The 61,329-nt window shown below is 36.6% G+C and overlaps 5 protein-coding genes across 5 annotated transcripts in view; 2 read left to right on the top strand and 3 right to left on the bottom strand.

Moving 5' to 3' along the window:
- Positions 1-1,220: 1,220 nt before the first annotated feature.
- LOC144442971 (dimethylglycine dehydrogenase, mitochondrial-like) lies at positions 1,221-11,848 on the bottom strand. Its single transcript, XM_078132345.1, has 15 exons — positions 11,760-11,848; positions 9,919-10,087; positions 9,064-9,162; positions 8,530-8,700; positions 7,602-7,806; positions 6,769-7,014; positions 6,238-6,436; positions 5,527-5,798; positions 4,922-5,148; positions 3,941-4,062; positions 3,478-3,695; positions 3,001-3,158; positions 2,589-2,648; positions 1,868-2,005; positions 1,221-1,400 (listed from the first exon to the last, which is right to left on the bottom strand). Exons 1-15 carry the CDS (start codon positions 11,846-11,848, stop codon positions 1,221-1,223), a joined length of 2,553 nt encoding a protein of 850 aa, XP_077988471.1.
- A 4,306-nt stretch (positions 11,849-16,154) lies between these two features.
- LOC144443340 (dimethylglycine dehydrogenase, mitochondrial-like) lies at positions 16,155-33,812 on the bottom strand. Its single transcript, XM_078132795.1, has 15 exons — positions 33,672-33,812; positions 32,055-32,226; positions 27,630-27,728; positions 25,861-26,025; positions 25,308-25,512; positions 24,660-24,908; positions 23,899-24,097; positions 23,139-23,413; positions 22,487-22,704; positions 21,814-21,944; positions 20,747-20,964; positions 19,865-20,022; positions 19,325-19,384; positions 17,398-17,532; positions 16,155-17,130 (listed from the first exon to the last, which is right to left on the bottom strand). Exons 1-15 carry the CDS (start codon positions 33,800-33,802, stop codon positions 16,909-16,911), a joined length of 2,637 nt encoding a protein of 878 aa, XP_077988921.1. The 5' UTR covers positions 33,803-33,812; the 3' UTR covers positions 16,155-16,908.
- Positions 33,813-34,091: 279 nt separating this feature from the next.
- LOC144443355 (betaine--homocysteine S-methyltransferase 1-like) lies at positions 34,092-41,861 on the top strand. The gene is made up of 8 exons (XM_078132815.1): positions 34,092-34,241; positions 35,419-35,557; positions 36,622-36,740; positions 37,226-37,417; positions 37,547-37,694; positions 38,071-38,253; positions 39,892-40,120; positions 40,919-41,861. Exons 1-8 carry the CDS (start codon positions 34,122-34,124, stop codon positions 41,091-41,093), a joined length of 1,305 nt encoding a protein of 434 aa, XP_077988941.1. The 5' UTR covers positions 34,092-34,121; the 3' UTR covers positions 41,094-41,861.
- Positions 41,862-46,650: 4,789 nt separating this feature from the next.
- LOC144442970 (betaine--homocysteine S-methyltransferase 1-like) lies at positions 46,651-52,584 on the top strand. The gene is made up of 8 exons (XM_078132343.1): positions 46,651-46,668; positions 46,758-46,896; positions 47,958-48,076; positions 48,705-48,896; positions 49,026-49,173; positions 49,524-49,706; positions 51,316-51,544; positions 52,336-52,584. The coding sequence occupies exons 1-8, from the start codon at positions 46,651-46,653 to the stop codon at positions 52,508-52,510; spliced, it is 1,203 nt and encodes a 400-aa protein (XP_077988469.1). The 3' UTR covers positions 52,511-52,584.
- A 4,195-nt stretch (positions 52,585-56,779) lies between these two features.
- The window catches only part of LOC144442969 (maltase-glucoamylase-like), a 32,828-nt gene continuing 28,278 nt past the window's right edge, over positions 56,780-61,329 (bottom strand). The window contains 10 exon segments of the mRNA XM_078132342.1: positions 56,780-57,177; positions 57,484-57,645; positions 57,990-58,039; positions 58,518-58,606; positions 59,043-59,173; positions 59,548-59,604; positions 59,901-59,938; positions 59,941-59,984; positions 60,542-60,690; positions 61,022-61,138. Coding sequence (XP_077988468.1) covers positions 57,115-57,177; positions 57,484-57,645; positions 57,990-58,039; positions 58,518-58,606; positions 59,043-59,173; positions 59,548-59,604; positions 59,901-59,938; positions 59,941-59,984; positions 60,542-60,690; positions 61,022-61,138 — 900 coding nt within the window. The 3' untranslated portion in view covers positions 56,780-57,114.

Here is a 61,329-nt window from a genome sequence, read left to right as displayed (position 1 = left end):
GCAGACTATCATAAGTTCGCTAAAGTTATGCGATGGATGAAAAAACCGATTTTCAGGAGGGAAAAACAAGTTACTCCGTCGTTATATAACAAATGCATGTTGGGACCTATATAATATATATAATATAGACCATTGTTTAACATAGTGTGCAGTACTTTTTTATTTTTATACAATAAATGATTGAACAAAACATGTACCCTACATCACAATAACAATTATACTATACCTTTACACAATGAGGAAAATACAATAAACAAAGAAATTCAAAATTAAGTAAAATTACCTGTCTGTATATATTAACTCTTTCAATTCATTTTTAAAATCAGCAAACGATGTAAAAAGGTCAATGCCATAAGGATACAGACTATTTAAAAGCCTCATAGAGCGCGATAAAAATGCATGTTTGGACTAAATCTAAAACATCTTGGAGGAACATAAAAATTAAACTATATATCTAGAATTCACACATTTATCGACAGAACACAGGTCAAGAAATTTACGACTAAGAAATAAGGGAGGCAAACTAAAACGCCGCATAATTCTGAGTATCGATCTGACTTATACACATAACCCTGCTTAACGCACACATAACCCTGCTTAACGCACATATATTTAACGAATTTCTTTTGGACCCTTTCAATTTTCTGACTGAGGTAGTTCTGATGAGGGGACCAGACTACTGAGCGGTATTCTAAATTGCTTCTGACATATGATATATACAAAGATCTCTCAAGGTTTGCACGTTGTCGAAATTCGAGCAAATACGCCTTATAAATCCAAGCTTTTGAAATGACCTTTTAATAATATGATTAATATGTTGCATACTTGCGTAAGTTATGATTGATGTACCTGCCAACCGCACCCAGACTTGTTTTAAAACTATCCACAAATGCTACACCAATTTTCGAATGAATTTTTATTGAAAAGAATTGAAATATCTTTTTATATTGTTTATTTGTTTTTAGGCCACAGGCCCGGCAAAATCACAACTACATAATATAACGAAAAACAGAATACGCCAGGTTGTAAATTGTTATAGAAACTTATAAATTTATCAAGCAATATCAGGCGTCCATATAAAATTCTTGTCTTAAATCCTTAGCTTTATAAACAGATTTTCTAAAATTCCTCAACACAGTTGTGAAATTAGACCAGCTTTTTGTACACAGACAGTGGGAGATGTCTCTCTGTCTTTTTTGTGTGATTGATAATTGTGTTGTTCAGCGACCCACTTCACCTTGTACCAGTGGTTCTTGCATAACTCTTCCTGCATACTGTTTACCCAACATTTCAACTTGAACTTGAGATCCAATGGAGGTTAAGTGTAGAGGTAGGTATGCATAAGCAATGCTCTGTTGAGTTGTGTAACTGTAACCACCAGATGTAGTGGTACCAACCACCTGAAATGAAGACAAGACCCGTTGTCACGGTGACATGTATTCAGTGGCAAGCAGGATAAACAATTGCAATATTATAAGGCAGAGTAAATCTTCCCCTTCTATTCTCTGCGTCTTTCGTTTCTTTCGACAGTGAACCTTAGAAGTAAATTAATCGATCTTTTTATGGACGTGACACTGATGATATTAAAACGGGGTTTGGTGGTTAATTATTTTATGAATACACGGCCAAATTAATGAATTGCTGATCATTAAGTTTAATAGACTAATTAAATAGAAAGAGTACAACACAATTACCCAGTATTTGAAATCAACCTTGCAAGCTGTATAATTATTGATGTATATATTAACAAATTAAAGTAATTTTAGATTGATTGCGTTTTGTATCTCAATACATCAAACACACTGATATGTATATGAATAATAGCAAGCAATTATTTGCATAACATGTTGGCGAATCTTATCATTACCTTTCCATCATGCCAAACACTTTCATACCGTACGGGATCAATATTGTCACTTGAACTGTCAACCGATAATAATACCAATTGTTGACTTTGACTTTCTTTCAGTTTCGGAAGGATAGCCTTTCCAATAAAGTCGGTCGCCTGGAGTGATAAGGAGAAATTAACTGATTATGATACTCCAGGTTTGCAGTACTTATTCATTGAGATACTGTAATAGACTTTCATGAATGGATTATTATTAAGTTTAGCTATCAAAAGTTAATTCTGATTCTTATTATAACGAATACCAACCATTGCTTCAATTTAATATTTAAACACAATAACTTTATTTTCTTTGTCTGTCTGTCTGTCTGTCTGTCTGTCTGTCTGTCTGTCTGTCTGTCTGTCTGTCTGTCTGCCTGCCTTTCTGTGTCTGTTCGAGGGTGTCTGACTGTCATTGTTTCTCCTCTCTCTCTCTCTCTCTCTCTCTCTCTCTCTCTCTCTCTCTCAAATACAAACAACTACATCACAGAACTCACAATACCAACAAATGATTCTGTGATAACAGAATCGAAAAAAAAGCAAAAGTATACAGATTTGTAAATTCAAAAAGAAAGTTTTTTAAGGTAACAACATTGATTTCAATAAATGAGTTCTATATCACATAAACCAGCATTGAGGGCGCTATGCATAGCATATAAAGCGTCCTCACGATCGAGTCCCGTAAATAATGTGAACAGCGTACCTTATCTACATTCAAGAATTGTTGGATGCCAGCCTCGTATGGGTCGTAATCAACAGTCAACTGTATATCAAAAGACAAAAACAATATAATTAGTCGAACATTCCAATGACTGTATATGTATAAATGTACATTATAAAGTAATTTTCACATCACCAGTACATTTCGATGAAATAATCACATCAGTGGTTCGGACCACAATAGAATTCGTTGCTCACACAGTAGTATTGCGACTATTACTCAAACGTTTGCGGTCTTATCTGTTAGTTGAATAGGCATCAACATATGTTTAAAAGGGTTGGTCAACTTTTATTCAAAAAGATGCTCATTTGTCTTGTGACAACAACAACATTCAATCAAGTCGTTACAGTCACGTGAGATATTTGCCAACTTAATTGTATCATAAATGACTTACTTCGAGACCAACCGCTCTGTAACCTTTCTCTAATCTGAGTATATTTGCAGCATAGGACCCAAAATCTCCAACACCGTATCGTTCACCAGCTGCTAATAAGGCATTGTAAAGTTGACCAGTGTGTTCCTTGTCATGGTATATTTCATAGCCAAGTTCACCTGTGTATTTAGATGTTAAAGGTCCCCAAGTGATTAAATGTTGATTTACCAGAAGCAAAGTGAGTTTCAATACATCGTCATCGTCATCGTCTCTAGAGGGCGCTGTTTATGTCGCGGGCGTTCGTAGGCTGTTGTTACTCTATGAATTGTGATGGGCATTTAGCTTGAAACCCGCCACCGAATGACCGCAGAGAAATGGGTGATACCTGAATTCATTGAGGTATACTCATTTTCCTATCTTTCTATCATACAAGTAAAAAGTACAGTGATATTCATATTATAGATTTCTGTAAGACCATCTTAATCGTATGTTGCCTACCTGTAGAGGATCCTCGGACCAGAAAGACATTAACACCAGCTATGTTCATCGATTTACAACTTGTAGGTGAGAAATCATCATTACTCAAACTAGTAATGGTTAGTTCTTGTAGAAGCTGACGTGATTTTGGTCCTGCAAGTCCTAGACAAGCTTTGTCTTCTGTGATGTTTGTTATTTTGACATCAAATCCATCATTGAATGCATGGTCTTCTACCCACCTAGAAATAAATGTTTTTTGATATCATTGTTGAATCGACTTGTTTAAAACAGATTGCCCAAGTGAAAATAACAGTTATCTGTTGATCCTTCATAAAAGGGTATGGGGGAAAAACAATAAAAATAACGTTTTTACATTACATCACTCTTTTAGAGTAATTTGAAATTATACTTTAACTGAAATGTTCAATCTTAAAACACAACAATACAATGGCTCTTTTTTTTAAATCAAAAGGTAAGACTTTACCGTATATCACGGAGTTCAGCATCGGCACCAGTAAGGCAAAGAAATTTGTCGTCAGCAACTCTACATAATACAAGTTCTGAGTAGATTGTACCTCTAGATGTCAGCATATGAAGAACCGCATACTGTCCATCCTTGGACAAAATTGTGGAGGAAAATACAGTACAATATAATTACTATGAGAAAAAGCTTTCGGTAGCTTCTTAAAATAACTTGCACTTCTTTTTGAGGAGATGTATAGACATTGGATTCAATGCTAATGCAGGAGGAAACCACTGTCGCTGTGTCATTCGAAAACCATCGTTGTTCAGTAGAGTCCAACTGAATGACGCTCTTCTTACTTCAAGTTAATAAAATTATAATAAAGAGTATTCATGATGCGCTGGCTTGAGCCCTACACCAATGGCAAATACTAGTAAATTGGCCACCGACAACCCGCGGCAATTTAATTCCACATGATGATTATACAATTTGATGAATGTGGGATGTATATTCTTTTGGCCAATATTACAAGTCCCGGTTGCCTAGCCTCACATGCAGCTAGCTGATGGCTCACTTGATGACCAAGCACTAAGGGTGGAAAGTCTATCTGGGTAATGGGATCTATAATATCACGTATTGATGGAGACAAAACACTTTTGAATCTGAAGGTAAACCATGTGTTTGTATTGCAGTACTGTTTTACACTTGAATCTTTTAGTATGGCGTTTTGGTAATATGTAAGTGTCCTTTACAGGAGTACTTGACAGGAGCATAAAGTGACGTGTAATTTGAAAGTAGTTCGATGCGTACGACGTCGATTTTCTTGCAAGCCACTTTCAGATAACCAAGCCCTTTCCTTTAAATTTAAGGTAATAATCACTATATTTGCTCAAATATTTTACAGAGTTGATATTAAGTGCATAATAAATTGTGCCAGTTCTTCAAGTTTGTAAAAAATATGAACTCATCTTTTCAGCTTCATTGAATTGACCCCATCATGACTCCACCTACCTGTGGAAGATCACCTGCTGTGAGATAATCCATCAACTTCACTGCATCTTTACCCTGCACTTCAAATTTACTGACTGAAGTCAGATCAATTATACCAGCTTTCTCCATCACCATTTTACATTCACGTCCAACCGGTTCAAACCAGTTGGTACGACGAAAACTTGGTTTGTAAGAATTGTCATCACCAGGTAATGCAAACCAATTAGGGGTTTCCCAACCTAGTCGGCGTTATTTGAAAAAAGAAATTAAAATTGAGAGGCAGTTTACTAATTTCAAAAAAAAGTTATGATTTTCTAGTGGGAGTAATTATTTGTCACAATTTTGGCTATTCTTAAAAATATCACATTTGTTAAATCAGGTAGATAGAGTGTACTGGACATCACACTGTTCATGATAATGTTTGAAAGCACTGAATGTTTCTCAGGTCATGCAATCTTATGTAGTAGTGACTAGTACTGGTGGGTGTGATATTGTGGTGGGGTCACAGTGTCGGGTGGTATACGGAAGATCGTCTGTGAGCATTCCAAATTCACGGTCAGTATATTTGATGGTGTTTTCGGGTGTTTTTTTTTACGTTTGTACGCTTACACTTTTACCTCCATGAAATCCAAATATTGCACCACGTTCTTTCATCTTATCGTACACTCCAGAGATTCTTTCCGTTGGACGTCCACCAGTCCTCTCTTCAAATGGGTAACCGACGAGATTGTTTAATCCGTAGCTTTCACTTGCTTTGGCAATGAGATATTCCCGTGTCGTCCATTTACCGTAGCGTGCTGGGTCAAATTCAAGGTCATGAGGTGGCTCTCCACTCATTATCCAGTCACTCAGGTATTTTGCAAACCCAGCAGACCAAACAATACCACCTCTGTCGATAAAAACGGATTGGTATTAGGTAGGGAATGCAACCACTATTCGATAAGTTGCAGACTAGCCAAGTTTACTAGCCAAGCCTGCAGACTAGCCAAGTTTACTAGCCAAGCCTGCAGACTAGCCAAGTTTACTAGCCAAGTCTGCAGGCTAGCCAAGTTTACTAGCCAAGCCTGCTGCAGACTGGCCAAGTTTACTAGAAGTCTGCAGACTAGCTAAGTTTTACAATGCTAAAATATCATGAAGCAACTATATTGCGTTCCCTAAATCTGTCAAAACATTGAAACCTTTCTGTCACGGACTATCACTTCACCAATTTGAAAGATATTTCCATTTCATGGTGAGCAAATGGCTATTTTGTCAAGTGACATATGAATGTCGAAGTTTGTCAACAACTATACAAACACGACAATCTTCCTTTCGTTGAAAGCACTCACATTGTACCGTTGATGAGCCAATAGTTTCGGAGACCAGGATACGGCCCAACCAAACCAGCAGAGTCAGGTGAGAATGCCATTGGACCATTGACTACAGACTGGATATCGGCAGTTTTCATTACAGGAACTAAGTCCATCGCAGCTTCCAGATTATCACTTATGCGATCTAAGTCACTCTCAAAAAGTTCACGACCGAAACCTACACGATAATATAGATTTCAAGCAAACACTATATGAATGTTTTCAAATCTAATTTCAATAAGAAAATAATATACCCATATATATATATATATATATATATATATATATATATATATATATATATATATATATATATATATATATATATATATATATATATATATATATATTGTCATCGCATTTCTACTTAATAACGAACATCTTAACAAAGTGGTCTGACGAAGTATTCCAGAAACAGAAAGATACTTGTGTGAATGTTGTCTATATTTTGTGGTATATTCATTTAGAAGTACGACGTGTTAACAAAACATAACAAAACAAAATAAATACCTGGTGGAACTTGTTCAAGCCAATCGTGTTTTACTTTCATGTTCTCTATCTTCTCATACGGACCAATCAACAAGCCCGTCCTCTCTTGACGAACATAGTACGATCCTTCCAAATCTCTAAGAACAGGTAGTTCACGATCGAGTTGTTCTACTTCCGGTATACTAGAAGTAACTACATACTGGTGTTCTACAGTCATTATTGGAAGGTCAATCCCCACCATTTTACCAATTTCACGTGACCAAAATCCTGTACAGTCGAAACGGAGGCAATCGAATTAACTTGACGTACATTTATAAACAAAAACAACAAAAACAAAAAGATTGTCTTATGACCAATCTAGTAAACTTCACCCCCCCAAAAAAAAAAAAAAAAAAAAAAAATTGCTCAGAAAATCTACCATACACCTTGATGAAGCTAGGACTAAGTATTGTGTCAAAAATAACGATTGTGTCGTACACTCCGTGATAGCGCAGGTGCTTGCAGTTTTCTTGATTCACAAATCGGTGATGAGAAAATTACAACCATTTTGATATAATCGTTACTATATTCCAATGAATAATAGAATTGGTGACCGAACAGTCAAAGGAGAGTCACAATGATTTATATGGCGCCCTCGTATTGTGTTTGTTATGTATCTTTGTTTTTATTTCTGAGTTTTGAATTATGAATATGTAACATTTGCATTATTTTGGACTGTCTATACATTGTTGCATAGCCACCTGTTTGAGGCGTGGGTCCCTCATGAATACCAGGTCCTGGTTTGGCTACGTGGCAATACCCAAAAGTTTCATCTTGCTTTAACACATAATATAATTTCTGTTCAATATTCTCACCTGCAGCATTGACAACTCTGTTGGCTTTAATAGTTCCATGTTGTGTCTCCACTTCCCATTTACCATCACTGGTTTGTTTTAATCCTAAAACTGGTGAATTCTGGTAAATTTCGGCTCCATATTTACGTGCACCGATAGCATAGGCTTGTGTTAGAGAGTAAGGGTCTATGTGTCCATCCCCCTCCATGTACAACCCAGCAAGAATCTGAAATTCAAGAACGAATTGCTGTCAGATAATGACTTCGAATTTTACTAAACATTGAATGCCCGAGGATTTAGTCCGTAAAGGCAAGTCGCAATCAAGGCAAAATAATCGAATAAGTAAAGTACCATTTTTCGTAGACTTTTCTTTAACGGGGATCACTTTGTCAACCATAGGAACATATACGTAATTATAGTATCGTTCATTACGAGACTCTACAAAGTGTGAGAAAGTGGACATGTTTCTGTCTCCCCTCCCATAAAAGGGGGAAATAACCACTAAAGAAAAACGAAAAGTTTGAGTTTTGAAACCATCTGAGTAGGTTGAGTTTTGTTGAGACGTCCATGCAATTTTCATTTCTGTTCAATCTGATTAAAATCTGGTGTAGGAATACGACTCGAAATGTAGGAAGAAAGCGATCGACCACTCTCGGAACATTAAAATCGAAACCAAAAGACAATATGCTAAGGAATAGAGGTAAATAAAGCAATCGAACAGTATTCATATTATCGAATTTTCAAATCAGATTTTTTTTTGTGTACTTATATTCTTACTTTTGGTACTTATACGAAAAGTGTTCCTAACGGAGTAGGCGTTAGTGATTATTCTTGTATCGATTAGAATTAGATAGAAAGTCAAAGTGGTTAATAGAAACATGGCAATTTGGTCGATGGTCTCCAAAATCATTTGCCAAAATTTCAAAATACTAAGTATTATAAATATTACCTTGTCAGTATTTATTAATGGATGCAACTTTTTGATTTCGTCAGGCCATATCAAACGTTGAGGTATTTTCCCAATAAACGAACCATGTCTATGCATTTGATACCGGAACTCGTCAACTCTCTCTGGAGTGGATGCAAGCCTTATACTACCAGGCCGATGGAATCCCACTTCCTGTGGAACAAAAAGAGTAAATATATTGAAGATTGAAAGAGTCGATTTTTAGACTTGAAAATTTCTTTTACAATGCATAGTAATATTTGATAAGCAAAGGAAGATAAATTATTCCAAATGAAAGATTGGAGTGTTTGCGCCCTCTGCGATTAGTGGCACCTTTTTCTGATCACAGCGTTCTTCCAAAGGGTATGTCTCACAGAATACCAGCATTTGTATATCAACTTCTTTGGCGGCGGTGTATACCTTGAACCACTACAGTGGTTTATAATAGTCTGAGATTGCCAGAAGAATATGCTATTAAGGTTTTCAACGTGGTAGTTTTTCATTTGGGGTGAAAGAAATAAATCTTCGTAACTGTACCTGTCCTGTTTCCTTTGTTATTTCTGCATACAGCTTTAGACCGTGATATGTAATCTTCTTCATGTTAACGTTGGCTTGATAGTAGGTGGTAAGTCCGGCCTTTCAGTAAAAAATGGTACATTTGAATGATTTATAAATATATATGTATAATTCAAGAGTTGTCATTATTGCAATCTAGTGTCCCCAGTATGGCAACGTTAATTCATAGTCATTCTAAGACTTTTGTTGTGTCAGCGGAAAAAAAAAATTCTCTGGTTTGCAAGATTGAAAAATGATTTATTTTAATACACTGTAGATCTATAGACATAAAGAATACTGACTTTCTGAATAATACCATTGTCTGATCTGAACAATTTCAAAATATCGAAATTCACATTTAATTTTTAATAAGGTAACATAACTACACTTGTATATGACGTATTATAGTTCAATTTTGCAATGCATTGGTCACTCGATTTCCTAAATTGGAGATGGGGATCTGATCTTCAGGGAGATAATAGTTGTATTGCCACATTCTACGGCGCATCGTCGCAAACCACAGCCTCTTTCACGGCACCGTCTAAAACGCGCCGTCAACAGTCTCGTTATTTCGAAGTTCGCGGGGAGAAATAACAGCACTGGTTTGCGACGAATGTCTCGTACGCCACATCACATATTTCTGGTATTAAAGCAGCGAAATATTTGGCGGTGCGTCTTGGACGGTGCCGTAAAAGAGGCTAAGATCGTTTACGACGATGTGATAGTTTCAATTTTGTAATGCATTGGTCATCTGAACTTTGACCTGGTCTTGAAGACTATGAATCAGCCTATACGCATACTACAGTTTTAAACGAGAAACTCTAATTTTCAACTCACAGCATGCCATGTGGATCCTGCCGTCAGTTCAGTTTTCTCCAGTAGCACCACATCTTTCATCCCCGCTTTGGCGAGATGAAATGCAGTACTCGTTCCTAGGCAACCACCTCCAATAATGACAGTTTCGGCGGTATCTTTGATCCGTTGTTGTAGTTTGTCAGTACTATATCTTTTTGATGAATAAAATACAGAATACATATTTTGTTTACAATTTAGGGCATGTAATTAAAACAATTACATCAATAAAAATGTTTGTTTCTGACAAAAATATTCTTTTTTTTTAGATAATTATAAATATTTTATTTTAACTATGACCCACACATAACTTTTGTATAAAAGTAGGTAAATACAATAGCCTGTAGCTGTAATGTACGCCGTGACGGGGCGCCCTCACACATCGGTCTACCCCTGTCGGATAGAGCAGGCCGGTGAGGGCGGAAGGACACGACGTATCTCAGAGCGTCTAGCTACATCTAAGACGATTATCAAGACGAAACTTAAACATGAAATAGAAACGACAATCCAGATAAAGTATGCGCCTCCGAAAATAACAATCTTAAACGTTCGCTTTTTGTTTGTTCAAGAAAACGCCAACCCATTCTCAGTCAACATCAAGAAAAAATCAGGGGTCACTATGTAACAAGGTCAGGCTGACTTTGAAATAGTAAACCATGTTAGTCACTGAATACTGTACATGAGAAAATAAAAGATTGATAATTTCCTTGAAAACGGCATGACGGTGAACCCCCAAATTTCTTTTATTATTTCAAAGGGAACCAAGAATAAGCTTCCACAGCAATGATTTGAGAGACTTGACTGACTTGAATTGATTTTCGTCCAAAATGCAAAGTAAATTCTGCATGTCGTATGCAAATTACCTCATATATTTATAACTGTGTAACTCCACATTGTGACCATTTCCTCCACTTTGCATGCAAATTAATTTTGTGACCCCACTTAGTATTTTTACATATAAATTACTATTTAATTTTAACTGTGGCACCACTCAGTATATTTGCATATCTAATTAACATGTGTGTTTACCATACAAATTAATCTGGATTACAACTGTGACCTCACTCGTCGAATTACCTTTGTTTTGACACCTGTCTATCTACAGTGACGTACAGGAGCCTATTTTATATCTATGCATTAATCTACCGTGTCCTTGAAATGTCATCGGCATATACTGATATGATTACTTGTATTTATTTACACTGATATAACACCAGGTAGTTTGTTGAACTGTGACCCCCCTCCCCGATAGCATATAACATCAGCTATGGTTTATAGTATGCAAACTTTTTAGCGATATGCAATGTTGCCTGTGGTTGACAAAGTCCTCGACTGTAAGATACGTCGATGTGTGAGGGCGCCCCGTCAAGGCGTACCTTGCAGACTAACAAAGTCCTTTAGGGCACCGAATTATCTCCAGTTTGATATATTTAACTAGAATCACTAAAATGGTGGTATGTATGTATGTATGTATGTATGTATGTATGTATGTATGTATGTATGTATGTATGTATGTATGTATGTATGTGTGTGTGTGTATGTATGTATGTATGTATGTGTATGTATGTGTGTGTGTGTGTGTGTGTGTGTGTATGTATGTATTTACTGAAATCAATGAATATAATCCAAATTTCGTAAATTAGCCAAATCATATGTTACCATGGCACTATAATTTTATGGTTTCGATGCAAAACTCACACTAATGGAAAAATTATACAATCATTATATTTTCATATACTTTATACCCTAGGGATTCCGTAATTATATTATTAGACCCCCAATTGAACACTATTTTGAAAACCATCTGTAGACCGAAATCATCGTACCTTACTCTGTTTACTCTACTTCTGCTAGCACACGAAGAGTTCAATCGATGCTGCACATTCAAAGTTGTTGAGAGTCTGCCCAACGACATCACGGTATCCAGCGGCAGACCAGGGCGTCTCCCGATCCCGAGGAGCTTGAGTCTGTTATAGAATGCCATGATTTGTGGTGGTACGGTAGTAATAAAAACGTCGTATGTTGTACGTTGTAATCACAGACAACTAACACTAGTTAGCATGGTTAGTTATCTGTGGTTGTAATGTAATATCAAAGAGGGTCAAAAGGTCGAACTATGACTATGTCTGGACTAGTGAACTTTAGCAGCCGATAGACGTTATGATGTATACGATATACTATATGATATATATATGTTACATAACGACGTCGACGCTTTGACAGGTCTTTTTGTTGTTCGATCACAGGGAGCTCAGGCTCAGTTAGTTTTGTTTACAAACAAACAAACAAACAAACAAACAAACAAACAAACAAACAAACAAACAAACAAACAAACAAACAAAAACATTAGCAAACAAACCGATAAATGAGTAGATAAATACATGAATAAACGACAAAGGTCTCTCAATTGGTGACTATTGGGGGGGGGGAGGGGTAGTGTTTGTTTGTTGTAGTTTATTCATTACGTGTGACGAAGGAAAATGTGCGTTTTCAGAAGATATTAGGCCAAAGGAAAAAAAATGTTTCTGGTCAGGACAGTTTGTCTAAAATGGTGTGATGATGCAATTTTTTTTAATTCTCAACAAAGTTGTCGCTCAATCTACTATTTATGGCAGTTACTGTTCTTCTTATATAGTACTTTAGGGAGCGATCAGTTTTTACGGCTAGGGGTGGGCCAGTGACTTCTTGTTCGTGTTGTACTTAAAAATAGTGACGCCCCTGTGATTCATCCACAAAACAATCCAACCCCCCTCTGACAAATTAAAAAAAACAACTGAACCCCCCCCCCCCCCAGACATCTGTTGACAAGAAATATTCTTCTTGCAAAAGACACTCTAGATTCTCAAAGCACAATACAGCACACTGCATAGTTAATTTTACTTCTTACATTTACAGTAATTTTAAGTGTATCTGGTAATTTGCTGTCCCAAATCCATTGCTTCACATGTATAAAGCTCTTTAGACAGCAACCCTATGAGAAGTATGATTGTCTGTTCATGGACATGCAAGATATTCATGGTTTAGTAACCAAAAGTTCTAGGATATCTCTTAGATTGGGTGAACTATTACCATTATAGATTAATTCAGCTAATTGTAAAGTACAATATTAGAAATGGAGTTAATATAATTGTAAACCTAGGGGTTTCAGTAAGTTTCAAATTAGGGAGAGAACTGGAAACAGTATGGGGAGGAGTGCATGCTACGCGCGCGCGCCTGCTATACAAGCGCGGGGGTTGGGAGGGGGTGTCCCCCTCCCACGGTAAGAGCTTTTTGAAAAATGAACACCATTTGGAGGCCATTTAGAGCAACATTCAGAAGTAAAACACAACTTAGTTATATCATAAAAGTATCACTAATTTGAGGGTTTCAAAAGTTTAAATCATTTCAAGTCATATTGACACAAATAATAATAATAAAAAGATCAAGTAGAAAGTGAGAAAATTTGGGGAAAACATGCACAGTGGAGGTCAGTTACCATTTAGAGATACAAATTCATTAAATTATTTGAAATTGTGTCTCTATTGGCTATGTTTGTGTGCAATTCAACATGTTCAAGAGGCACAGATTTTAGAGTTAGTCCATCCAGTAAATTTCAAGGTATTTCATTTCTTATGTGTTACGTGTACAGCTACGCATGCAAGTTTTTATATCACATGATGACACAATGCAACTCATGGCCTGCAATATCGAGAAGTCATTTCTAACAAAACTGTTGCTTAAAAGGTGCAATGTTATGACTCCATGTCATGTGCTTGGGATGTATCAAGAGACAAAGAGTTTATTAATTATCATTAATCGATTAATTAGGCTGACGATATTTTGATTATCAGTAAACCGCTTAACTTCCTGACCTCTAGAACTCTACGTACTGCCTCTATCTAATTCTCGCCATGTAGAACTCTTGTTGACTTGCTCCATTGTGATCGCAGTTACCATGAGCAATATCATTGTCACGTTGTACAATACACCCACCAAAAGCTTCTTGTGAGGCAGTGGAGTACACAACTTTATTAGCTTTAAAGCTACGCCACAATGCTATGATAAACCATTCAACTTAGTGATACATTTTGTATTTAATAACTTACAGGTAAGTGTATGAGTTAACAACGTTCATCGTACTTTTAAACTTATAATTGCACTTTAATAGTTTTAATGAAATAGAAATGACAATTAAAAGTGTGAACGAAACTCTGAACCATGTGTTTCCCGAATTTCAGCAATAAACGAGATTTTTTGCTCAGATACGCACTTGTAGGGTCGGGTTGCCGTCTGACAATCAGTGACGTTGTGATTGTTGTCTAATCCTGACGTAGAGGGCGCCAATCAATATATGGTCGGTCGGGTCATTACTACATTAGCAACCTAGAATCATAGACCATACACGAAAGGGAAGGGTCTATGATAGAATTGAGTACGGCCGCCATAATGTGTAGCAATAAATCCAAGGCTATAATTAATTCAATAATGAATATTATCAGAAATACCGAATGTGTGAAATCCGAGCACTGGTTTAGGAGAATATCACTTTTTTCAATATTTTATAAATGTCTCCAGTGGTGTATTCTTTTTTAAGAATTAGAAGTAAATTGAATCAAAAACCACTGACTTGAATTTCACACATTTTTCAGAAAGATGTCCCTGAAATATCTAAGTAGTAGAAAATACTGAAGTAACAATCACACTTGGATCGTTGAAATACAAATAATCGACACCCAAACTGCAAATCAATGTTACTGATTTTTATTACAAGGAGTGTGTAGAGTTGATAATCTTGGAGATTCATAAAGTATAATTATCAAAATATCAAGATTTGTTTTCAACTACTGAAAGTGATGGCATAGAATAGATCAAGATATCACTGGAGAAACCCTGCATCTATGCAAACAAACAAACAGACGCACATTTCATACAACTGCACAGCTCCATGTTTCATCGAAAAATACACTATCACACACTCTCACTTTCTACTAGAAAAAAATAACTCACCCTGCATTAATAATTTTTTCTAGAAAGGCACTTTTTTCATGAAGTTTAGATGCTTCATTACCATTTAATGTGGAATTGTTTATCAAATGGAGATAGACCTGCAAAGTTCATCTTGTTATGAAAAATAAATCGCTTTGAGGATTACTAAAAATATATGTTCATTATTACTATGGTTCACCACTTATACCAATTCCAAAATTGATTTGAATCAATGCAGATGCAATTACCATGGTAACTGACATTGACTTTGAGCACCATGTATGGTAGGAGTTTTAACAAGCATAGCTGACGTAATGACATTAGAATAGAAATTTGACACAAATCAGAGAATCTTCATAAACCAAATAAGATTCATATATTGGCAGTATTCAGTATGTACTGACAATTCTCACAGATTTCAAAATTAACATATCCCTGTGATCGTACATTTTGATGTTGCTCAACATAATAAGCAGGTAAAAAAAGGTCTACTCATGAAGTTACACCATATTTCTTTGTTGCTTGCGAAAAAAAGAGACAGTGGCTATTTACAAATTATATCTACATGAGAGAAAAGTGTTTGTTGAAGGCTAAGTACGTATGTACGTACGCGGCAACCAGTATTGGTACTTGTACGTCAACAATACAGACACAGGAGGTATACATCTATCAAGAGTCCATATACCAACCATTCAATTCTTAGTTTCAGTTAGTTTTATTATTCATTCATTGAACACCTGGTATCACTATAATCTCTAGATAAATCATGATTAAAGAGGCCATATGGCTGACAAATTTGTATTTATTTGTCATAAAACATTTCTACTATGTTTTCCTACTCAGAAAAAAAAGTGAAAACAGCATACATACACCAAGTAACTCAATAAAATGTGAAATGCAAATAGCTAGAAAGTGTCAAAAAAGTTTGTTATTGTACGTACAATGACAAACATTTTACACATTTTTTTACTTTTTTCAATTTATGGACTAATGAACAAGGAGTTGGTGTGTGTTGTTTCACGTTCTTTTTTCAAGTACAAGAACATAGTAGAATTGCGTTATGAATAAAGTATCCCAAAAAAATATCAATTTGTCATCCATACAGTCACTTTAAACTTTTGACTTCATATTTCTATTTTGTATCATTTGGGCAATATTAAGCATACACATATTTTACCCCCCCCCCCCCCCAATCCTCATGATAATGAATAATTTACATGCATAAATTACCATAATTTATTCTGAATACATCAAAGTTGATTGCAAACTGCTCCATTCTATTACTATCAAAAATGAGAACATCATATCTGAGAATAATTCAGTTTGAATCTAATTTATATATCCCTTGGAAAATACAGACTTGAGAAATCATATCACTCAACTTCAAACATAGTGCATAACAGTGAAATATCAACCCATCTTTAGACAGTATAAGTTTCCTTTATACTGAGCAGGAAGACTAAACGTTGAAAAAAAATACAGCCTTTATTCATTTGTTTTGAATATGAACAGCTCCACATACGCAACAGTTCTCCATGTAAAATTGGCATGTCTGAAAGACACTGAGTCCAACCTTCAATTTGATAACAATTTTTCGACTGGTTAAGTCTATAACCTTTTTTATCAACTCTATCTTGTACTGTAATATCCCTCACCTTCCTACATCACAGTCTACTTTGCCAGAGTTCTAGAAATAAGGTATGGGACAAAACACATACATTGGGATAAGTGTTCATCGGCCCCAAACAACTTGAATCCCTCTGAATGAAAAAAGTCAGGAATTTGTGTGAGGTAAAAATGGTAAAGTAAGCAATAATGCTGTGATCTTCAAATGGAATTGTGTTGGTAAACCATAGCATCGGAAGACTGAAGTGCACAGTCAAAAATTTCAGGTAAAAATGTTCATGTTTGCGTTTAGAACAAAAGTTCAATTTGATGCAATCATGTTGTGTGAGTTTTGACTATACACTGTTCTGATAATTGGATATGTAACTGTTATCTATTCTAGTTTTATTGTTTGACTTTTTCTTGCTGCTTTTTCAACATTCTTCTTGTTCTAACAGCCTCTGTGAGTAGAAGTGGTTCCTGTATAACTGTTCCTGTGTAGTGTTTACCCAAAAGTTCAACTTGAACTTGAGATCCCAAGGCAGTTAAATCCATTGGTAGATAGGCATACGAAACACTCTGATTTGTGTTGTAGCTGTAGCCACCTGATGTTGTATTGCCAACAACCTGCAATATAAGAATACAAACATAGAAATGTAATGGGGTTTAAATGAACATGCCATTGGAATGGAAAACAAAAGTATTCCAATAATTTACCACAAGAGGGCTCCATTCTGTTCAGTTTCATTATCGCGGTAACATGTTTTAAAGTTATCACAATATTTTAATTATTCATAAAACATCCAGAAAAGGAATTTACACCATTCTAATAATCTTTGAATAATAAATAAAAAGAATTCATAGATTTTAATGACTTGCAAATCTATTACTTACTTTGCCGTCAAGCCAGATAGTTTCATTGCCTTCAGCATCAACATCATCCGTATCAATTGATAATAAGACCAATTTACGACGCAGACCTTCTTCCTTCAGTTTCAACAAAGCCTCTTTTCCGATAAAATCTGTTTTCTACAATAGATTAATGGCAAGAATGTTAACAATTTAGAACATGCCAAATGTAACAAAAAATATTTCATTACATGTTGTTCATTTTGATGCAAATATAAAGCTTACATAAGCACAGGAAATTGCCTTTATTTCTGCTCACATAAGTTCAAATTATACATTGTGTATAACATTAATGCTTAGCATAAATCAAACGCTATCTACTGATAAAAATCATGATGATTATACAGAAAACATGCTGTTTGTAGCAATGTGTGAAATTAATGAAATGAATGTTGGTCACAAGGAGTACCAGGGTAGTAAAAGTTGCTGGTCCTTATGGAAACTTCTGGTACGTCCTTACCTGATACAATTTATGACCTGAATCTACAGACGACCCCCCCCCCAAAAAAAAAAACCAAAAAAAACAAAAAAACAAAAAACAAAAAAAACCCCAACTTTTTTAAGCCTAATAAAAAAAAAAAAATTGTGTGGTTCTGATAATACTCAATTTTAGAATAGGTGGGGTAGGCAGATTTTTAATTTTTTTTTATTAAATTTCTATTTTCATGTGGTGTGTCTAGTCCAAATTTTCCATTGTTTTCCAAATGGTCTCTGCGTTATTTATTTCTTCCTATCAGATGTACAGCCATTACAGATTGGAAGAACAGTTTTATATTGTCTTTTTAAGTTGATGTAGGTATCTCAATGACAAGTTGTAAAATTAGAAATCTATAGTGAGTGGCCAAATTTGTCAATTTTCAACTTCCTGTATCTTGAAAACGTATTGACAAAATATGATAAAATAAACTGCAAAGTAAAGAAGAGTTTCTCCTCTTTCCAACCATATAGGCTATAAAAGGTGTTAAAACAGAAAAATATATCAAAATATTTGCTCAAAACCGGTCTGCAAGTGAGTATTGACGTATTTGTCAGTCAGTTTCCGCATCCACTATTTCTTGTGAGACTTTGCAATTTTTGCAATTTTATTATATTTTTCTCGAACACGAAAAGAAAAAGTTTAAGGTTTGCAGTCAAAAGCTTAGGTTGGGTCTGGTAACCGGAACCAAACAATTTTTTTTTTTTAGGCCTTAACATGATACAACATGTTGTCTTTCACTGCACATAAAATAATAGAGTAGAATGAATACTTTATAAATATTCACAAAATAATTTATTTCATAGCTAGTAATCTCTTTTGTTCTTCACAATGCATTATAATACAACTAGAGATATAAAAAGACTACATATAATGTGGATGAATGGGTGAATGAATAAATCATTCATTTACATTATTTGCCATCTGAAAGAGATCACTGTCTGCTTCCTCCTCACTGTCTGATTCATTCAGTGCATGAATGCCTAAAATGAGTCTGAATAACAATAAAAGAAATTAAACCAATCACATGTTTGCTCATAGACCCTACACGAAACGGATCTACGGTTTGTTCTAACATTGTTCTGTCATTGTAAACTTTAATAGCAACAATGCTCTGACTTGTAACGGGTCGATTTGAATTGAATTGAATCGATTTTATTCGCGAGACACAAAAGAATTTGAACATGTATTTACAAGTTATTGTAAAACAGGTCAGATTCATGTTGGTAAAATTCAGATTACTATCCATATCATTGAATAAATGTTATTTGGCCGCTTCAAATTTCAATTGGTCATGAGGACCAGCTAATCGCTGCATAACTCTACAAAACCGTTGGTCCGTACGGAAATCTGCTGGTCTCGGACCAACAAACTAACATTAATTTCACACACAGGTTTGCAGGATATATCTACTTTGAAACAAAATGACAACCTTACCTTCTTAAGTTTAATAAAGAAATCAAGCCCAGCTTCCAATGGGTTATTATCAGTGATCATCTACAAGGTAAAAATCATCAGAAGATTCAGTGAATACACTATATAACACACGAACCATCAAAACCTGATCACTCAAAGTGTGTAAGCATGTTTATCACCAGTGTATGCTCCTATGTGTGTATGCTAGTATAACTCTGCATACATACATCATACATACATACATACATACATACATACATACATACATACATAGATACATACATACATACATACATACATACATACACACACATACATACATACATACATACATACATACATACATGCATCCATACATCTGCTTGCACACGTTTGCATGCACGTGTGTGTTTATTTGTTTGTGTGTGTGTGTGTGTGTGTGTGTGTGTGTGTGTGTGTGTGTGTGTGTGTGTGTGTGTGTGTGTGTGTGTGTGTGTGTGTGCATGCATGCGTGTGTTCATGTATAGGAGACAACATATTGAAATAAATACTTGACCGACAAGAGATTATAGAATTTCTTACCTCACTTCCCCACAGACGGAAACCTTTTTCCAACCTCATAGAATTCAAGGCATATGTGCCAAAGTCACCCATACCATAGGGTTCACCTGCAGCAAGTAGTGTTTCATACAGCTTACCAGTGTGTTCTCTATCATGGTACATTTCATATCCTAGTTCACCTACAAAAACATCAACAAATGTTTTTTTACATTTCAAGAGACGTGGAAAACAAACAAGAACGACAAATATAATGTAATACTGAAGACTTCCTTCAGCTCTCTGTGCCAAAGCAATACTTATAAAGTACTTCACATCTACTAAGAGTGGTCTATCTAAAAGTGTATGGAATTCTGTTCTCCTGTTCTCGAACCAACTGTAGAGAACGTTATAAAGTGCTTCACATCTACTAGTCTTAGTTACAGAGACTCTCACCGTTAGGGGCTCTTACTACCAGACATGAGGCATTCCCCAAAATGCACTCATGACGAATTTTTTGCATTAGCGGTTCAAGTGCGACTTTCCCGACTTGCTGACTCACCAAGTCGGGTGTCTAAAGTTATTTGTAATGTCACTGAAAGTGGGTCAGTAAAACTGATAACAACTGATATGACATTAGGGGCGTCACACTTAGATATTGAGCTTATACCTGATGTGTTATGTAATAGTGCTTTATCACATTTGTAAATATTGCCAACAAACATTATTCAGTGATAAGAAAGATAAGAAACCCCACTTCCTTTGTTGATTCTGTAATGTGGTCTGGGAGGGAAATCTGGTGTGGTCAAAAGGGATTACTGTACGTTCCCCCCAGACTTTTACCTGGGTGGTTTTGTACCAGAGCCCCCAGTGGTGATAATCTGAGTAACCGATACACATCTACTGAAAGAGTATACCTCCACTTACCTGTGTATGAAATTCTTATTGCTAGTACTGGAACACCACCGACAGTTAAATATCTGTTCTCCATTGGTAGGAATGCTGCATGATTAAGATCAACATCAGTCAATTGTTGTAGAATTTCTCGGGATCTTGGTCCAGCAATACCGAGACAAGCTTTTTTTTCCGTCATGTTTGTTATCTTGACATCAAAATTACCTTCAAATATTTTCTCCTCAAACCACCTGAATAAAAGAGAACATGAAGTTATTATTACCCAAAATTTTTTCTTCGTTCAGCCAAAGAAAATACGAGTGACCTAAGGGGCTTTGTCACTACCAGTCACTAGACGAGTACTGACAAAATGCTTAGGTCATGAGTGCTGAATAAAGAAAAAATATTGGCAACAATGTAATTATATCAGTGCCAGTAATATCAGTGAAAAATTGAGGAAAGTATTTTGAAAGTTTTGACTCATATTTTGAACGCAGCAGAACCAACAGGTATTGTTGTGACATAGACATGTGTTGTCTTGACATAGAACGACCAGGGTATAAATTCCATATTTTTTGTTCAATTTGGCTCATGGATGATATGATATACATAATTGTATGTATAGTTTCCTTTACACAGTAATCTAACTAGGACATTTTATTTCATGACTGTATTACTCATGATAGATCATATATACGTGTCTAGTCATACTAATGGTTTAGTGGTTGTATGATGCACATATTTGGTCATGTTTTTTGTTGACAAACACAATGCGATGAGTCACTCTCACTCTATGTTGAGCGTTTCCTCTTACAGCTTTTGTCAAATATTTTCTGTTTTGCTTAGACTAGTTTGGCTCTGATCATATCATGGAAAAAGTTACCAGACATTTTGCAGCAAATTGTATTCCAGATTTTTTAGTCACCACCACTGAAATTTGACAAAACGTTTGGTCCCCTATGGTTCTACGATGTTACCAAAAGATGGGCTTACTAATTGTCTGTTGTAGATGTACGAGAAGCTGAATGTCAAAATACATGAACCTTATGATGAGTAGAGATGTTATGAACTGGCAGGATATTTTGGTGACATACACATACCTGATATCATGAAGTTCAGAGCCTGATCCAGTGATAACAAAGAAATGGTCATCAGCTAGACGACTGATGGTGGTTTCAGCATATACTTTGCCACGTGGTGTCAGTAAATGAGACACGGTTGTACGGTCAACCTAACAAACAGATAAACATGGTGATGACAAATGATATACCACAGTAATAATTCAATGATTTCAAAAAGAAAAAAAGATCAAGTGACCTACCAGATGAGATAGCTTTTGGTGTATTTAATAGTCTAGATAAATTAAGTTACAACTCGTGAAAAAATACCAGTGCGTTTGCTTGAATGAAGTGAGCCAAGGAAAAACTTCACGCAAAGACAAAAATTAGGTAAAAACATCTATTAAAACCATCTTGATTTTCTAGATGTTGCTGTTTGTCTTGCAGAAAGTAAAATCAGTCATGACGAAGAAAGGTTACTATAGGTCAAAATCCATGTGAATCAAGACTTCAATGTCTTGGAAAAAAAACGGTGCTATGGTAGAATGAACCAGTTGACACTTGCTAAATGAATTTAAAAGCCCCTACTGTTTTTGTATCAGTTGTATTATTGTCTTTGCATGATCACATCATTCAAGCAAATGTACTAGTGTTTTTCCACAGGTTGTAACACATAGCTTCGTCAAATCAAGTGAAAGCTAATGATATTACAAACCTTTGGCATGTTATTTGCATACAGATAATCCATCAACTTCAATGCATCTTTACCCTGCACTTCAAATTTACCGAATGGAGTCAGGTCAATTATACCAGCTTTCTCCATCACCATTTTACATTCACGTCCAACCGGTTCAAACCAGTTTGTACGACGAAAACTTGGTTTGTAAGAATTGTCATCACCAGGTAACCCAAACCAATTAGGTTGCTCCCAACCTGTGGAGCAACACGAAGAAACACTTATTAAAATTAAATAAATGCTAGTGGGGTAATGACATTATTAATATCATGAAGTAAACTGCTCCCATCAAATATACAAAATCACCATCAATACACATACGGTTACAGACTCGTGTGGTCTGTAAGATACAGATATTCGTGCCACGCTCAGTTAAGAAGCCTGATAGGGCTGGACAACACAATGTTTTTTACAGTCTACCATGAATACACAAAGTTAAAGACTGTATGCTGTCCTTTAAACCTGTTTACCCACAGGTGATTCAATACATTCAATTCATGGTGTACAATATTATGAGTAAGTCAGAATACCTAACAAAACAGTTTTAAAGAAACATTCCAGTTGCAGCTATAAGTGCAGCTTTTTAAAGCAAGCATGCAGTCTAGACGCCAACTGACAGAGTTAACATTACCTGCATGAAAGCCAAAATGTGCTCCTCTCTCTTTCATCTTTTCATAAGCTCCTGATGTTCTTTGAGTTGGACGTCCAGCCCACCTCTCCTCAAATGGATACACTACAATGTTATTGAAGCCATATGACTCCCTAGCCTTGGCTGCTACAAACTCATTTGTTGTCCATTTACCATAGCGGTTAGGATCCAGTTCTATCAAGTCATAGGGAGGCTCACCATCCATGATCCAATCAGTGATGTATTTACCGACACCACCAGAATGGATGATACCATAGCTGTGAACGAAAATAAGCAGAAATTTGACTGATTAGGTCTCAGAGTCATGGAGTTTCAGTTTGATCTATCTTTGGGTAGCACTAACTGATTACAACCAACATAAAATATGAAAATAGAAATAAATCAGTGGAAAAAGAGTTTGATTTATTATTGACTGTCTTTGAATATTAGACATTCATAAATTAGAGATTGAGTTATTCATAATATATTTTAAATACTGAGTATCCTGGTGACCTAGACTGAAAGCAGGAAGAAACTGGTGTACCTGAGGAAAATAACCTGCATTGTTTGGTAGGGTCAAACTGCGGGTGAGCATTACCCTTCCTATATATACAGATCTGGTTAATTTTCAACCAGGCCCAGCTGGCACTGGAATGGGGGTGGGGGATTGGGTTGGTTGGTTGAACCCAGACTGCAGTGGTAAAATGTGTGTGGGCTAACTGACAACAACTGGAGGAAAATAGATTACAAACACAGAACTTACCCAAATCCAACAAGACACCAGTAGTTATGTAGTCCTTGGTATGGTCCTACCATTGGTAGGATGTCTGGTGTATAGGTGATAGGTCCACACACAACACTTTGTATGTCTGCTGTCTTCAACACTGGTACCATCTCCATGGCTGCAGCCAGATTTTCATCAATTCGATCTAAGTCACTTTCAAACAGTTCCTTGCCAAAACCTGTAGAGAGAGTTCATGTATCTCATTATGAGAGCCACTGCAGTCTTTTAATGTAGAATTCAGAGTGCGGTAACGAGGGGTTGACCGATGTGTGTTGGCGCCCCATCACAGCAAACCTTACAGACTCTGTTTGTATGTGAAAGATTGACGGGTGAAAATTGACAATTTGCATTGTACATGCTACAATACATTATAGTATTATACTTTGTAAAATGTCTATTTGTAAGAGTGATGTGAACTGAGGAATGTATATATGAACTGTAGAATTCTGTAGATAAGAATATGAACTGTGAATGTAGAGCTCTGATTGTAAAAATATAGGGTGAACTATAAACATGGGCTTCTGCTCTACACAACCTCCTCACTGAATGTGCCAAATCCCATGACATGGTGAAAGTACTGGTATATGATGATACTGCATAAAACATTTTGCTTGAAATTGCATATCAGTACGAAACAGATAATCCTATAATTGTCACACTTTCAACGACAACGATAGGATACACTAGACAAAACTTCATTGTTTCAGACTGCCATCACATTAGACTTATAATACACTTACCTGGTGGAACCCCTTCTGCCACCCAGCTGTCTTGAAGTTTCATTTTCTCTCCACTTTCATACGGTCCGATCAATAATCCTGTTCGTTCTTGACGTAAATAATACGACCCTTCTAAGTCTCGTATGACGGGTAATTCCTTCTCTAACGCCTTGACTTCTGGTATTGTTGATGTTATGACATATTGATGGTGAACAGGTATAAGAGGTAATTCTACTCCCATCATCCTTCCTACTTCCTGTGCCCAGAAACCTGTATAATTATAAAATCAGATGAAATCCACCATAGACTACAACAAAATTGTGATACAAACACTGAATATATATTTTCCTAAAACGACTGCTTTCAAGAAAAATTCCAGTTAGTATTATTTCTGCCTTTAGTGCAATTGATATATATGTTACCATTATCAACTTAAATATGAGTTTATGTGATTAAATAGTACCTTGGTCAATTATTCAACTTTGGAATCTTGTAAGGGAGCCTACTGCTCTTGACATGTGTTCGGCCATTTTGGATTTTTTTTTGCAATGAATTGTGGGAAAACCTTGCAGGAAATGATATCACAGGTACTGTAATCTCTTTGTCTTGACTGAATAGATGTGAGAATGGCTGTATTTGATCTATCAAACATTTAATCATGATACCAACCTGAAGCGTTGATGACTCTGTTGGCTTTAATAGTTCCATGTTGTGTGTCCACTTCCCATTTACCATCACTGGTTTGTTTTAGTCCTGTAACTGGTGAATTCTGGTAAATTTCGGCTCCATATTTACGTGCACCGATAGCATAGGCTTGTGTTAGAGAGTAAGGGTCTATGTGACCATCTCCTGGGTTGTATAACCCAAGCAGAATCTAAAATCAAGGTGAAGTAAAGAACTATTAGTATTAATCATATAGGATCTACAGTGTAAACTCTAAGTTAGATACAGAAAATATTTTACCATGGTAGGATCTTCCAATTTAGTATTAATCATAGAGGATCTACAGTGTAACTCCAAGTAAGATACAGAAGTATTCTACCATTGTAAGATCTTTCACTTTAGTATTAATCACACAGGATCTACAGTGTAAACTCTGAGTTAGATACAGAAACTATTTCACCATGGTAGGATCTTTCACTTTTTTTAATGACATCATCACCACATCTGATACTATTTCACAGTTGTCATGGTAACATATGTGTTGTTATTATATACTTACTCCATCCATATTCAGCAATGGGTGTAGTTTAGCTATTTCATCAGGTTCCATCAGTCTCTGAGGCGCTTTGTTCCACCCCGCTCTCTGCATTTGATACTTGAATTCATCCACTCTCTGTGGTGTAACAGCTAAACGGATACTACCAGGATTGTGGAACCCTATTTGCTGTGTTAAAAAAAGTCACATCAAAAATACATTATGTTTTATTTCACGATCATTCAGAGAAACCAGCAAACAAATTTACACAGAAGTCAATGTTCTCTCTAACACCAAGTAACACAGAAGTCAATGTTCTCTCTAACACCAAGTAAGACAGAAGTGAGTGTTCTCTGTAACACAAAGTAACACAAAAGTTAGTGTTCTCCCTAAAACAAAGTGACAATTTTTGCTGGTGTATTCTTACAGACTTAGTAAGTAATACATATGGTGTATTTAATGTTTGTTTTTCTTTTACATGATCTCAGTGCTTAGAAATTACAAAAACATATCAATAAGGTCAGAGTTATATTTCATGAAACCCTAAATCATTTACTAAATAACATACTGGGTGTTATTTGAACAAAATTACTAAAATGAAGTGATCACATTACATTGTCAAAGGTCAAAGTGGCCGTATGGATGAGGATTGGGTAACTATTTTTGGAGTTTTAATTTATAAAACAATTTTATCATGGCCTCCTACTTGGGAAATCAATGTGAAACAACATTGACCCAGTCTGTGTTTGTAACTCAATACATCGCCAAAAATTCAAATATATGTAAAAAGTATGATAACAAACATTTTACACACTTATTAATCTTTTGCAATTTATTGAGTTACAAACAAGGATTTAGCATATGTTGTTTCACATTGAATTTTTCAAGTAGGAAGCCATGATAACATTGTTTCATAAATTAAAACTCCAAAAATAAATACCCAATCCTCATCCATATGACCACTTTAATAATATGATTTCACCTTTATATAATATGCAAATACAAATAAACTTTGCCTTCTTTGCATAAATAATTCAATATTCTATGACAGTAAGATTGTAAAAAAATTGTTTTTTTTCCCGAAAAGATTAGAGTCTGTGGAATAAATGATGTAAAAGTTGAGGATAAGTTTTAACTGAAGAGAAAACTAAGTCTGAAATAGATTTGAAACTGGTTCTATCAAAGGGACATTTTGTAAATCAATACCCCTAGTATGTTAGACTGCAACATACCAACCCATGCTTTCAATGGCCAGGAAGTTAACATTATATAACTGTGTTCATTCTAGTGTAACAATATGAGCAGCACTGTCTTTTAAAATCTTGGTTTCAATGAAGTGGTACACAATACTTCACTAGTATTTCACCTAACAAAAGACTCTGAAAGGCTTTCAGTATAGACCAAAGAACATTCAAAGAAGTATGCAAATCTGGCTGAAAGAAGAATACCGGTCAATAAAATTTTCCCGCCAAAATTCCAGGCAGCTAATGTACTTGTCTCAACTGCATGCTACAAGTACTTTGGTGTAATGACATACACGTGAAGTCTAAATCCATGTATAGGTTACACTGTGGAACAGTGCATTGTTTACAGAAAAGATACAACTGTTACTCCCCCCTCCCCTCGATTTCCATATGTATGATCTCAATTCGTACAACAATTTGAACCGAAGTATATCTGACATCAAAATTCCCTGCATAGTTGGTTCACACTCTGGGGAAGTGCACAACTATATAACACATGAAAGTTCAACAATAATCACTTTAACTTTGACATTTATACTACGCACTCACCTGTCCAGTTTCTTCTTCTAATTGTTCAAATAATTTGATACTGTAGTAGTGTATATTCCTGACGTTGATACCGGGATGAAAATATGCAGCCAATCCAGCCTGATTGAAAAAAATACAAAATTCCGAATCAGTATGGGATGGTATATCCGATAAAAAAATGAACATTCTATGACACTTTGTTATTTCCTGCTGATTTTATTTCAAACAGCATCCATCTACTTATCAGTGAGAGTTTGATAACTGGTGGCACATTATCTAATACTCTTGTGTTGTTTTTTATGAAAAGTATTTCATGTAAAAGTGTTGTAAAAGTGGCACAAGCTGAATTTAATACATAAATGTTATGTTTATGGTTTTCACTCAGGTGAGTTTCGTAAACATTAAGCAAATGACACTTAACTGTCAATGCATGCTTGGCTGGACATTAGATTACATTAGATTATATTAGATTAGATTAGATTAGATATAACTTTATTACAACTGTATAGAAAATTGACAATTCTATTTGGGTACACATAGGTATGATACATAAAGAACACTACAATGAGATAGGCTAATGTTACAAGTATATAAATATATAACTGCCGACATCAGACCATGGCCAAACGGAACCTGTTACAAAGGTTATTTTTATTACCAGAATTATTAAAAGTTTGACTTAATCATTATACTTCAAAGTAAATCAAAATTAGTAAATCTATCAAGTATTATTTGATCCATTCATAGTTAACTTAATTTTTCAAAATAACATTACATAGCACATATTTGGTATTCAAAATGTGTAATTTCCATACATGAATATGGATAGATTAGCTTAGATTAGATTAGATTAGATTAGATATAACTTTCTTAAAACTGTTTAGAAAACTGACAATTCTATTTGGGTACATAAGTGTAATAACGATATTTTTAAAAGAACAAAAATGCAAATATGTTTGATGTAGTATACAACGTGATCTGTTTAGACATGTTAAAAATGAGAAATGTAATTCATTAAAAATTATGTTAGAATATGTCCCAGTGTGATGAGAGGTTATGGATACCTTCAGAACCGCTCACTGCACAAGTAGCAAACTGTACAAACTGATTTAATCCACTGCAAGGGACTACGACTAGATACTTCTTTATAATTAAAAGTACACCACATGTATACATTGTACAACAGTGTTACCCATCTCATTTCAAAAGTATACTATGTTGTGCACTAATTGACCTAGCTGTTGATAAGTTCACCATTATTATTCACTACATGGAATCATTTCTAATTATTTAAATTTTTTTTACTCTGTTGTTTACCGAGTGCAAGAGACCAAGAATTATGACAATGTCTGTTTTAAAGTGAATCTGGTGACATCTTTATATCATAAGTAATTTCACAAATCATATATCTCTTCATCATTTCCCTGCAATTCAACCAATATATGGCTGTGGATATGTTTTATTAGTAGAAGGGCACGTGACATTTTTCAACTCTTACATAAAAAGTCATTTGAGACTCAGGTGACAACATACTTTGAACAAGTAATATCTTACATTTTACTGGAACAACTTTTTGACCAAATGAAGAAATACTCATGAAGCATTAAATGATCAACTGTGATCAAAATGTGGAAAACTTTTGTACTAAAAATGACAGGCTAAATGGTACTAGGGGTGTAAAATTAAATGATTACAACTCTATAATTTAATTTTCTCTAAAAAATTCATGGACACTAAAATCACTGAATAACATTGTATACATTAAATTACAATAATCCTTCCAGTATGCAACATAAATTAACAGTGATTGTACATCCATGCAAATACAACCAGTGAATAGTGCAACTAAACATGTGGTCTCTATTATTGAGGTAATCCCTTTCCATAGGAGTGAGTATTCAATATCACCTAGCTTTTGTGCATAGATAAGGTCGGAGGTCATTCAAACAAGTCTGTGCAGTACCTTTTATATGTAACAAAAATAAATGAAGGCTTGGTGAACAATGGTTCCATACATACATACATACATACATACATACATACATACATACATACATACATACATATACATACATACATACATACATACATACATACATACATACATACATACATACATACACAGACAGACAGACGGACAGACACACAAATAAATACATACATACACACATAAATACATACACACACACACACACACATACATGCATATATTGCACCGAGCACTGTTCTCGCCAGTGAGTATATGGTATATGAATACACACACACATACACACACACACACACACACACACATACATATCATGTAGTTCATCATACTATTTACAATGTAAATGGCTGTTCATGCATTTTTCTTTTCTTTTTGATTGAAATAAATATGAGCTAAAAAATGTATATCTATCAAACAACAACCGTAATGGCAGTAAGTGTCCAATGCCCTTTAATAACTGGGTGGTGATGGGAAATTCTGCAATTGTAGAAATGTTTGCAATTATTTCAATTTTCAAATACAGTTTGAGGTTTAAGTTTTCACATAATATGTGCATATAATATACAGGGATATAAATACTGTACAATGCCGCCTTTCTGTGTGTGTGTGTGTAGGGAGGGTGGGGTGGATGGGGGTGGAGTGGGGTAGGGGCATTTGCATGATGATCAAAAGTGTCTGTTCATTTTCATTATCTAAAAGGTCAAGACCAGTTTGCATATCATGTTCTGAGTGACCTAGTACATGTAGTTAGTCACTAGTAGTACCGACATGGAGTGTTTTATAATGGATACTGGGGTTGCAGAGGTTTTATAGTGCTTATATATATTTACAGATATATGCTGACTATTAAAATATGGACAGACTGCAATCATGCAGATGATGCATAAAAAGTTAGGAGGACATAACTTTGGAAACAATCCTGGTTTAATTCATGGCCATCACATACACAGGAGGGTGTTATATTACAAACTGAAGATTGAGAATGCAGTTCACCATACTGATTACATGTACATGCCATTTCTACACTTGGAGACATTTCGTTACATAATATTTGTACATATATGTAGGTCTGTATCATGTATGTATGTATGTATGTATGTATGTATGTATGTATGTATGTATGTATGTATGTATGTATGTATGAACATTGTTTTAACAAGCAAGGATTAGCTTTTTCAAATCACAGTTCAAATCATACATGCATGACTGAGCTACACGTATATAAGTAACCTCTACAACCATCAGATTGCCCACATGTTACCATGTGGGTGTGGCTTAGATATTAACCCAGAACTTTCCCATTGCATTGCTTGTTCATTCACCTTTATAGCAAACTACTCTGTCAATTTCCTTGTCATCTCCTGGTATCTCTTTAGTATATAGCTCTGTTACTGACAGATTTCAAATCTATATACACTGAATTTCATGATTTTATAATGACATGATTTTGCATTGAGAGTTATGCAGTTGTCACTGATGTCAGAGCTCATATTACACCACTAACCATCCAGGGTTGAAAGGTTAAGGCTATCAAATCTGAGGTTTAGCTATCTATAGCTATTGGTGTGTTACCTCAAAACTGAGAAATTGTTGTTCGCTGGGCCATGAGAAGGAATTACACCAGCATGCAAATGGACTGCTTTACTAGGCTGTGCACTCAGACTGACATATGATTATGAGTACAGTCAACAGTCTTTAGATCCCCCATACAGCCTGATTTGTATAGAGAATGTTTGACACAGGGATAATGTTTTGTTGCTATTTCACAAACGTAAATGTAGTTGCAGACAATCTACTGTTTGAATCAAAGACATAGGGGATTTAAAAATACATTTCAACACACGAAATTTAAATCACATACACATTTAGAATTGCAATATGATACACTGTTGGCCTTAGGCTAAAGTAAACTACAAATTGCATACCTCTCTACACACTATTCGAATGATGTTTGTGATAACAATTTAAAAGAAAATTGCAGAACTGAATAAAGTGCCTTTTCTTAACATGGCTAGGGTGATTTTGTACAATCTATTCTTTTGATAATGTATATGACAAAGTTTATGTGCTGCACAATGTGTCAATGAGAAAATTCTGGGTTTTCAGCCATGGATAACTTCAAACTTATAAGAAAAATATAAGAAAACAAAAATAACAAGCCTTCATTGAAAGCATAGCCCCCCTCACTGGTTTGTTGTATGGCAAAATTATTTTTGTGCAAATTTCAATTTGACTTTGAAGATGAAGGTCAAGGTCAAAAGTTAATGTTGGAAAGGTCTGTGTACCTCTAGCAATGTGGGTGTATACACTTAATGGAGTCCCTGCAGAAACCTATCTATTCTATTATAAGGTTCAATGCTCTGATCATTCTCGCATGTAAACAGTCTATATTCTTATACAAAATTCAAGAAATACTGAAAAAAACGTCAGAGTGGGAAACAAAAAACAGAAAATCTTACAGCATGCCATGTTGATCCAGCTGTCAACTCTGACTTTTCCAGCAATACTACATCTTTCATTCCTGCCTTGGCTAAGTGATATGCTGTGCTGACACCTACACACCCTCCACCAATAATCAATGTGTCAGCTGTATCTCCTGGTCTCTTGTTGAGCCTTCCATTGCCATTCTCACTACAAAATAAATATAAACATCATTTAGGTTAGTAGAAGTAACAAGCGACCGATCAGTCAGAATAGCTCTACTATTTTTTTGTTTTTATTTTTGTAACATGTAGAAGTGGTTCTGCTGTTCTGCTCTCCCACTATACAGTTTTGTTTTAGCAAAGAAATGAAGTGGTTTGTGGTTTCATGTGATGAATCACACACATTATAGAACACATTTCACACAGAAAGTTGTTAAAATATTGTACTTTTATATTATCGTCGCCATTTTACACAAATTCTACATTACCTCTAATTTGTATATTAATAACCCAATCAACTTGTCTTGAACAAACTTATATCTGCACATCCCAAGACACCAACACAACAAATTTCAACTCAATTGGTCCAGTAGTTTTGGAAACATTTTTACCAAAAATTCTATTTTTAGACCTAATTTGCTTCACAATGACCTAATCAACTTGTCTTGCACAAACTTAAATCTGCTCATCAAATGACACCTACACATCAAATTTCAGGTCAATTGACCATGCAGTTTTAGAGGAGAAGATGAAAGTAGCAAAGTTGACAGACGGACGATGGAGGACAGACACTGACGGAGAATCAACCTAACCCTGCAGTCGCTGACAGTGCAGCAAACGATATTCACCTATTCACCATGCACTTTTAGAGATTTAGATTTTTGAAAACAATTTAGATTTTTAGACCATTCACATATCACTGATGGGGTTCATCATGTCCTGAATACACCTTCTACACATCCACATTAACCCCACCACCATTAAATTCAGGGCAATCTGCTCAGTAATTTTTAATTAAAGATTTTTGATACATTTTTAGACCTAAGTTGCATATCACATGATGTCAAGAACAATTTATAATCTGCACATCACCCCTTAGAAGGTTGACCAATCTGCCCTGCCTGAGTAGTTTCCGAGTTAAGTTTTTGACCCAAAATGACATTTTTTTACCAATACACACACCTGTGATGCGATGACTTTGCTTTGAGCAATTTTCCAACTAGTCACCAAAAATAATAACCCACCAAATATTGAAATACTAAGGCAATCGGGCCGGTGGTTTTTGAGTTTTAATATTAGCCACAGACATGATAGACAGACAGAGAGACAGACAGAGAGACAGTACAGACAGACAGACACCTCACCATACAAGCCTGTAATAAAGTGTAATACTACTGAACCTTATCAGTTCAGTTGTCCTAAAATTGAACAATAACGTGTCTCCAACACTAGCAGCAGGTAAACATGTCCACGACTCTGACATGAATAACCATCAACGACCAGACAGACTATGTACGAAACGAGAGTTGCTGTGTATACTAAGAACTATACTATAGTTCTGACATCTTCAAAACATGTGCAACTTTCGACAAGTTTCGTAGAGATTGTTGCCCTTTCGTGGTTCCTTGTTTTCCACTTATTCACTCCACTTACTTTGAGTTATTAGATGTTGTTGAAAATCGCTGCAGAGCTGAGGTAGTCAATCGGGCTTGTTGGAAATACGCCGATGTTCGAAGCCCTTTCAGCCACCCAGCGGTACGAAGCATCGCCATGTTTGGCTGCATTCATTCACAAGGCCACTCTGCGTCAATCAAAGCATCTAGGCTACCCTTCGTGGCATTGTTTACCGCTTTACACATAAGTGTCTCCCCTCCCCCTGGAAATCTGATATCTTTTCACACAAACGATAAACGTATTCACACTCTGCAAATAGATTGTAGTGTGTCTCTTTTGACGTGCATCCAGAATTTAAAAAAAGATAATAATCTGTGCGACTTTATTCAAAATAAACTTATTCCCATCAACCCCAAAAGAGAAAGTGGTACACGTGGCCAGACACGGAACAGCCAGTCTACAACCCGTGTGCAAAAAGTAGAGTTCACCATGCGTTTGCTTGCCGTACTCGCTGTCCGCGCTTCTAGAAGGGTAACTAATTTGCCGAAGTTTAATCGGACAATTTACACCTCCACAGCTATGGCATCAGATGCAAAGAAGGCTAAACAGGTGAGTGTGTGAAGCTAGAAGACATGTACAAAGTTTTCATGGTATCGTAACTTTCCCTTTCATGGTGTCCATGTATTATATGTCCAGACATGTATGCTATAAACCGGGAGTCACATGGTGGCGTACCCACCCTGCCAACTCTCTGAACAAGCATGTCACGCGTCATACGCGTCAGTAACTATTGATTATCTCTAAAAGTGACCATCTCTCCTGACCTTGGTTCTGAGAAGGCGTACAGTGTGTCATCAAAATGTTAACAATTTTTTTGTTACTAAAGATAAATGACTGGGGCATTTTCCAATTTCAGTTTCGTGTTTCAAGCTTGGAGTGTTTCGGAATTCGGACATTTATTATTAGTACTATTCTTAACGGTTAACCGTTATGTCAAGTGCAAATCCACAGAGCACTTACTGAATTAAAAGTGAGTGAAATGTGAACTTTAAAACAAAAAAAAAGTTTGTAAAGTGCTGAGTATCATTTTTGTAAAGCCGTGAACTGCAATGAACCATTCACGTGTCACCTCAGTACCTGTGTCAATCACAAAAAACACTCTAAAACATCTGAACACTGCACTGAAATGCAAATATGTCTGGTGTTCAGTTAATAGCGTACTGCTACTGCACTGGTACATGCCCGGCATGGTGTGTGTGGTGCCGGTGCTGTATCTTATACCTGGTGGCTGGCTTTGGTTGTCCTTGAAATTAATGGACCAATGGCAGTGTCTGTCTATTATGACTGACAGTGACAGATGTTACTTGAATTTGAATATTGCCAATGTCCATACACAAATCCAATTTGAATTTCTTTGGGTGAATCGGCTCTGACAAACTTTAGCAAAAACTATCACATAGAAAGGGTTTGAAACCATCAGCCAAGAGTAATTAGTATGTTATTTTGTAGTAGAGATGGGTGACATATGTAATCAGTGAGATAGTTGACTCTCCTTTGAAACATTGACAAGCTTAGTGTAGCACCCCCTGGCATGCGGACTACAAAACCCCAAGGTTATTTGAAACTAGGCCATTTCTTCTACAGTTTCTGGGCAGAGCAGAACCTACACAATGAATGGTGTAAAAAAGGTTTGGCAATATTTTTTATTGAAAGTTTTTTTTTTTTTTTTATTTCATGAATAATTAAAAAATGAGTAAAAAAATCTCTTGTTCTAAATTGCATTTAGCCCAAAGGAATCCTTGAACGCTTGGATAATGGTGAGGTTGTAATCGGAGATGGTGGGTTTGTGTTTGCCTTAGAAAAGAGAGGTTATGTGAAAGCTGGCCCTTGGACACCTGAAGCAACTGTGGAGAGTCCAGAAGCAGGTAAGAATGTGTGTTCTTTGGAGTAATTTTAAGTTTGTTTATTTGTGGAAATAGACAGGAGTATTTGCAGATTCAACCATTTCTGCATATCAAGTATTGAGAATGACATGCATTTAATTATGATGTGACCTTCAGCATGACAGGTTGAAGATAATTAGTAATCCTTTTACTCATAAATGATCTGAACTTTGAAAAAAGAACAACATTGTTTCTTATCAGGGCTGTGGTGTATCAGACAATATTATGGTTTGGATAGCTGGGCATAGGATTACATAAGACAAAAGGAGTTTGTTGTAGTACGATTTGGTAGAGTAGATAAGAGATAAGGGCTGTTATCCACTCGAGTTAATGTCCTAGAATCAACTGTGCCTGTGTTAGGGATGAGAGAAACACATAGCCGCATTGCTATTCACCTGGGGAGGGGGGGGGGGTTCCTTTGTTAATACAAGACAATGGCGTCTATGCTCCCATTGACATGGTATACAAGGATTAGGGATGGGTTTATAAAAGATATGGTTGAGTATATTGAAAATGAGCATGAGAGAAAGAAAAATAGCATGAATTGGTTTTGTATGTGCTGACATTTTGAAAAAATAGACAAATGAGAAGACTTCAATGAAATGATCGGACCTAATTGATGACAAAAAAAATGTTTTAGTGGTATTGTTCAACTATTCTATTAAGGATGCTTTCATCAATCATTCCAGTATAAATTTATTTTCAACAGTGCCACTTAGAATACATTAACTTTATGTATTATCAGGTTTTGCAAAGTTTCCCTTTTCCTGAAAGCTTTGCTATTGGTCTCTTAAAGTTGATAACCATAAAACTGGTAAAAAAAGTGGATGTCGCAGGTCAAGCACCTCTCCCTCTCAAACAAAACAATTTGCGTGACAATAGCATGCAATACAAAATTTGAGCCTCGGTGAAGGCCACTTTTTTAAGACAAGCTTGTTTGCTGCAATTTTCATTTTTCACCAGTTCAATTGTTTACTTTATCACTGGGCTTAGAGTAGATGTAGAGATGTACTGGACTAATAGATGCGTTTTGTCTTGTCTTACAGTTCGTCAACTGCATCGTGAGTTTTTACGCGCAGGCTCCGATGTGATGCAGACCTTCACCTTCTATGCCAGTGATGACAAACTTGTTAACAGGGGTAACATCGACCCCAAAAAAATGACCGTAAGTTAATACAGCCAGCCGCAGAGAGAACACAAACTTAAAATCAGATCTTTTGTACATGTTTCGTTATATCATATTGCGTCAGGGCTTGAATTAAACTTCTACGCTTGGGAGCCAGATTTAGCCGTGTGAATTGTTACAGCTTCTGGAAAATTGCTATTGATTTCTCATTGGTCTAACTGCATGACTGCCTCCTTATAAATTTGGTAGTCTAAATTTGGTAGTCTAGATATGATGTTGTGTAGTCTGTGTGCTCTGGAGTTTTGAATAGTTAATTAGGCTGATGTACATTATCACTCCCCATTGTGACCAATCAGTTTGAGTGGGTTTTTTCAAGCCAGTCAGTTTAAGAATATGATTTGCACACCACATAAATCAGTTGCCTTTGATAGCGTTAATATTTCACTTTTATTGTTTTTTTAAATTTAAAGATAAAACAGAAGTTGAAGGAGAACAGACAGAGAGTAATATTTTGTTTTCTGTAGGGTGCCAATGTGAACAACGAGGCATGCTTAATAGCCAGAGGAGTTGCATCAGAGGGAACTGCTCTAGTGGCAGGAGGAGTGTCACAGACCCCTACCTACCTGAGTGGCAAGGGAAAAGAGCATACACAGGAAGAATTCCGCAAACAAATGAAAGTATTCAAGGATAATGATGTCGATTTCATGATCGCTGAGGTAAGAATCTCACCGTGTCTTGTCTTTTGTTGAGATATTTTTTATTTTGAGGTCGACCATTTCTGTTAAATTCTGGAAAACAGATAAAATTTATAGCATAACCATCTTTTAAAATATCGTTCGTTGTAGTATTTTGAGCATGTAGAAGAATCTGAGTGGGCTATCGAAGTATGCAAGGAGATAGGCAAACCAGTGGCTTGTTCACTATGTATTGGACCTGATGGAGATTTGCATGGTGTCTCAACTGGTGAATGTGCCGTCAGAATGGTCAAAGCTGGTAAGAAATTGATACAATCAAACATATTTTACAAGGATGGCTTGTAAAACTGAGTGGTGGAATTGTTCCATGCATGCATGCGTGCGTGTGTGTGCATGTGTATGTGTATGGGTGTGGGTGTGTACTTAGGCTGTGTGTCTGGGGATGTGTCTGTACTTGTGTTGAGGATGTATGTGCCTGTTGAAAGAAGTGTCAGTATTGAAATGTTTTTCAAATAAATTATTACGAATCCGAATAGCTGCATAATATCCCACAGATGAATCAATCCAATTGAGACCTTTTAGAGTTCTGCTTGTGCAAAAGGCAAGGCGACACATATTGGGCAGCTGTTTGTAGGCGTCCATGACAATTCTATATCATTTGTTCTGCATTTCAGGAGCTGATATTGTTGGTGTCAATTGCCATTTTGACCCAACTATAAGTTTAGCCGCTGTCCGTAAAATGAAAGAGGCTTTGAAAGCTGCCGGCCTCCGAGCTCACCTGATGATCCAGCCATTGGGGTACCGTACTCCTGATGCCACTAAACAGGGTTTCATCGATCTACCCGAGTTCCCATTTGGTGAGTTGAATTTTGTAATTTGTCTGCACACCATATGTACACTAAACATGGGTCCCCATTTTATGTGTTGATATTTGTAGCTTGTCACAAATATATAGGAACAGGAGAGCTTTTGAAAGAACGTGAAAATAATAGAATTTTAATACCCTTCCAGTAGGAAATAAAGTTCAATGAAATTATAACTGATAAAAATATTTCCATACCTCCAAGCCAGTATGTCACAAATAGATAAATACAACAACTCAATGTGTCCACACAAGATTTATTTGTTCAGAATGCATACAACAGTATTTCTGAAATGAACTGGTACTCTTTTCTCTTTCTGAAATGAACTGGTACTTGTTTGTTTTCTGTTTTAGTATGTGTTTTGCTAGTATTGGCTAGACATTTGTAATTCAGTTTAATTTTGTTGATATTTTTTTTCAACAATTCTGTACCTTTCTGTCATCCCTACATGTACTAGATAGATAAATAAATAAGTGACTAGGGTTTCATTGATCTTACTGAGTTCCCATTCTGTCAATTGAGATAAATTTTGAAAACTAAATAGGAGTCTATTGATCTCCCAAAATTCTTAGTTGAGACTATGTGCCATGAGTAAACACGACACCAACCTTACGTCAACTGTGATTTAGGAGAATGGATCTTATGAAGGACTGGTTACAGTGGCATGGAGGCCACTCCAAAGGTCACATTATATGACTTGTTGTGTAGTTTTTATCAACGAGTGTGAAGCTACCATCATATTCATATTCATATTCACTTTCAAAAGTTGACCTCTACGATCAATGTGAATATGATGATAGCTTCACACGTTCATCATCAGATTCGAAGTCTTCCGAATGGGTACGAACAAGCGTTCGGCAAATCACAAATCCTTCATTGGCAGGTTGAAATCATGTGATTGTAGTTACTTTTCTCTTGATTAGCATGGATTTGCATGCTTTCTTCTTATTTTTGCCAGAGTATCCAATTTGCACCATGAATTATTGTTGTCATATAAAAAACTAATTTGGATGTTTAGGTATGCCTTTCCCATATCTTTGAAAATGAAATATCAATATTTGGGTGTACACAAAACCTGTATGAGTAATGTAATAAAATACGGCCTGGCTGGGTATGTTTTGATTTCCCGCAGTGCCGCTATCTTTGAAACCCTACTTAACACTTACACTGGTGAAATTTACACAAAATAGTGTTGTCAAGACCACAATTACCGGGATCGGTCAACGCAATCGATTGTGAAAAATAATGGTCCATGACAACAATAATTCATGGTGCAAATTGGATACTCTGGCAAAAATAACAAGAGAGCATGCAAATCCAGGCAAATCAAGTGAAAAGTAATTACAATCACATGATTTCAACCTGCCAATGAAGGATATGTGATTTGCCGAACGCATGTTCGTACCCATTCGGAAGTACTTCGAATCTGATGATGAATGTGTAAGCTATCATCATATTCACATTGATCGTAGAGGTCAACTTTTGAAAGTGAAGATGAATATGAATATGATGGTAGCTTCACACTCGTTTTTTATCACTAATATCTGCGTTATGAATCTTTGCATCGTAACGTTGTTGACAAAGTGTCTTTTATTGTTCTATTTTTCATTTTTGAAAATGACCTTTCTACAGCTTTGGAACCACGTGTCTGCACCCGTTGGGAAATTCAGAGTTATGCCCGTGAGGCTTACGAAATGGGCATCCGTTTCATTGGTGGATGTTGTGGATTTGAACCATATCACATAAGAGCCATTGCTGAAGAACTGGCCCCAGAAAGAGGTTTCCTTCCCGAAGGTTCTGAGAAGCATGCTCCATGGGGTGATGGTCTTAGACTGCATACCAAACCATGGGTTAGAGCAAGGTAAGAACACTTGTAAAATGGAATGTCAGAGTGGCAACTTTTTTCACACATTTTGATATTTCAAAGAAAATACTTCATTTTGCCCTTTTACAAAATTGATAATTTTATCCTGGAGTTCATCGCTCATTGCCCATATCTGATAATTTTAAACATTTACATGAATTTTTTTTTACAAGGAAATAAAAATGATTATTCAAAATTATTGTGTGGGATTCAATCAACAGACTTGGGTTAATAGTGGGTGTATGTAACTGCAGTGTCTATGTGAAATAAGCCATCCATTTTGATCAGCTAGCTTAGTAGCTAATAGTATGTAGAAGTTGTAAATGTAGATGGTTAAGTACAGTAACTGGTGTCGATGAAGCTCTTATAGTTTACTCAGGTAGCAGAGACTAATGAGTATAGACTGTAACGTAAGGGACAGCATGTTGGGGCGCCCTCATGCAGCAGTCAAACCCTTTCATGGACCATTGAGGGTGGAGCAACACTACCTATCTTTCAGTCTAAGACTACCAGAGCTCTCTCACAACTACATTTTACTGTCTAATGAAGTTTAGGTGTGAAATTTTCATGGTTATCCAAAGTAGTGTTGTGTAGTAAATAATCTTGCCTGCTTGTTCTAAGAAGTGTCTTGTGGGATGATGGTCTCGAGTAGTCTGCAAAATACGTGTTGTGCTACCCTATCAGCCAGCTGGCATAAAGAAACGTACACAAGCATATCTTGCAGTCTCAGTCTTTCCAACTACATACACAAACAAGAGTGGTGTGATAACGTTTGCATTTTGTTTTGATATTCAGAGCACGTCGCAGTTACTGGGAGAAGCTGAACCCTGGCACCGGTCGGCCATATTCTGCCAGTCTGTCCCAACCAGACAGCTGGGGAGTCACTGCTGGTAGTAAGGATCTAATACAGCAGAGTGAGAAGACAACAGATGAGCAGCTGAAACCACTCTTCCAACACTCTCAAGAATAAATCACCAAAGTTGAGGATTCCAAGGTTACAAAAAAATGAATATTACTGTACTAGACTTAGGGGAATTGATTGGAAATGTTGTGCTCAGAAACTGTAAGAGGTCGAGTCTGTACAAAACCAAAGGGTTCACAATCATTTTGTATATTTGAAAACAGAAGTTTAAACTGCTGATTTTGTATTTCTCACCAAATGAATGACCACAGAGACTGTAGACTTCTATTTAGTACATAATCGTGGTATGCACTTCCATGTGCAGTGTAAATTTGCTCAATGTGTTTATTTCAACCCTTCGGTGTTGCACAGAAAGTTTATATTCTTTCTCCAAATGCATGCTGTTGTTCTAGTAGGTTTGTCTTGTTTTCCAGTCACATCCAAGTTCAGTATAAAATCAAATTGAGTGGACAGCTAAAAGTTACATCCTTTCTTTCAATCTGGCAGCTTTCGACTTAAGTTCAGTGGCGTGGCGATAGACAAAATATGGCCACCTTTAGTCTTGTGTTATTTTATGGAACGTCCATGTTGTGTGTAGATAATGCTGCTGTTACGCTATCCACATTGTTGGCAATATATTTATAGTAAAAGACTCCAAAAAATGCCTCATAATTTGAACTTTGCTGTCGCGATATTATTCGGATAATCATCTTAAGAATCACTATGTAACTGCAAAATGTGTATTTCTCAAGAGTCACTCCCGTGCAAAATGTGTATTTTTGTTGAGAACACTACTGTACTATATACCTGTATCTGGTAACAATAAAGCATTATTATTTGGTGTAAACAGACTGGACTTTTGACTTGTACAGTTCAAGTGCATGTTGTGATGTCAATATGTTGATTGAGAGTGGTTGACCCCCCTATAGCAAGGATAACAGGTCTGTGTGTTGGGATAGGGGAGATGGGTGGGGTGGGGTGGGGTGGGGCTGAATGGAAAGGAGCTTTAGCATTTTGTGTATTGCTATATGGACAACTGATAGCTATTCAAACCTCGAGGTAGACCAAATAGTTTGTTGTTGTTGGCATTCCTGTATCACTTGCTAAACATGAGTTATGTTACAAGTTATAGGAGCCTGCACAGCAAGAAATCTTGCAATCGTAAAAACCACAAAGAGGAAGTTTTGACCATTGAGAAGAGTGGCCACAGCTTTGCTTGTGATTTCAAACATATCCAGCTTGTGTGCTGAAGATCACACTATTAATTTCATTTCAATCAATCAAACAATTTATATAGCGCCCCCTGAATCCATTACTGAGAATGTTCAAAGGCACTTTACATGACACTAAAAAAAAAGTTCTTATCAAAATGCTCTCATGAAAAGATGAGTCTTAATGTCTTTCCTGAACTTGTCCAGAGTTGGTGATTGACGCAGAGCAGCCGGAAGACTGTTCCATAATTGCGGGGCAGTGTGTGAAAAAGCATGTTCACCATATGATTTAAGTTTGCAGGGTGGGATGTGTAATAGACCTTTGTTGTTGGAGCGAAGTACATGTGGAGCATGCTTATAACTGATCAGATCCGATATGTAACTAGGTGCAGCATTGTTGAGAGCTTTGTAGGTCATCAAGAGTATTTTGTAATGTATTCTGTAGTAGACTGGTAGCCAATGTAGATCCTTGAGAACTGGGGAGATATGGTCTGATTTCTTTCGGCGTGAAACAATTCTGGCCGCTGTGTTGTAGATGAGTAATGTCTTTAGATGCTAAACCATATAAGAGTCCATTACAGTAATCCAGTTTGCATGAGACAAGAGCATGGACTGGATTTTCACATGCTTCACTCGTCAGATAGCGACGAATACGACCAATTTTTCGAAGATTGTAATATATCGAATTGCATGTTATGGTAATGTGCTTCCTAAGACATGTGAAGAGTGTGTTTATCATCGAAAGTTACACCAATATTGCATGCATAGTTAACCAAGTCAACAGAACATGATCCAAGGTTTATACTGTCAATGGGACGGGGTATGCACATAAACTGAGACCTAATGAGTAGTACCTCAGTTTTACCATCATTTAGTTGAAGTTTGTTTTGTGTCATCCATGATTTTATGTCCAGTACTGCAGTTTCCATCTTGGCAACAGTGGTGGATGTGTCAGCCAAAGCAAAGCCTTCATATAGTTGATTATCATCAGCATATTGTATAAAATTCAAATCATGACTTCTTAATAGGGTGGCAAGTGGAGAAATGTAGATGCAAAAGAGCAGTGGGCCTAGCACAGAGCCCTGGGGTACGCCATATTGTAGATGTTGTGCTTTGGAGGTATTGCCTGATATCAATACTGATTGATGTCGGTTCTGCAGGTATGATTTAAACCATTGCAGTGGGATGCCGGTAATGCTGAGGTTTGATAATCTTGAAATGAGTATGTTGTGGTCTATTGTATCGAAAGCAGCTGACAAATCTAGAAGAACAAGTAGTACACATTGTCCTCTGTCAAGTGCTATACAGATGTCGTTGTTTACTTTGCTGTGGTGTTTGCTGTAGGCAGATTGTAGTGGCTCTAGTAATGAATTAGCGGCAAGGTATGCAGTTAGTTGGGCTGCAATAATTTTCTCCATTATTTTTAGAAAGGAATGGTAGATTGGAGACAGGTCTGTAGTTCTTGAATACATTGGCATCAAGTGAGGATTTCGTGAGAATTGGTTTAACGACGGCTGACGAGTGATTCTGGAACATTACCATGAGTAAGAGATGAGTTAATAATGAAAGACAGAATGGTCCACAAGTGTTCTTGGCACTGTTTCAGAAGCGATGTGGGGATAGGATTGAGGGAACAGGTTTTAGACGGCGTGCTGTTAATAATTTTGCTGATATCATCTGCATTCACTGGGTTGAAGACAGACAGAGAAGACGAAGTATGGGTTTCCAGAGAGTCAAATGCAGGCGTTGGTTGTGAATTATCAAAGTTAAGGCAGATTTTTCTTATTTTGTCAATAAAATATTGACTGAATTTCTCAGTGATATCGTTGACTGAAGTGTGATCTGGTAGGTCATCTTTTTGAGGGTTACTGGACAGAGTGGAAAATATCTGAAATAGAGTCTTCTGGTTGTTTGAGTTTTCAAGTATCAGTTTGTTATAGTATGTCTGCTTTGCTTTCTGTAGGAGTTGACGTACATCTTTGCCTTTCTCAATGAAAATTTGTTTGTGAACTTCTAGTTTTGTGTTGCGCCATCGACGCTCAGCTGATCTTCGTCTCTTTTTTGCTTCATCAATCTCAGGTGTATACCATTTAGTATTAGGCCTTATTGTAATTGTATGTTTATCCAGAATCTCTGAGAGATGAGTATTATACGCTAATACGGCAGAGTCTAAGTCGGATGGTGGTTGTCTGAAATCTGTTACGGATCCAGTGTCCTTCATGAAATCATCAGTTGAGATTGAGGATATTTTCCGGTAAACTATCTTGCGGCCTAACAGTGGTGGTTTCTCAAACATAATCTTAGCATGAACGGGATTATGATCTGATATTATTTGAGAGTCAACAGAAATTGATGAAATGCAGTTTGATTGGTTAGAGATGATGAGGTCTAAAATGTGGCCTTTCACATGAGTTGGTTCCGATACCCATTGTAGAAGACTGAAGGTATCGAATAAATACTTCAATTTCTTGGTGATAGGGTCTTGCAAATCATCCACGTGAATGTTAAAATCTCCAACAAGGTAGAGGTGCTTTGTCGTGATCACGAGCCTTTCTAACAATGAACTAAATTCTTGCAAAAACTGTGTATTTGTGAGTTTATTCTTGGCTGTAGGAGGTGGACGATATACAATGATGATTTTCAATGTGATGCCCTGATATGACAAAGTGTAGCTTCTGTTGCTTCAAAGGCTTTAGCAGATTTTATTGGATTCCATGCTTTGAGTTTGAGTGGTGATTTGAATAACAAGCCAATTCCACCACCAGTAGAAGAAGTACGTGGAGTATGTTTAAAAGTGTAACCATCAGGGGTGAGTTCATTAATTATATGTTCATCGCCTCTTTCACTCAACCAAGTCTCAGTCAGAGCAAGGATGTCAATATCCTTCTCCCTAGTGTAGTCTTCTACTTCAGTTGTTTTGTTGCGGACGGATCTGACATTCCATGTAGTTAGCATGAGTTGGCACTGTCGTTTGATCACACCACATTTGTCGATGGAGTTACAGGTTAATATTTGAATGAAGTTGTTAAAGTTTGCACGTGGTTTATAATTGATGTTTGTGATACTAGTACTATTTGTTGTTGTAAACGTTTGGATGGGTCGAACTTTCTTAGTACCACCTCTTGTGCCTCTGTGTGTCACTGTAAAGAAAGAATCCAATTTCCTTGTTGCCATGCCATCAATGGAAGTAGCATTACGTGAGGTTGACATTGTAGTTAGGCCTAAGAAAATTGTTTGGTTCCAGTTACCCTGAATTTTTTTTATGTATTCAAGAAAAAAATAGTGAAATTGTGAAATCTTGTGAAAAATGGTGGGTGTGTGGAAACTGACATCAACTTAAAAAGACAATATAAAACTGTTCTTCCCTGTAATGGCTGTACATCTGATGGGAATAACTCAGGGACCATATGAAAACAACAGAGAACATTATTACCTGAACTAGACGCTCACACATGGAAAAAAAACGTACCCCACCTATTCTAAAATTGAGTGTAATCGGAACCACACTTTTTAGGCCTTACAAAAGTGATGTTATTCTATGCCATAAATTGTAATTTATTATTATAGCTTGGTCAAGAGCAGCCCTGTATTTAGTAAGACAAAAACACAAGGGAATACATGCAGGCAGGCACACTTTTATCAAATATTAAACTGTACTGTTTGAAAACTGACAAAACGAATACTAGTAAAATATCAAGCTGCACTGTGAACACACCCTTTTCATGTGTACCCATAGACCCTCCAGGTGGAGGGTCTATGGTGTACCGGAGTCCTATCACCTCATACAGTGCGCCCTCATCGGTTACATGAGGCTAACACTCGCACTAGGTAAACTATACTATAGTCTACCCGATGAGGGCGATTGGATAACGGTGTAGCTGCATCATCTGCCGGGCCAACATCCCCAAAGTAAAAGCGAAATTTTGATGATGAAGTATAAAAGCAGCCACAGTGTGACCATGCCATTCGATTTTATTTGCTTGAGTAACAGGCTGGTACAGGAAAGTAATTCAGACAACAGATTTTGATGTGTGCATGTATTTTCACCCACGAGCTCAAAATTGTATAAACATAAGTTTTTTCTGGAAGTCCAATGTTTCTGCCTCATACCCAATTTGACACTTTTAGCGGGGTCACAGTTTACGATGCGAATTTGAAAGTCACAAGATTAATAGCGGGTATGTCCATCCTTTAGGATGATCACTGCAGTACATCGCCGCAATAGTATACAATAGTATGTTATTTTGTAGTAGAGATTGGTGAGATATGTTAATCAGTGACAGAGATAGTTGACTCTCCTGGGAAATATTGACAAGCTTAGTGTAGCACCCCCTTGCACACCAGTATAAAAGACCAGGGTTATCTGAACCTAGTCCATTTCTTCTACAGTTTCTGAGCAGAGCAGGACCTACACAATGAATGGTGTAAAAAAGGTTTGGCAATATTTTTTATTGAAAGTTCTTTTTTTTCATGAATAATTCAAAAATGGGTACAAACATCTCTTGTTCTAAATTGCATTTAGCCCAAAGGAATCCTTGAACGCTTGGATAATGGTGAGGTTGTAATCGGAGATGGTGGGTTTGTGTTTGCCTTAGAAAAGAGAGGTTATGTGAAAGCTGGCCCTTGGACACCTGAAGCAACTGTGGAGAGTCCAGAAGCAGGTAAGAATGTGTGTTCTTTTGAGCAATTTTAAGTTTGTTTATTTGTGGAAATAGACAGGAGTATTTGCAGATTCAACCATTTCTGCATATCAAGTATTGAGAATGACACGCATTAAATTATGATGTGACCTTCAGCTTGACAGGTTGAAGATAATTAGTAATCCTTTTACTCATGAATAATCTGAACTTTGAAAAAAAGAACAACGTTGTTTCTTATCAGGGCTGTGGTGTATCAGACAGATTGTGGTTTAGATAGCTGGGCACATGATTACATAAGACAAAAGGAGTTTGTTGTAGTACGATTTGGTAGAGTAGATAAGAGATAAGGGCTGTCATCCACTCAATGTCCGAGAATCAACTGTGCCTGTGTTAGGGATGAGAGAAACACATAGCCGCATTGCTATTCACCTGGGGAGGGGGGGGGGGTTCCTTTGTTAATATAAGACAATGGCGTCTATGCTCCCATTGACATGGTATACAAGGATTAGGGATGGGTTTATAAAAGATATGGTTGAGTATATTGAAAATGAGCATGAGAGTAAGAAAAATAGCATGAATTGGTTTTGCACATACTGACATTTTGAAAAAATAGACAAATGAGAAGACTTCAATGAAATGATTGGACCTAATTGATGACAAAAAAAAAGTTTTAGTGGTATTGTTCAACTATTCTATTAAGGATGCTTTCATCGATCGACCCAGTATACAATTTATTTTCAACAGTGCACTTAGAATACATTAACTTTACATATTAACAGGTTTTGCAAAGTTTTCCTTTTCCTGAAAGCTTTGCTATTGGTCTCTTAAAGTTGATAACAATAAAACTGGTAAAACAAGTGGTTGTAGCAGGTCAAGCACCTCTCCCTTCACACTCTCAAACAAAACAATTTGTGAGTGACAATGCACTGACATTAGCATGCAATACAAAATTTGAGCCTCAGTGAAGGCCACTTTTTTAGACAAGTTTGTTTTCACCAGTTCAATTGTTTACTTTATCACTGGGCTTAGAGTAGATGTAGAGATGTAATGGACTAATAGATGCGTTTTGTCTTGTCTTACAGTTCGTCAACTGCATCGTGAGTTTTTACGCGCAGGCGCCGATGTGATGCAGACCTTCACCTTCTATGCCAGTGATGACAAGCTTGTTAACAGGGGTAACCTCGACCCCAAAAAAATGACCGTAAGTTAATACAGCCAGCCGCAGAGAGAACACAAACTTAAAATCAGATGTTTTGTACATGTTTCGTTATATCATATTGCGTCAGGGCTTGAATTAAACTTCTACGCTTGGTAGCCAGATTTAGCCGTGTGAATTGTTACAGCTTCTGGAAAATTGCTATTGGTTTTCATTGGTCTAACTGCACGACTGCCTCCTTATAAATTTGGTAGTCTAGATATGATGTTGTGTAGTCTATGTGCTATTGCTAATTCCAAGCCCTACATGTTTATATATAGATGTATATTTTTGTAAAAACTGCCAGTGGAGTTACAGTACTGTCTATATATTTATTATATCTGTATTATATTTGCTGTATGTAAATTATGTCAGCTCTTATGCTCAACTCAACATTTACATATTGACTTCATTTGAATAGTTAATTACTAGGCTGATGTACGTTATCACTCCCCATTGTGACCAATCGGTTTGAGTGTTTTTTTTTCAAGCCAGTCAGTTTAAGCGTGTGATTTGCACACCAAATATATCAGTTGCCTTTGATAGCGTTAATATTTCATTTTTTTTTAAATTTAAAGATAAAACAGAAGTTGAAGGAGAACAGACATAGAGTAATATTTTTATTTTTCTGTAGGGTGCCAATGTGAACAACGAGGCATGCGTAATAGCCAGAGGAGTTGCATCAGAGGGAACTGCTCTAGTGGCTGGAGGAGTGTCACAGACCCCTACCTACCTGAGTGGCAAGGGAAAAGAGCATACACAGGGAGAATTCCGCAAACAAATGAAAGTATTCAAGGATAATGATGTCGATTTCATGATCGCTGAGGTAAGAATCTCACCTTGTCTGTCTTTTGTTGAGATATTTTTTTATTTTGAGGCCGACCATTTCTGTTAAATTCTGGAAAACAGATACAATTTATAGCATAACCATCTTTTAAAATATCGTTCGTTGTAGTATTTTGAGCATGTAGAAGAAGCTGAATGGGCTATCGAAGTATGTAAGGAGATAGGCAAACCAGTGGCTTGTTCACTATGTATTGGACCTGATGGAGATTTGCATGGTGTCTCAACTGGTGAATGTGCCGTCAGAATGGTCAAAGCTGGTAAGAAATTGATATAATCAAACGTATTTTACAAGGATGGCTCGTAAAACTGAGTGGTTGAATTGTTCCATGAGTCGGTGTGCATGTGTATGGGTGTGTGCTTAGGCTGTGTCTGGGGATGTGTCTATACTTGTGTTTAGGATGTATCTGCCTGTTGAAAGAAGTGTCAGTATTGACATGTTTTTCAAATAAATTATTACGATTCCGAATAGCTGTATAATATCCCACAGATGAATCAATCCAATTGAGACCTTTTAGAGTTCTGCTTGTGCAAAAGCCAAGGCGACACATATTGGGCAGCTGTTTGTAGGCATCCATGACAATTCTATATCATTTGATCTGCATTTCAGGAGCTGATATTGTTGGTGTCAATTGCCATTTTGACCCAACTGTAAGCTTAGACGCTGTCCGTAAAATGAAAGAGGCTTTGGAAGCTGCCGGCCTCCGATCTCACCTGATGATCCAGCCATTGGCATACCATGCTCCTGATGTCAATAAACAGGGTTTCATCGATCTACCCGAGTTCCCATTTGGTGAGTTGAATTTTGTAATTTGTCTGTACACCATATGTACACTAAACATGGGTCCCCATTTTATGTGTTGATATTTATAGCTTGTCACAAATATATAGGAACAGGAGAGCTTTTGAAAGAACGTGAAAATAATAGAATTTTAATACCCTTCCAGTAGGAAATAAAGTTCAATGAAATTATAACTGATAAAAATATTTCCATAGCTCCAAGCCAGTATGTCACAAATGAATAAATACAGCAACTCAATGTGTCCACACAAGATTTATTTGTTCAGAATGCATACAACTGTATTCTGAAATGAACTGGTACTCGTTTGTTTTCTCTTTCTGAAATGAACTGGTACTTGTTTGTTTTCTATTTTAGTATGTGTTTTGCTAGTAGTGGCTAGACATTTGTAATTCAGTTTAATTTTGTTGATATTTCCCCCCCCCCACAATTCTGTACCTTTCTGTTATCTGTACATGTACTAGATAGATAAATAAATAAGAGACTAGGGTTTCATTGATCTTACTGAGTTCCCATTCTGTCAGTTGAGATAAACTTTGAAAACTAAATAGGAGTCTATTGATCTCCCAAAATTCTCAGTTGATATGAGACTACGTTTTGGTATATCTCCCGGTATTTTACAGTCTATGGCCCATGAGTAAACACCACACCAACCTTACGTCAACTGTGATTTAGGAGAATGGATCTTATGAAGGACTGGTTAGCCCCCCCCCCCCCCCGAAAAAAAAAAGAAATAAAAAGAAGAAAAGAAATGGTTCTGGTCATGTCATTTTTCCAAAAACGGTGCGACGACGCGATTCCCCCCCCCTTTCAATGTTAATATATATATATATCACACAGTATTCAGTATTCAGTAGTCAGTGATTATGGGCCTGGGCCCTGAAGAATTTTCTCTTTCTTCTGAGTCGTTTTAGTTTGGTTGCATAGCAACCCCTGCAGGTTGGGTAGATATCAGCTGCTCTCTCCTGTCAGCAAATCATGACCACAGCCACAATAATTTCAGATTGCTGGAAACACAGAAGATGAGAAATATGGAATCTCAACTGGAGATGTGGATCATGTCGAACATAGACTTTACTGATAATGTTACAATCCCATCCGATGTTCTGTCCCTGCAACCATCGTATCATATCATTGTGCAACTTAAAACGTGCGTTTGGTCGGTCAAGCTGTCGTTGTTTTGGCCATGTTTTTTTTTTCTAGCACCACCCACCAACAGTTGAAAAGCATTCTGCACTGGTACTGGTCTCGACTCTTTCTTAACCTCACCAGTTACATTAAAGGTGATAAAAGGGGTATGAGGCCCGCCACCAGTGGCCATTTTCAATTTTTGAACAAGCTCAAAATGCTAGCATGCCGCCAGATCGGAAAAAAAGGAGTGAAGCGCTGGTGTTGAAGTGATGCGCGCGCTGACCAGAACCATTTCTTCTTCTTTTTGGCCTTACAGTGGCATGGAGGCCACTCCAAAGGTCAAAGGTCACATTATATGACTTGTGTAGTTTTTATCACTGTAATATCTCTTATGAAAGTTTGCATCTTAACGTTGTTGACAAAGTTTCTTTTAGTGTTATATTTTTCATTTTTGAAAATGATCTTTCTACAGCTTTGGAACCACGTCTCTGCACCCGTTGGGAAATTCAGAGGTACGCCCGCGAGGCTTACGAAATGGGCATCCGTTTCATTGGTGGATGTTGTGGATTTGAACCTTATCACATTAGAGCCGTCGCTGAAGAACTGGCCCCAGAAAGAGGTTTCCTGCCCGAAGGTTCTGAGAAGCATACTCCATGGGGTGGTGGTCTTAGACTGCATACCAAACCATGGGTTAGAGCAAGGTAAGAACACTTGTGAAATGGAATGTTGGCGTGGTAAATTTTCTCGCACATTTTGATATTTCAAATAAAATACTTCATTTTGTCCTCTTACTTTATTGATAATTTTATCCTGGCGTTCATTGCCCATATCTGATAATTTTGAACATTTACATGAATTTTTTTTTACGAGGAAATAAAAATGATTGATCAAAATTATTGTGTGGGATTCAATCAACAGACTTGGGTAAATAAGTGGGTGTATGTAACTGCAGTGTCTATGTGAAATATGCCATCCATTTTGATCAGCTTGCTTAGTAGCTAATAGTATGTAGAAATTGTAAGTGTCTATTGTAATTGTAGATGGTTAAATACAGTAACTGGTGTGGATGAAGCTCTTATAGTTTACTCAGGTAGCAGAGACTAATGAGTATAGACTGTAACGTAAGGGACAGCATGTTGGGGCGCCCTCATGCATCAGTCAGTGACCATTGAGGGTGGAGCAACACTCCCTATCTGTCAATCTAAGACTACCAGAGCTCTCTCACAACTACATTTTACTGTCTAATGAAGTTTAGGTGTGAAATTTTCATGGTTATTCAAAGTAGTGTTGTGTAGTAAATAATCTTGCCTGCTTGTTCTAAGAAGTGTCTTGTGGGATGATGGTCTCGAGTAGTCTGTTGTGCTATACCCTGTCAACCAGCTGGCTGAAAGACACATTGTCAAACATATTATATCTTGTAGTCTCAGTCTCTCCAACTACATGCACAAACAAGAGTGATTTGGTAACGTTTGCATTCTGTTTTGATATTCAGAGCACGTCGCAGTCACTGGGAGAATTTGAAACCTGGTACTGGTAGGCCATATTCTGCCGGTATGTCCCAACCAGACTGCTGGGGAGTCACTGCTGGTAGTAAGGATCTAGTACAGCAGAGTGAGAAGACAACAGATGAGCAGCTAAAACAACTCTTCCAACACTCTCAAGAATAAATCATCAAAGTTGAAGATTCCAAGGTGACAAAAAAAATGAATATTACTGTACTAGACTTAGAGGAATTGATTGGAAATGTGCTCAGAAACTGTAAGAGGTTGACACTGAACAAAACCAAAGGGTTCACAATCATTTTGTATATTTGAAAACAGAAGTTTGAACTGCTGATTTTGCATTTCTCACCAAATGAATGACCACAGAGACTGTAGACTTCTATTTAGTACATAATCGTGGTGTACACTTCCATGTGCAGTGTAAATTTGCTCAATGATTGTGTTTGTTTGTACCCTTCGGTGTTTCACAGAAAAAATTATATTCTTTCTCCAAATGCATGCTGTTGTTCCAGTAGGTTTGTTTAGTGTCCAGTCACATCCAAGTTCAGTATAAAATCAAATTGAGTGGATAGTCTAAAAGTTACATCCTTTCTTTCAATCTGGCAACTTTCGACTTAAGTTCAGTGGCGTGGCGATAGACAAAATATGGCCACCTTTGGTCTTGTGTTATTTTATGGAACATCCATGTTGTGTGTAGATAATGCTGCTGTTACGCTATCCACATTGTTGGCAATCTATTTATAGTAAAAGACTCCAAAAAATGCCTCATAATTTGAACTTTGCTGTCATGATATTATTCGGATAATCCTCTTAAGAATCACAATGTAACTGCAAAATGTGTATTTCTCAAAGAGTCACTCCCGTGCAAAATGTGTATTTTTGTTGAGAACACTACTGTACTATATACCTGTATCTGGTAACAATAAAGCATTATTATTTGGTGTAAACAGACTGGACTTTTGACTTGTACAGTTCAAGTGCATGTTGTGATGTCAATATGTTGATTGAGAGTGGTTGACCCCCTGTAGCAAGGATAACAGGTCTGTGTTGGGATAGGGGAGATGGGTGGAGGTGGGGCTGAATGGACAAGAGCTTTAGCATTTTGTGTATTGTTATATGGACAACTGATAGCTATTCAAACTTCGAGGTAGATCAAATAGTTTGTTGTTGTTGTTGGCATTCCTGTATCACTTGCTAAACACGAGTTATCTGTCACAAGTTATAGGAGCCTGCACAGCAAGAAATCTTGCAATCGTAAAAACCACAAAGAGGAAGTTTTGACCATTGAGTAGAGTGGCCACAGCTTTGCTTGTGATTTCAAACATATCCAGGATGTGTGCTGAAGATCACACTATTAATTTCATTTGACGTGAGAATTATATGTGTCGTCCATCTTTAGCTTTAGAAGTGTCATGGAAATGAAAACCTGCAATACATACCAACTATGTTAACTTCCAAGTGTGCCAAGAGTTCATAGTTCATACCACATGTAGGTAACAGAACAAATACACATATGTGAATCAATTTAATTCCTGGATATTCGGTAAAGAAAGAATCATATTTCCTTGTTGCCATGCCATCAATGGAAGTAGCATATTACGTGCGGTTGACATTGCAGTTAGGTATAAAAAAATTGTTTGGTTCCAGTTACCCTGAATTTTTTTTATGTATTCAAGAATAAAATAGTGAAATTGTGAAATCTTGTGGAAAATGGTGGGTGTGTGGAAACTGACATCAACTTAAAAAGACAATATAAAACTGTTCTTCCCTGTAATGGCTGTACATCTGATGGAAATAACTCGGGGACCATATGAAAACAACAGAGAACATTATTACCTGAACTAGACGCTCACACATGGAAACAGATCTAAACTGAATGGCTTCTGTAAGGACAAAGTTTTGAGATTGTCGTTCCTACAGACAATTTATTGTTGGAATACAACAGAACATATGCAATAAGTTATTTTTCTCATTGATTGCTATTTGCCCATTGCTATTAGTGATCTCCTGGCCAACCACAACATGTAACGTGAAGCTTTATAGAACGTTGTAGCATAGCACACATTGTAGAAAGAGATTTAAAGGCCAAAAAAATGTTTCTGGTCAGCTCCCATCACGTAAGTACCCTCTTTCCTCATTATTTTTTTCTTCAGTTCCATAAGCCAATTCAGTCTGCAGACGAAAGGGAAAACACAAGAGTAACTCTCCCTACATTAATTGCCACTTCAATGAAGACAACTGCAGAACTAATTATGAACTAGCCCATGACATGCCCAACATACACACTTGCTGTAAAGTACTAAATATAAAGAACAGTAACTAAAATGATAAGTAGATTGATTAAAATTTGTTGAGAATGTAAAAAAAAATAATCGCATCATCGCACCACTTTAGACAACATTTCCTGATGAGAAACTATGTTTTCCTTTTTACATACATACATACATACATACATACATACATACATACATACATACATACATACATACATACATACATACATACATACATACATACATACATAAATACATACATAAATACATACATTCATAACCTATATTTTTGGCACAATTAGAACACGACCTATATTTTTGGCATAATGACAACGCTTCGTGTTGTAATATTACAATGGAAAGTAATCTATTCGTTCTCGATCGATTAAAGAAAATGGCATCCATCACAATGCTGTACGTACATGTACCGTTGTACGTATGTGTGTGACCTTGCACTGTGGACGAAAATGGCGATTGATTTGATTTGTAATGCTCAAACGTTGAAGTCGTTCATCTTACATGTAGTTGTAAGTTACACTATAAATAATATGTATGAGTGCTTACCAAATGCTCGAAATATGACGGACTCAGTGTTTGAGTGCAGACGCTGTGCTAAAACCTCGTTCGATATCTTCACTTGCACAACAACGACCATCGAGGGCATCCTTTAATGTCCATGATGATCTTGCGTACAATGTACAGAAAATATGACAATATCTTATTAAAACTAAAAGCTACATTAATAATATTTTCAGGACAGGTGTGCTTTGGTATTGCAAATGTGTGTACCAAGATATAATGAATTTGAAGCGTGCATTCTTGAGATATAGCCTAATTACCGAAAATCATTAATTACGTAAATTGCTCATTGATATTCACGAGATTTTTACCAAAACCTAATCAAGTCTTGCCATTACCCTACGGAATACGTCTTCAAAATTTCGTTTGAATTGAGCAAGCCGCTATGGAGAAAACGATGACACAGACAGACAGATAGACAGACAGACACACAGACACACACACAGACTTCCACCCATAAATATATCTCCTCCTTATGGAAGAAAAAAACGTACCCCACCTATTCTAAAATTGAGCGTAATCGGAACCACACTTTTTTAGGCCTTACAAAAGTGATGTTATTCTATGCCATAAATTGTAATTTATTATTATAGCTTGGTCAAGAGCAGCCCTGGATTTAGTAAGACAAAAACACAGGGCAAGGCATGCAGACAGGCACACTTTTATCAAATATTAAACTGTACCATTTGAAAACTGACAAAACGAATACTAGTAAATAATCAAGCTCTATATCAAGCTGCACTGTGAACACACCCTTTTCATGTGTATCCATAGACCCTCCAGGTGGAGGGTCTATGGTGTACCGGAGGCCTATCACCTCATACAGTGCGCCCTCATCGGTTACATGAGGCTAACACTTGCACTAGGTAAACTATACTATAGTCTAACCGATGAGGGCGATTGGATAACGGTGTAGCTGCGTCATCTTTTTTTTTTTACAAAATAGAAAAAGTGCAGTAGAACATACCTACAAGTAAACAGAAAACATATTCCTTCGGTTTCTGAGTTTTAGAAATTACTGAGTGTACTCTTCAAGTTAACAAAACATATTATCTTACAACAGAATATGATAAATGTGTACACAAAGGCCATGGCAACACAAACGCCAATTGTTAGTTGGTTGTTTTTCTGCTTGAACGTTCGTAATTACATGTATATTACAGTTCCGAAGTAAAAATGATAAACCTTGCTAAAATAAGTATCCCCTAGAATTCGTAATCAAAAATATTTCAGATATATAGGTATAAATTTTTATTTACACTTCTTGTTAATTGACACTCATAACTAATAAAGTTTTGCAGGAATCAAGACTGCGCCACACGTAGATGTAGATGTGAATGCAACCTACAGCATAGTCTCGGTTACCCAGCCTCTCGCCGCTGGGGGCTCTGCCTAGTACGGGACCACCCTCTCCTATGTGTGGTCTCGAAGAAGAGCCCAAAGCAGTGAGAGTCTGGGTAACCGAGACTATTTACAGCAGTGTTGCGATTACAGGAGAAATGGAGATGCCTTGGTGTTTCACTCATGGGACATGGTGTTCTTAACATAAAAATAGACACAATTTAATTCTAGACTAACATTGAAAAGTGATAAAGCATTGCTATTCTTTCACAGTGCAGTAGAAACAGGCTTCTGCTAAAAACTCACATGGACTTGATTATTTTAATGGCTTCAGTTCTTTACTTTCCAACTGATAATCAACATGGTAACTGTTTACTTCTATATCCCCAATGTGCGCGGTACCTCTACTGTTTCTTTTGTTTAATAAAGTTGTCTCTGTGTCTATAGTGACATCATGTCTCGTGAGTGAAACAGCAAGGTACCTTTATTTCTCCTGTATCAACTCCGTAAAATCACATAAAGCAAAATCCTTCAACAACGGTCTAGGATCATCTGAGATATTTCTGGGTTTTTTTTTTAATCCCACGTAATCTTGATTTGTTGTTCCATTGGATGGTTTAAGTATGTAATTTCCAAGACCTGCAAAATAAACAAAATGCAAGAATAAACTGTGAATAGATACATGTATATGAGTAGATAAACCAATCAGTACAACGTTTACGCTTACAATACAACTTGTATACCGGAATACAACTTGAACTATATTAGAATCGATGATTGACAGCGACGATGCGGCAAGAAAATTGGTTTCCGTGTTCTTTTCTGACCCATCAATCTCCCACAGTTCAAGAATGCATGAAAATTCTCCATAGCATAGATTTCGCATATTATTTAAGAAACAAAGAAACTATTACTACATGGGTATTAAAGTATACCAGAACTCACCATGGTGTTGGTATCAAAAGTCCACTTTTCCTTTTCGAGTGGTTTGCCATAACTATATACGTTAGCAACTGCAGCGTGTTGAACACCATATATTTTTATTGTATCCAAGACCAGACCGTTGATGTCATTGTGGTTTTGACGAATGACACTGGATAAATCACCCTATGAAGACAACGACAACATATATATCAACATTACGACGACGACGACGACAACAACAACAGCAGCAGCAGCAGCAGCAACAACAACAACAACAACAGCAGCAGCAGCAGCAACAACAACAACAACAACAACAACAACAACAACAACAACAACAACAACAACACCACCAACAACAACAACAACAACAAGTCAAGCTCGCAAACCCGAGTAAATCTTTTCACTAACGCAATGAATAACAGTTACTGTCGTCGCAAAAAGACCAAGTTGGTGACAAACATAACAAATGTATACTCTACTAAATCTAGATCAGGTGTGAGAACAAAGAAACAACGCCCATGTCTTACCTCTTCACAGGTGAATTCTTCGAGAAAATATTCTCCAGTTTCGAAGGTATCTTTAAGGAAATTTAAATTATATTTATAGTTATAATTTATTTTTTAAAATTATAATTACATTTCATTGTTAAAGTGAAATAGTGTAGGGAATCCATATATGATTCACAGCATGCAATAGAGATATTCTACATTCAATTCTGTAATTCGTAGTGGTTGAAGCAGTTTTCGTGGTGAATGGTTCTTCTAGGGCAACGTAAGATTATTTTTTGTTACAATATTTTTTATGGTTTTTATTGACTTGTTTGTGTATATATTTACATTTCACTTTGGGTGTAAACGATTTAACTTTGTCAGGATTAAAATTCCTCGCCGTTATACACTTTAAACCCCTCTTCATCAATGTGCGAGAGTTTGATAGATTTGCTTTGATTCTCGACCTTTCGCTATTCACGTGCACTTCTGTTTCAAGTGTTTGTTCTGAAAAGAACTTCTGTTACATATGGTACGATGAATTCAAAGTTATTTCATCAGACTTACCGATTGATTCACCATCGTCCCAGAACAAACTACCCATTGCCATGCCATTGTCATCAAGTGCTACCAGGAGACCAAATGGCAGTAGGCGACTGTGAATAATCAAAACGAAATTTGTAAGAACCCAAGCGAGAAAGGGAAGGAAATACACGAGTGATAAACACAGACTTGGTCTGTTTCGCATTACCTTTTCAAGTAGAAAACTTAGCAAAGTAATTTTATTCAAAATCCAAAATAAGTACCCATTTCTCATTCAAATTACAACTTCAATGATTTTACTAACTAATACATATCATATAAGAGAAACCGTATGTTTGATCACTTCTTATAAACTGTGTGATGTCATTGATGAGAATAGATCAGTTTTAGTTAGTAGAGACAGGTACGTTTAAACACGTGTTTATGCGTCCCTGGTAGAGATATATATGAGACGTTTTAGTCGAGTTGGGTCGATGACATCATCTCCCTCCTCCCCTCACTTTGGTATGATGACGCATGAATGAAAGGCGAAATATAACAACTTCATACCTGTAAACGGTTGAATTTGCAGGCTGCTGTGTCGGTATAATGTATCCACCACGTACGTGAAGAGGAATGTAGTCGTAAGGGGCGTTCAATTGAATTGTCTTACCCCGGGATGATGTTGCAAGTTCCGCTCCCTGACAGAAAACAGACACTTTTAGAAGTTTATATAATTGTTTTTAAAATATCGAAAAAGTACTCTTTTTTATAGATGATAATTGTTGCATTCAAGTGAAAAATCACAAAACTCACTTTTCATATCGTTTATCAAAGAATAATAATAAAACACGGAAAAGATTATGCAAGCTTCACGGGCTATCTTTCACCCACATAATTATGTCAGACCATTTTGGCCAATTACCAACCTCCAGTGAATTTATTCTCGCAAGTCAGGTTATAACTTTCCTGCTGAAGCAACGGAAAAGACTTGGACGGTGCCGTAAAACAGGCTGTGGTTTACGACGATGCAATTATTAACTAAGATAATGTAAACATATATATCTGTACATACGGTGTAGTAGTCGAACCAACGACTATCTGGAAAATAGCCATCCACCACAAGAGCACCCTATGGAAATAAACATAATGACGAAAAATAATCATAAAAAATAAAGACAAGAAAATCACCAAGTTGTTTTTCTTAAACAAATAACTGAAAATGATATAGTTCAATTCAAAATAGCGAGCTGGAGGGGCTTGTTATGACGTGTAGATGTTTGGCCATTCTATAGCTCATTGGCTACATAAGTTGACTCTGGTACGGTTTGTTATCCTGCCAGACATGAGTCGTACTCCGGAACAACACAAACCAGGAATCTCATGGCCCCGTATTATATTTACAGTCTCGATTTTATTAATGCTTACCTCTTCCAATACTGGTGTGATCAGTAACGATGGTCCCATAGAAACTGTGTCTTTATTGACCACGTTACACTGTCCGTGATAAATCTATGGATAACACAAGAGAGGAGTTTCAATCACAATAAACTTTGAATTTCAAAATTAATTATACATATTTTATGTTGCATAACGAATCATGGGTAACGATTTTTTTTTTTTTTTTTTTTTTTTTGGGGGGGGGGGGGGGGGCGAAACCTCGTCTGTACTCATGTTTATCGGGTGTTTATAATGTGTACATACAGGGAGGACCAGTAAGGTGTTTATTTGTGTGAAGTTCTGTTTTCTGAATCTGTCAGTATATGAAAGTCATATGTGGTGACTGTAATATAAAGATCTATAAAGAACCGCATTATAGCGGATAGATGACTGAGATGGTAGGCCTGAATTTAATGTAGCGAGACATGGACGGTACTTGCACTTTCGAGCATACGTCTAGGCGATCTGTGTACCATATTGAATTGAACCACGCCGTGTTACAACCTTCAACGAATTATAGTCATCAAAAAAAAGAAAACAAAAAGAGAAATGGATTTGTTTCTATATCACATTTCGACGTATGCGTAGATATTTCAACAAAGATTAAAGATGTGAATCATGCCACTTACTCGTGCATTAGTGGTCGAACCACGGTAGATCCCTCTGTGTGTGCCAGGTGGAATAACGTGTACAGATAGGGTAACAAAGTGTAACGGATATGAAGATATTTACGAGAATTTAAAGCAAATTCCTCACCAAACTCAGGAGGGTGTTGATCCTACAAACATAAGTTACAGTTATTATTATGTGTAAAGACATCTATAAACAATATATGAAGACCTTCATGAGTATTCTCGTCTTAGGACAAAAACACAGATTACCGGTCCTAGCATTTCTCAGCTATAAGCCTGAATTTGGCCCATGCGAGTGTTGGCAAACAACGACGCGGAGTTGTACACTATGGGTCACATTTTTTCCACGTCTACAGAATCAGTAGAAATATTTCGATTTCATAGAAATTAGTTTATCAAATGGGAATTTACCCATTGACTAACAGTGGTAAGGCATTTTTTTAAAGTCTCTGTTATATGAAGAATATGTGCACCTACGTTATACCCATTAGCATTATGGTTCCGACTGAAGGGGTAAAATGCACCAATTTGCATCCATCTATTGCAGAGATCAGCATCAACGTTGCCAAAGAAACCACAGATGTCAGCACCAATCTAAAAGAATAATCCGTGATTTGTAGACAATTATTAGAAGCTTTCCCGTTACTTGAAAGGCACCGAATCACAAAATTATACCGAGTGACCTTAATTATTATAAACGAATCAATACGAAAATGTAAAATCTCAAGCTTTTAGGCCTAACAAAAAACTGTATTGCTCCTTACGCTCAATTTTAGAATGTGTGG

Source organism: Glandiceps talaboti, chromosome 12 (assembly GCF_964340395.1).
Source record: "Glandiceps talaboti chromosome 12, keGlaTala1.1, whole genome shotgun sequence".
In the NCBI taxonomy this organism is placed as follows: Eukaryota; Metazoa; Hemichordata; class Enteropneusta; family Spengelidae; genus Glandiceps; species Glandiceps talaboti.
This window is presented reverse-complemented; position numbering and strand designations above follow the sequence as displayed.

Coding starts and splice junctions, on each gene's coding strand:
- LOC144442971 (XM_078132345.1), bottom strand. CDS start 11,848: ATGTCGTTGGGCAGACTCTCAACAACTTTGAATGTGCAGCATCGATTG. Junction 10,088..11,759: donor AGTAGAGTAAACAGAGTAAG/GTACGATGATTT, acceptor TTCATCAAAAAG/ATATAGTACTGACAAACTAC. Junction 1,401..1,867: donor GTGTTTGGCATGATGGAAAG/GTAATGATAAGA, acceptor TCTTCATTTCAG/GTGGTTGGTACCACTACATC.
- LOC144443340 (XM_078132795.1), bottom strand. CDS start 33,802: ATGCAGCCAAACATGGCGATGCTTCGTACCGCTGGGTGGCTGAAAGGG. Junction 22,705..23,138: donor ACATTTTGGCTTTCATGCAG/GTAATGTTAACT, acceptor GTTGCTCCACAG/GTTGGGAGCAACCTAATTGG. Junction 19,385..19,864: donor TCCGTCTGTGGGGAAGTGAG/GTAAGAAATTCT, acceptor TTTACCTTGTAG/ATGATCACTGATAATAACCC.
- LOC144443355 (XM_078132815.1), top strand. CDS start 34,122: ATGCGTTTGCTTGCCGTACTCGCTGTCCGCGCTTCTAGAAGGGTAACT. Junction 35,558..36,621: donor TGTGGAGAGTCCAGAAGCAG/GTAAGAATGTGT, acceptor CTTGTCTTACAG/TTCGTCAACTGCATCGTGAG. Junction 40,121..40,918: donor AAACCATGGGTTAGAGCAAG/GTAAGAACACTT, acceptor TTTGATATTCAG/AGCACGTCGCAGTTACTGGG.
- LOC144442970 (XM_078132343.1), top strand. Junction 48,077..48,704: donor TCGACCCCAAAAAAATGACC/GTAAGTTAATAC, acceptor ATTTTTCTGTAG/GGTGCCAATGTGAACAACGA. Junction 48,897..49,025: donor TCGATTTCATGATCGCTGAG/GTAAGAATCTCA, acceptor CGTTCGTTGTAG/TATTTTGAGCATGTAGAAGA.